The sequence below is a fragment of the Monodon monoceros genome, unplaced genomic scaffold (assembly GCF_005190385.1).
Source record: "Monodon monoceros isolate NGI ecotype Baffin Bay Population unplaced genomic scaffold, NGI_Narwhal_1 Super_Scaffold_21, whole genome shotgun sequence".
NCBI lineage: Eukaryota > Metazoa > Chordata > Mammalia > Artiodactyla > Monodontidae > Monodon > Monodon monoceros.
The window spans coordinates 125,361,079-125,433,167 of record NW_021703778.1 but is presented as its reverse complement, the minus strand read 5'-3'; the positions used below and the strand labels follow the sequence as shown (position 1 = coordinate 125,433,167).

The following is a 72,089-nucleotide window of genomic DNA, read 5'->3' as shown; positions in this document are numbered from 1 at the left end:
CCACAACTAGAGAAAGCCCGTGCACAGCAACGAAGACCCAACACAGCCAAAAATAATAAATAAATAAAAATAAATAAATTTATTTTTTAAAAAAAGCATCACTTCATAGGTTCACGTGTTGCACTAGTATCCCATCGTCCTGCAGTTAGCAATTTTGGCCTATTGCCTATATTGTAGTAACAATAACAACAATAATAATATCAAGACCACAGTATTTATTGTACAATAACTGTGTATGAGGCACCAGATGAAGAGGTGTCCAGATATGATGCTGTTTAATTTTCACAGCATCCGGAGGAAGCAAAAGCTGTTAATCACCTTTTTGCAGATGAGAAATCAGTCTTGAAAAGAGAAGAAACAATATGCCCAGGACATTGATAAGCAGCAGAAGCCAGATTCAAAGCAGGTCTGTCAGATTTTAGAACCTGGGGGATTAACAACTTCACAGACTCTCAGAACCAGGAGAACATTTAATTGTTTTTGGAAGGATTAACCACTGTATGATATCATGTTTTGGAAGTCTTGTTAATATCTGTGAGCTTAGTCCTTAAAGGCCTTATCAGATAAAGAGTTTATTAAGGCCTTATCAGGTATGTGGGCCCAACCTCTTATCTCTTTCCCCATTTAGTGACCATTTGAACCCAATTCCTAATCATCATGTTTAATCCGTTCCCTCAAAATCTTCTTTCCATTGTGCCTGTATGTCAAAAAAAGGCAATTTATGAATGAAAGCCAAATTTTCCCCAGCATTTTGAAGATCTTTCTCTAGTCAAAAAATTTTAAGTTCCTTGCAACAGTGTAATTGACAAGAATAATATTATAATGGTGTCAATATACACACGTAGATAGTAAAATGAAATCAAACATCATTAAAAAATTAGGTTTTGCAATCCAGTGTGCTCATCTTCAGAAAATGATACCATGTTCTAAAGCCTCAAAGTAACAGAAGACGTCCATTATAGCGAAGAAGCATTTTTCTTTATTTCCTAAAAGCACCGAATAACAGTCTTAAAGGTATAATGGGAAAAGTGAGAGATATATTCCATTATGGAGACAATACTGGTTAATATTAAGCTTTGTGGCAGTGTGTGACTGTTTTATAAATCTGAAATGGGGCAGCGATCACTTAGAAATATCACAGGGCTACGTGATTCATAGGGCTGGTCCTTCTTCTAATTGATAAAGTTTTCTTTAGTGTCTTTATACTTGTGTTTCCTTTCTATTTTTTTACTTTGGGGGAAAAAAAAAAAGGCAGAGGGGTGGAGGGACTGAGGTGATAACCTAAACTTGCATAGATGTTAATTGAATAAGAGAGTGTCTCCAAATGTTCATGTTCCTGGATGTGAAGGTGGGAGTGTAGGCTAATAGAAGGAAGCTTAAATCTCATATGTCTTTACTTGTTATGACATTGTCCTCAAATCATCTAGATTGAATGATATCTTACACTAACTTCATATTATGCTTTATAGTTGAGAAGGTGCTTTCAAAAATATCAGCTTATCCTTTGAAATAAAGAGAGGAGAGAAGTGCACAGATTAGAATGGCGATGGGTAGTTCATTAGATGTTGATAGTTTGTTGGATGTTAAATGTGATGCTTATTTGTATTATTATTTAAACTAGATTGTAGTGTTTTTATTTTTGTTTTGAAGATCAAATGATAGTAGGCAAAATTTTTAAAAAATACTCCTTTATTTGGTTTCCTTTTAAATATTCAATCTTTATTTTGGTCAAACTTAAATGTCTAATATGGCTGTACATTTTTTTTTCCAGCAGGTTTTTTTTTTAGTTTTCTTTTTTCTTTTTTAATTTTTTAAAATATTATTGAAGTATGGTTGATTTACAATGTTGTGTTAATTTCTGCTGTACAGCATAGGGACTCAGTTATACATATATATATATTCTTTTTCATATTCTTTTCCATTATGGTTTGTCACAGGATATATATTTTTTAATATATAAATTTATTTATTTATTTTTGGCTGAGTTGGGTCTTTGTTGCTGCGTGTGAGCTTTCTCTAGTTGTGGCGAGCAGGGGCTACCCTTCGTTGCTGTGTGCAGGCTTCTCATTGTGGTGGCTTCTCTTGTTGTGGAGCACAGGCTCTAGGCACGTGGGCTCAGTAGTTGTGGCTTGCGAACTCTAGAGCATAGGCTCAGTAGTTGTGGCACACAGGCTTAGCTGCTCCATGCATGTGGGATCTTCCTGGACCAGGGCTGGAACCCGTGTCCCCTGCATTGGCAGGCGGATTCTTAACCACTGCACCACCAGGGAAGCCCTGTCACAGGATATTGAGTATAGTTCCCTGTGCTGTACAGTAGGACCTTGTTGTTTATCAATCCTATACATAATAATTTGCCTCTGCTAATCCCAAACTCCCAATCCCAAACTCCCTCCTCTACCCTCCCCTCCTTGGGAACCACAAGTCTGTTCTCTATGTCTGTGAGTCTGTTACTTTTTCTTTTTTTCTTTTTTTTTTTTTTTTGCAGTATTCGGGCCTCTCACTGTTGCAGCCTCTCCCGTTGCGGAGCACAGGCTCCGGACGCTCAGGCTCAGCGGCCATGGCTCCGCGACATGTGGGATCCTCCCGGACCGGGGCATGAACCCGCGTCCCCTGCAATGGCAGGCAGACTCCCAACCACTGCGCCACCAGGGAAGCCCTGTTTCTATTTCTTAGATCAGTTCATTTGTGTCATATTTTAGATTCCACATATAAATGATTTCATATGGTGTTTGTCTTTCTCTTTCTGACTTACTTTGCTTAGTATGATAGTCTCTAAGTCCATCCATGGTGCTGCAAATGGCATTATTTCACTCTTTTTTATGGCTGAGTAATATTCCATCGTATATATGTGCCACATCTTCTTTATCCATTCATATGTCGATGGACATTTAGCTTGTTTCCATGTCTTGGCTATTGTAAATAGTGCTGCTATGAACATAGGGGTGCATGTATCTTTTCAAATTATAGTTTTGTCTGGGTATATACCCAGGAGTGGAATTGCTGGATCATATAGCAACTCTATTTTTAGTTTTGGGTTTTTTTTAATATTTATTTATTTGGCTGTGCTGGGTCTTCGTTTCAGGAGGAGAGATCTTTGTTGCCCACATGTGGGCTTCTTTAGTTGTGGCATGTGGGCTCTTAGTTGTGGCATGTGGGATCTAGTTCCCTGACCAGGGATCGAACCTGGGCCGCCTGCATTGTGAGCGCAGTCTTAAACACTGTACCACCAGTGAAGTCCCTCTATTTTTATCTTTTTGAGGAACCTCCATACTGTTTTCCATAGTGGCTGCACCAGTTTACATTCCCACCAACAGTGTAGGAGGGTCCCCTTTTCTCCACACCCTCTCCAGCATTTGCTATCTGTAGACTTTTTGATGATGGCCGTTCTGACTGGTGTGAGGTGGTACCTCATTGTAATTTTGATTTGCATTTTTCTAATAATTAGCAATGTTGAGCATTTTTTCATGTGCCTCTTGGCCATCTGTATGTCTTCTTCAGAGAAATGCCTGTTTAGGTCTTCTGCCCTTTTTCTGATTGATTTGTTTGTTTTGTTGTTGTTGAGTTTTATTCGCTGTTTGTATATTTTGGAAATAAAGCCCTTGTTAGTCACATCATTTGCAAATATTTTCTCCCAGTCTGTAGATTGTCTTTTCATTTTGTTTATGGTTTCCTTTGCTATGCAAAAGTTTATAAGTTTGGCTTAGGTCCCATTTGTTTATTTTTGCTTTTATTTCTATTGCCTTGGGAGACTGACCTTAGAAAACACTGGTACAATTTATGTCCGAGAATGTTTTGCCTGTGTTCTCTTCTAGGAGTTTTATGGTGCCTTGTCTTATAGTTAAGTCTTTAAGTCATTTTGGGTTTATTTTTGTGTATGGTTTGAGGGTGTGTTCTAACTTCATTGATTAACATATGGCCATCCAGCTTTCCCAACACTACTTGCTGAAGAGACTGTCTTTTCCCCATTGTATATTCTTGCCTTCTTTGTTGGAGATTAATTGTCCATAGGTGTGTGGGTTTATTTCTGGGCTCTCTGCTCTGTTCCACTGACCACTGTCTGTTTTTGTATGGCCGTACATTTTTAATGTGCCAATAAGTTGTGCATGTATATAATTTAAAACTTTTCTAAAAACAAAATAGGTAAGACTTTCAAGAATCCAATTTCTTAAAAATTTGGGAGTAAAAGTTGCTATCACACTGATTGTAAATTTTACTGACAAGCAGTTTTTAATATTATTATTTCCTTAGGCTAAAGAAATAAACAGAAGTATGTTAGGGATTAGCAATTTAAAGCTGTTAAGTGTCACTTTAATAATTAATTGATTTTTTCATAAATGGTTTACTAGCTCCTTTTTTTCTGTTGTTTTGTAAAGAAGCTATATTTACCTATAACAATTTTGAGAGACTTCTTTTCAAAAGAGATCTCTCTTATAACTTTACAATTTAAAATGCTGTACATTTAGAATGTAATTATCCTGTATAATATTATTTTAGCCTACTTATTTCTTCTAGCTGTTGGGTAATATTCTATTTATCCGTTCATTGTTTGGGAAGAGATTACTGCCTGTATTTTTATGTTTTGCATGATTTGTATATGTATTGTTATGCAATAAAACCACTAAAAGTCAGATGTTTTATATATTTGTACCTTTCTCCCCTTCCCTGAGCCTTTGTAACACTTTTTGTTTTCCTACTAAAAATAGCTACTTTTTGGTATCTAAGCATCAAGGGTCATCACTCCACTGAAAATGGTAGTGTAGTTTTAACAAAAAGGGGGCAGCCTTGACAAAGGCATCAAGGAGAAACAATTTCATATTGTATAAAACTGCCTCCCCTTCCCCACTGTACTAGAGTAAATAAGGCTAGCTGCTGTGACAGTCAAATCTCAAAATGTCAGTGGCTTAACACAATAAAAGTTTATTTTTGCTTTCCTGTCAAGTCTGATGAGGGTGTTCAGGGCTGGAGGACAGCTTTCAGTGTGGTCATTCAGGGTCTCCTTCCCCCATATGGCTCTAATTTTGCTAGGATCTCAGACTTCTCTGTTGGATCCTCTGCCTCCAACTGGCAAATAGGGACTGAGAAGATACAGAGAATCCCATAGGAAGTTTGCATGACAGGCCTGGAAATGGTCAATATGGTTTGCCCTTGTTTCGTTGACCACAACTCACTCATGTGCAAGGGAGTCAGGGAACTGTGATTTAGCCGTGTGACCAGGAGGTAAAGGAAAAGCTTTTGTTGAACATGTAGTAGTCCTTGCCTAGCTAGTGAATTCTGTTACTGAGAGGTCTCAAATGTTACATGGCTCTGGAAGGCTTGAAAGCAGACAGTGGTTATGGATGGGCATGAAAGAGGAAAAATGGACATGCAGCAGCTGAAGCGGGGGCTGAGATTTACCTGTGTCCTATGAGGGCACTTCCCAGATGCCACAATGAGAGCGCTACTGCCATCTTTCCAGCTCTCCTTTGAATTCACTTTCCATTGCCTTCAGCATGACCTGGCCTCCACCTCTGTCAGCCAGAGAACTCATAATCAATCAATGTGGCCAATATTCATTAGCAGAATGAAAACTGAAAACCTGAATAAGAAAATTAATGAGGCTATGGGCTCATTAAGCAAATGTATTAGTGAATAGTTTAGTGATATCTGAACTAGATTACAATGTTGTTTTTATCCTTATGCTATGAAGAACCCTTGTGCCCAGCACTGAATTTGGTAATTGGGTTGTTGGTTATTGAAAATGACATTCAAATGTATTGATCACCTTTTTAATCTTTGAAGCTGACTGAATGTAAATTTGATTTGATGGTTTAAATTTGAATATGTCATAAAAGGGCCTTAACCCCTTTTATAGAGATTAAGAGAAACCTCTTCCCATTAACTTGTTTTATTTTTGTTACCATGGAGACCACAAGAGGCACAATCTTCATAAATTCATAATGCAGATGAATTAGCCTCCAAGTAATGAATGTTTGTATACATTTATTCACTTCAAATAATGTTTGAAGTGATTTACATTTATGTCAAAAATGAATATGGATTTTTTTTACTTTCTTGAGTTTCATAAATATGCAGTCTAGGATCATAGGTTATGAATATAAAACTAATTCACTGAGATACCCACTTTATGAGTCTAAGTTATTAATTAGTTCATCACAAAATGCCATAGCAAAAAAGCAGTTTAATGATATAAATTGCTTTTATCAACTACAGATCATTAAAATGTACAGTTATAATGAAAAGAAAATCTTATACATAATATCAAGCTTAACATTAATACTCTTCTAAAGTATCTAGTATTCTATAGGATATATATTTTCTGTTCTAAATTTTGGAATAATAATTATGATTTCAAAATATATGCATAAAATTGGAATCACCAAAAGTCATGAGCGAAAGTAATTTGCTGCTGTCAGTTTAGTGTTAGTAATGGTTATGAGCAGCAGTATTTACTTAACTCTCATAACAAACTCTTTGCTTGAATGGTAACATTTCCTCCCTCACCCCTAAATAATTGTGTCTTTCTCACTGAGAGTTACGACCCTCTCAGAAATCTCTGCGAGGATTCTGGAGAGAATATGGATTTAGCCCAAATGGCTGTTATAATTCTATAAATTCATTCATCTCAACCAGAAATGACATCTCATGTTTACGTTAATTTCAGAAGAAAAGTTCTGATATTGTCCTCAAAGAACATCCAACAAGATTCTGCATATTAGCTTGAGTTCAGATGCAGCCTCCTTCTGGGGGCAGAGGGAGGAAGCAGCAGTCTTTTTAGCTTGGTGGGGATTCCCTCTCACCAGCCTTCAACCATCCAGGCTAGAGTCATCTATCCCTTCCTAAAGCTGCTCTCCCCACTAGAGACCTACAAAATAGTTTTTCCCACAGCCAGTAATTAGCATGTAGATAGAGATGAATTTGGGGTCACTGGGGGCTGTTTTGTCTACACTTCCCCAGCAGAGAAGCAGAAAAGCTTTGGAGCCTCAGTTTGTTACCTCAGCTCAGGCATTCACAAATTATGGAAACTTGGTCAAATTACTAAACTTCTCTTTTCCTCATTTTCCTATTAACGTAAAATGGGTATAATAAGAATACTTGCTTCATAAGCAGTGGTGTGAGGGCTTGTATCTGCAAAAGCCAACTGTTAAATTTTCAGGAATTTTGCACATCATTGTTAAATATAGCCCCTATTAAAAATTATATAATTTAATAATAGGTTATATTAAATCAGGAATAAATAATCAAAACTCATCACTTCCTAATTATTTGACTACATTTTACTGTTATCTATGGTTCTGAGATTATTTACATCTGTTGAATCTATATGGTGCAAATAGCATATAATGGTGAACTACTGTGAATTTCTGCCCAAGCCCTACGTTCAGTGACATCAGATTGGTAGCTTGAAATTGGCCATGGTGGCAATGTAAGTTCTCACAATGCATTAGCCATTAGTATTTCTGAGGTGTGTGTATTTCATTTTTCACATCTCTGTTCTTTCCAACCTTTCTCCTTGAAAGGTCTCTTCTTTTCCTCTTCCCTCTTTCCCTTCCTCCACCCCCAAGCCCAAAGCAGGGGGTATGGGGAGGTATGACAGTAACTGGAAACCATTCTAGGTCCCTTTCCTTTTCCTTTCACCTCTACTGACTTGACTTTAAGCTCCGCCTGCACCAGATCACAGACAGTGTATATCTGACTTAACAGTGGATCTCCAGAACCAAGCAATGAGCCTATGCTGTAGCAGCCCTCAAATAATCCCTGCTCTGTAGATCCACCTGAGGACAAGGAGGGGGAGTGTTATAGAAGCCCTGCAGGACACACATTTGCAGTCTTCTTTCTGCTCACTCTCTCTTATGACCCTTTTGGTTCTAGAAAGTCAAAGCTATAGCTGGGAACTGCTGCTTTTCAACACTGCTGCCCTCCCCGGACCACTGCCAAGATTAACTAGAAGGGTTCTAGAAAATGTTCTAGAGAGTATATTTGATTAAATGAACTCAAGCAGCTGTAAACAGCAGTAGACTAGTCTGTGAAGAAGTATGCAGAGATAATGACTTACTAAGGTTTTCATTTGTCCCCAGTTCTGGAAACTTCACCTTTGCCCTTCCTCCTCTATTTTATATGCCTAGTCAAGAGCTTTCCTATGTAGCAATTGTTGTCAAATTGGCTCTGGTTTTGAGAATCAGCTATTCATCCTGTTTGTCAATTTAATGACCTGCTTTGGTTCATTTTACAGTTAAGTATCCTTCTGCCCCATGGCCTAATTCAGTTTTCATTAACTTGCCTTTTAATGAAGAACTTTGAGATTTAGTTTTACCATGTCTTGGCTGCGTTCTATTTTAAATTATAGGTTACCATTTTGCCCTGATTCGAACTACCGGTAGCACCTGAATTTTGAGTTGCAGTTGAGCATGTAAAAATAGATTTGCTATGGTATAACTACCTTTAATTATACTTTTAGTAAACAGAGTCAGTTACAGATTCCAAAATTTAGAGAACTATCCAAGGGATTATTTTTCCTCTGAGGGATTTTTATGACTGACTTTTGCTGCAATCCTCAGTGATCTTCCTAGTGCTTTTCATGATCAAAATAGTTCAGGGTTCTGTAACTGGCTCTTTTATCTATGCCACTGGAGCTACTTTATCTAAATACGTACACTTGTATCTTCAAATAATTGTAGATAAAAAAATGAAATTCTAAGGTAAGACCTTTCCTTTAATGACCTAGTCCCTTAAAAGTTTTTTTTTTTTTAATCGATTAAACACTTTCTCTCAAGATTTTGCCGCCCAGATCATCTTAAATAGGCCGTGGATTGGCATTAACCCACCATCTGGGGCAATTTAGTAGTTGCTTTTTAGGTTAAAGGTGGCCTTCTTCAGGGGCAAGTTAATTGTCTAACCAGCACCTGGTATTGTCCCAGCTGCAGAGCAGATGGTGCAGTGAGCAGAGGGCAGCTGCGGGGCCCACCCCATGGTTTCACCTGCTTGCAGGCCACAACACACTCTCTCTGTCTCTCTACTGGGGGCTCAAAAACATTCTCTTCCATCTCTGCCTCCTCAACCCCAGCAGAGTTCTGAAATAGAAACTGTCTTTTTGTGTAATAAAAGATAATGGAATGACTTCCACAAGTGTTGCAAAAAATTTCTTTGAGTTTCGGGAGGAGGCCTGGGTGAGAAGTTCCCTAAGGAACAGGTGTTAGGATGTGTTTGAATAGTGGGCCATCTGCTAGGCTGTGGCAACCTGCTGGGTGTAGCTGGCTGCCTGACACATCAGGGTGTCACTGATTAATACATCACATGTATTAACACCATGCTTGTAGGGAATGATGCCCAGTGTGGTATGAAACTGAAATTAAAATAATAGACCTGTAACCTGTTTGTTCTGCTTGGGGTGGCCTAATGTGTGATTTAAAGTATATCATACTTGGGAGTATAATAAGATTTTCATTCACTTACTTAGTAAAGCTATAAAACCTGTTACTTCTTCTTTTATAACAGTAAGGTCTAATGGCATGAATCTTTCAAAATGTAAAATATCCTTTTCTACAAAATATAATGCAATCAAGCAATATTCTACTCAAAAGCACATCTCCCAAAGATCAGATTTTCTCTTTAGTAAAAGGTTCTTCCGTCCTAATCCAGAATTTTTTAGAATATTACCAGAAGTTAATATTCTCTTTCGTGAATGTAGTATATATCCAAAGTGTATTACTTTGTCTTGACTTCCTTTGAATGACATTTCTGTCTCATAGAAGTTCTTGTTCATATTTTCAAAGGGAGTAGGTGTATAAGCATTTGCAGCCATTATATAGCTTTTGAAATATGTTATGTGTTATCTGGGTGATCTGTCTGCTACTCACACATCTTTCAGACAGGCTGGCAAATTACTAGTAGCTCTCTCCATCTTGAAATACAGTTGACAGAAACTGAAGGAAACACCTTACAACTACTGGGGAAAATCTTATAATTGGGTTATAATTTTCCTCTCTGAAGGGAAAATACCATTTAGACATAAGAAATAGGCTGGGAAATATAAACTGAGCTTAGGAGCAACTAGCTCTGTAATATATAGACAGCTTTTGGTAATCCTCAGTGAAATTAGAAAATCTTTTCTTCGTGATGGAAGTCTTACATGAAAACAGAGCACAGTTTTCTGTGTTTTCCTTTGTCGGATCTCTCCAGTTCTCATAGGAATTATGCAGGTAAATAGTAATAATGTGCTAATAGTCCTAGACATCAGAAGCATCATTGGTTATGTTGTTGGTTTGTGAACATCTATTGCAAGTTCCATCTCAAAACTCAAGTCATAGTCTCGGGCTTTCCTTCTCCCTCTAGCAGAGGGCACAGGATCTGGGATCAGACCCCTGGGGTTCCGGCAAGTTAAGAGTGTTTTGCCCATCTATTTAAATGCTCTGTGGGCTCCAGTCTGGTCAGCCTGGACCTTAAGACACAATTGGTCTGGGCCTTCAGGAAGCAGCAACTGGGATGGAGAGAGAGGAGGGAAAGGAGAGGGAGACAGGTAACATGGGCCCAGCAGCCACCATCCACGGGAAGAGCCCATCCTGATCCTGGACAGGAGGGAAGGGCAGTTCTTGCAGTCAGACCAAGTCTACAGAACGGGTGTTGGAACATTAGTGACTCCCTGCATGAATTAAAACCCAAACTCCCCAAACTAAAGACATGCTCATCTTTATAAAGTGCAGCAACCTGCCAGTGCATCGTGGGCTTCCTCTTGCAGCATCAACCTATGATGACAATCAACATTCAAGACAATTATTATTCATAAGAAGTAAAATAACATTTTAAGGATTTGTTAGCTGCTCCTTTGTTAGGTAAAGTGATTCTACAGAAATTCTGGTTCACCCTGGTGAAATGCAAGGATTATGAAAATTAGACAAACTAAAAATACTTCCAACAACAACAAGAAATTAAGTTTAAGATGTGGTATGCATCTAACTAAGGAGAACAGAAATCTGAGCTGTGTTCAAAGGAGGTATCTTTTACAAAAGTGGGGGCAGATATAAAAATAGAAATTTGAGCAGTGGCTCACAGCCAATTTTATATCATTTGGGTTGAGAACAAATGGTACCATAGCATCTATCATTAGAAAAGAACATATCCTGCCCAAACAGAGAATGGGAGAAAGTGATTTATGAGGTGCTTTTGAAGAAAACGTGCCTTCTGGAAAGCAAATGAGAGACAACCAATGAAACAGCTGTAAACGGTGACTACTAAAATTCAGGAACCAGACCAATACATATTGAAACATTAGTGTAAGATGAATAGGTAAGAAAGATACCTTAAGGTCAATACTCATCTCAGGCTCTTTGTATTCAAATGACCATAACTAATTAAGTCTCTGCCCTTTTATTTTCCCAACATATATAAATTCCACCAATAACCTAAACTTAAAGTTATGTTGTCTTCGTATGTTTTCAATATATTGAAGAGAAACAATAAAAAAAAATCACCCACTAAAAGGAGGTCTCTTAGCCACCTAGAACTTTCAAGTTTGGAAACACTGAGTCATCTAAATTGATGTTCAAGGACATGGTAATTTTTATTAATCTGGAAGCTGGATTCTAAGGTAAAGGAGGTACCATCTACTGGCACTCACTTCTGCGGCAGCACAAGAGTTATGTCTCTCATGTTGCATCAGCAGTTTAACATAGGAAATGCAGAGCCCATCCCTGTTTTTTGAGTAAGACATTGGTGGCACATTTCCTGGACAGAGTGGACACGTGATCCTTCATCACTTCCCTCATCTTCTCTTGTCTCAGCCTTCTCCTCTGCTACCACCAGCCCATGTGGCCACAGCAGAAGGAACTAGCTCCAGCAGAGAATGGGAACAGAGCTGCTTTTTGCCATAGGATCTGCCTCTACTCTTGACCTGCCTTTGGCAAGGCTCCTTCTGAAGGAGCCTGGCTGGACCAGGGCAGCAGGTGACTCTGGACCTCCCACCCCTCTGTCATGTGTACTGGATGTGGGGAGGTGATCATCCCAGGAGAGGAGCACATTGTTCCCTCCATGGCTTTAAGAGGTGTTCACTTTTCCACATTTCCACTGAGAGGGGACTGCTGAGCTCAGGTACCACTGAAACCAGGGAACACACACAGCTAGCTATCAGCTGACCACCCACAGGCTTGCCATGCCCGAGAAGCCAGCATTTCTGGTTTTAAAAAAGGAATGCTGTATGCAAAATTGTTTAGCCAAGAAAAATTAGTGCTATTTCTTTCCGATTATGGAAAAAAGTGCTAGACTTCAAATGTGATAAATACATGAACTGGCCCAATTATTATTTTTTCTTAAATGACATAGGAAATTTATCCAGATTAAACTTAGTTTTCATTGGTACTTCTTTCTGTTTGGAATTTTCATAAAGAAGTGAAATTTATTTTGTACTTTATATTTACAAATGCATTTCATTAAAATTTTCAAAAGTTTCTAATATAAATGGTACCATTTTCTATAAATATAAAAAGTGTAATAAAATGATATCTCTATACATAAGTACTACAAAATAACAACAGTGACAGACACCAATTAAATTAATCAAAAGAAATATAAGTATGGTAATCATCCTTTAGTGAGATACAATATAAGATATTGTATCTTTAGTGAGATACAGTATTTACAAATTGCTTTCAATCCAAGTGTATAGGGGGACTCAATTAAAGGTTGAATTTTCAAGAACAAAAATAAAGGTAACAAAAGAGAAGTAAAACAAAATAAAGATTAAATAAGATTTTACATATCAAAACCTAGTGAGATTATTTAGGAATTCCAGACTCCCTGGTCACAAAACCCAAAAATCAACCTTTCTACTACACTAATGTTCGAACCTATATATATATTTTTTTTTTTTTTTTTGGAAGTATATGGGGAGAAATCCCACATAAATTGTTTTTGTAGAGCCTCAAACAACAGTTAACTGATGACAATTATCAATAATATTGGTATACCTTAGAATTCAGTGTCTTTGTGGGGGAGAAGGAAAATTGTATAACAGCTTATTGTACCATTTAATGCCACAAAATTAGAATACTTTATTAAGGTTATGTATATAAAAGAGCTCTAACTTAGTTAATAGGAAGAAAGGATCCTGTGTTTTATGTTCAGTAGATTATGCTGCATACTTTTTAAAGTTTTTTCTTAAAATTCTGTAAGTTATGATCAATGAAAATAATACAGTGCATGCATGTTGACAGAGTCTGTGGAGGTCTATCAGCCATTTGAAACTTAGTTTTGAAAGGCTTTATTAAGCTCACCCACACTTCACCTCACCAGGGGTAATTAATAAGTTCTACATTCACCCACTTGCCATTTTTGCTGGGTTTTTCTTTTAATAAAGTATGGTATATATTGTTTAGAGCAATGTTCCCTCTGGAAATAACACATGATAAATAGTCAGAAATTATTAGCCCCAGGGGAGTATTGGATTATGGATAGGAAACCTTGGAGATGTAAGGCCTTCCATGGGGACTAAACTCCCAGGAGACACAGCCACCTCCAGCATCTTTATTTCCTTCTGTCTCTTCCCGCAGGTTCTGCTTTGCTTCCATCAAGAGAGTCCTGCTTGGCCTCCTGTGTCATATACATGGGTAAGAAAGTCCAAGTTTCAAGTTCAGTCAGAAAACTATCAAGCAGTTTTGAATGTGGGTCTCATATGCTGCCTACAGCCATGCTTTACCAAAGTCATTCTTGAAAGAAGCTAGAGAAAGAGGGATTCAATGATTACTGAAAAAATTCAAGCTAAACATGGAAAGAATTTCATGGAGATTGATGATATACTGGAAGTGGATATTGAACAAGGTCATGAGATAGCTACCTAATAAAAAGGTCTTTTCTTAATATAACTGGTATTATGACAATATGACAATCTTTTATGACATAGTAGCAATTTGACTAAGGCAGAACACTGGATAATGGGTTATCAGTTCAAAAATGTTTTCTACAGTACCTATGATTGTGTAAGAAATATCTCTGATTTCCCTTTTTCAAAAAGCCAGTAAAACATTATTCCTGTGTTCCTAAGAGACATTGTAAGCATAAAGCATTTGGACCCCGATGTACCCATTGACTGCTGGAATATATGAAACAATGGATTTCTCAGACTGTTTTCCAAGCATACTAGATTCAAAAAGGAAAATAAATCTCCTTTTTCCCATAGGCAAGAACATCTTGCATTCTTCAGACCTAAATTTATTCCAATCTATTTTCTATTCATCTAGTCCATTCATTTGCCAAAGGATTATTTCCTAATACACCATAAAGTATGAAATGAATGGCTGAATAATGGAGTGAAGATAACTAATAATTATACCTCATAATATCTACAGTAGAAATTATAAAAGTCACAGATTTAAAAATCCCCTGCGAGATAAATATTCTTTCTTTCTACTCTGCGTTCTAACATAGAGAAAGTTAGCATTTTGGAGTTAGGTTACTACTTGAATCATGACTGGTGACATTTTTGAAAAGGAAATGCCAAACTGTTTTAAGATTTCAAACAACAGAAGAATCAAGGGATCAGAATTAAAACTGGGGTAGAAAGAAATCCCTGTCACTTAGAGATTGACGCTTTCATTCATCTTCTAATTATTTCACTCAGAAATGTCTTCCATTATACACTGCCTTAGTCATCCCAGTTATCACTGCTCTGGGATTGAACCCTAAGTCCCTCCTACTCTTTTTCTGCACACAGCCATCCATATATTACTAATTTTATTCCTGGTGGCCTTTCAATTACCCATATTCTTCCCCATGAAGGAATTCAAGGTGAGTACTGTTCCCAAGGAGTTATCTGGTTCCAGTCTGTTACCTTCAGGTAAGTAAATAATGAAAGCAACCATCTAAATACATCGTGATCTTCTCCACACTAACAAGCTTTACACCTGGAGAACAATATTAAATTTGTTCCAGGATAGAATCTGATGTTTAAAATTGTCCTAACATAGCATGCTATGTTCCAGTATAATCACCTTTGGTAACTTCTAGTTCATTCCTTCCTCAAGCCGAGCCATTTGGTACATTTTTAGAATCATTGATTCATTCACCATCTTGTTTAATCAAGACACTTCAGTGTGCCTGCTGTAATTCAACAGGAGACTTATAAACTAGTGTTTCTCAAAGTATCTGTGGTAAAGGATGATTTTTTTTTAAATTTCCCCACTGTTGCAGACCACTTGTTTGGTAAAAGACAATGAAAATGAATTACTAGAAAATGATACTGGATATTAGCAAAATCAAATTGCTATTAAAAACCATCTAAGACTTGACTCTCAATTTCTGTACTTGTCACAAATCAGCCTCAGGGCATAGCCCATGCCTTCCTTGCATAACACTATTCCCAAACATTCTTGTTACTTTATCTCAGGGTTTTGTCCCATGTGTGAATCATTATCATGCCAAGAACAGGGAGGTGGGAGCAGACCACCTGGGCACATGCAATAGGAAGTTGTATTGTCTGTAGACAATTTTTTTATCTTTCTTTTTATTTATTTATTTTTTGGCCATGCTGAGTGGCATGTGAGATCTTAGTTCCCCGACAACAGATCAAACCCGTGCCCCCTGCAGTGGAAGTGCGGAGTCCTAACAACTGGACCAACAGGGAAGTCCCTGTAGACAATTTTTAAACAATCATAAAACTGAATAAAGACCAGAGGACAGACAGCAGAAGCAAAAAGAACTACAATTCTGCAGCCTGTGGAAGGAAAACCACATTCACAGAAAGATACACAAAATGAAAAAGCAGAGAACTTTGTACCAGATGAATGAACAAGATAAAACCCCAGAAGAACAACTACATGAAGTGGAGATAGTCAACATTCCAGAAAAAGAATTCAGAATAATGATACTGAAGATGATCCAGGACCTCAGAAAAAGGATGGAGGCAAAGATCGAGAAGATGCAAGAAATGTTTAACAAAGACCTAGAAGAATTAAAGAAGAGATGAACAATACAATAACTGAAATGAATAATACACGAGAAGGAATCAATAGCAGAATAACTGAGGCAGAAGAAAGGAAAAGCGACCAGGAAGACAGAATGGTGGAATTCACTGCCACAGAACAGAATAAAGAAAAAAGAATGAAAAGAAATGAAGACAGCCTAAGAGACCTCTGGGACAACATTAAATGCAACAACATTTGCATTATAGGGGTCCCAGAAGGAGAAGACAGACAGAAAGGACCTGAGAAAATATTTGAAGAGATTATAGTCAAAAACTTCCCTAACATGGGAAAGGAAATAGCCACCCAAGTCCAGGAAGCGCAGAGTCCCAGGCAGGATAAACCCAAGGAGAAACATGCTGAGACACATAGTATTCAAATTGACAAAAATTAAAGACAAAGAAAAATTACTGAAAGCAACAAGGGAAAAACGACAAATAACATGCAAGGGAACTCCCATAAGGTTAACAGCTGATTTCTCAGCAGAAACTCTACAAGCCAGAAGGGAGTGGCATGATACAGTTAAAGTGATGAAAGCAAAGAACGTACAACCAAGATTACTCTACCCGGCAAGGATCTCATTCAGATTCGATGGAGAAATCAAAAACTTTACAGACAAGCAAAAGCTAAGAGAATTCAGCACCACAAAACCAGCTCTACAACAAATACTAAAGGAACTTCTCTAAGTGGGAAACACAAGAGAAGGAAAGGACCTACAAAAACAAACCCAAAACAATTAAGAAAATGGTCATAGGAACATACATATCAATAATTACCTTAAACGTGAATGGATTAAATGCTCCCACCAAAAGACACAGGTTTGCTGAATGGATACAAAAGCAAGACCCATGTATATGCTGTCTACAAGAGACCCGTTTCAGGGCTTCCCTGGTGGCGCAGTGGTTGGGAGTCCACCTGCTGATGCAGGGGACACGGGTTCATGCCCCGGTCCGGGAGGATCCCACATGCCACGGAGCAGCTGGGCCCGTGGGCCATGGCCGCTGAGCCTGCGCGTCCGGAGCCTGTGCTCTGCAACGGGAGGCGCCACAGTGGTGAGAGGCTCGCATACTGCAACAACAACAACAAAAAAAAGAGACCCACTTCAGACCTAGGGACACATACAGACTGAAAGTGAGGGGATGGAAAAAGGTATTCCATGCAAACGGAAGTCAAAAGAAAGCTGGAGTAGAAATACTCATATCAGATAAAATAGACTTTAAAATAAAGAATGTTACAAGAGACAAGGAAGGACACTACATAATGATCAAGGGATCAATCCAAGAAGATATAACAATTATAAACATATATGCACCCAACATAGGAGCACCTCAATACATAAGGCAACTGCTAACAGCTATAAAAGAGGAAATCAACAGTAACACGATAATAGTGGGGGACTTTAACACCTCACTTACACCAGTGGACAGACCATCCAGATAGAAAATTAATAACGAAACACAAGCTTTAAATGACACAGTAGAACAGATAGATTTAATTGATATTTATAGGACAGTCCATCCAAAAACAGCATATTACACTTTCTTCTCAAGTGCGCATGGAACATTCCCCAGGATAGATCACATCTTGGGTCACAAATCAAGTAAATTTAAGAAAATTGAAATCATGTCAAGCATCTTTTCTGACCACAACACTGAGATTAGAAATCAATTCCAGGGAAAAAAACGTAAAAAACACAAACAAATGGAAGCTAAACAATACATTACTAAATAACCAAGAGATCATTGAAGAAATCAAAGAGGAAATCAAAAAATACCTAGAGACAAATTACAAAGATAACACAACAATCCAAATCCTATGGGATGCAGCAAAAGCAGTTCTAAGAGGGAAGTTTATAGCTGTACAAGCCTACCTCAATAAACAAGGAAAATCTCAAATAAACAATCTAACCTTACTCCTAAAGCAATTAGAGAAAGAAGAACAAAAATCCCCGAAGTTAGCAGAAGGAAATAAATCATAAAAATCAGATCAGAAATAAATGAAAAAGAAATGAAGGAAATGATAGCAGCGATCAATAAAACTAAAAGCTGGTCCTTTGAAAGATAAACAAAATTGATAAACCTTTAGCCAGACTCATCAAGAAAAAGAGGGAGAGGACTCAAATCAATAAAATTAGAAATGAAAAAGAAGTTACAACGGGCACCACACAAAGCATCCTAAGAGACTACTACAAGCAACTCTATGCCAATAAAATGGACAACCTGGAAGAAATGGACCAATTCTTAGAAAGGTATAACCTTCCAAGACTGAACCAGGAAGAAACAGAAAATATGAACAGACCAATCACAAGTAATGAAGTTGAAACTGTGATTAAAAATCTTCCAGAAAACAAAAGTCCAGGACCATGTGGCTTCACAGGTGAATTCTATCAAACATTTAGAGAAGAGCTAACACCAAGCCTTCTCAAACTCTTCCAAAAAATTGCAGAGGAAGGAACACTCCCAAACTCATTCTGTGAGGCCACCATCAGCCTGATACCCAAACCAGACAAAGATACTACAAAAAAAAGAAAATTACACACCAATAACACTGACGAATATAGATTCAAAAATCCTCAACAAACTACTAGCAAACAGAATCCAACAACACATTAAAAGGATCATACACCATGATCAAGTGGGGTTTATCCCAGGGATGCAAGGATTCTTCAATATGCGCAAATCAATCAGTGTTGTACACCATGTTAACAAACTGAAGAACAAAAACCATATGATCATCTCAATAGATGCAGAAAAAGCTTTTGACAAAATCCAACACCCATTTATGATAAAAACTCTCCAGAAAGTGGGCATAGAGGGAACCTACTTCAACATAATAAAGGCCATATATGACAAACCCACAGCAAACATCATTCTCAATGGTGAAAAACTGAAAGCATTTCCTCTAGGATCCGGAAGAAGACAAGGATGTCCATTCTTGCCACTGTTATTCAACATAGTTTTGGAAGTCCTAGCCACGGCATTCAGAGAAGAAAAAGAAATAAAAGGAATACAAATTGGAAAAGAAGAAGTAAAACTGTCACTGTTTGCAGATGACATTATACTATACATAGAGAATCCTAAAGATGCCACCAGAAAACTACTAGAGCTAATCAATGAATTTGGTAAAGTTGCAGGATACAAAATTAATGCACAGAAATCTCTTGCATTCCTATACACTGACAATGAAAGATCAGAAAGAGAAATTAAGGAAACAATCCCATTCACCATTGCAACAAAAAGAATAAAATACCTAGGAATAAACCTACCTAAGGAGGTAAAAGACATGTATACAGAAAGCTGTTAGACAATGATGAAAGAAATCAAAGATGACACAAACAGATGGAGAGCTATACCATGTTCTTGAATTGGAAGAATGAATATTGTGAAAATGACTATACTACCCAAAGCCATCTACAGATTCAATGCAATCCCTGTCAAATTACCAGTGGCATTTTTACAGAACTAGAACAAAAAATCTTAAAATTTGTGTGGAGACACAAAAGACCCCGAATAGCCAAAGCAGTCTTGAGGGTAAAAAATGGAGCTGGAGGAATCAGACTCCCTGACTTCAGACTATACTACAAAGCTACAGTAATCAAGACAGTATGGTACTGGCACAAAAATAGAAATATAGATCAATGGAACAGGATAGAAAGCTCAGAGATAAACCCAAGTTGACCTATGGTCAGCTAATCTATGACAGGGGAGACAGGGATGTACAATGGAGAAAAGACAGTCTCTTCAATAAGTGGTGCTGGGAAAACTGGACAGCTACATGTAAAAGAATGAAATTAGAACACTCCCTAACACCATACACAAAAATAAACTCAAAATGGGTTAGACACCTATATGTAAGACTGGACACTGTAAAACTCTTAGAGGAAAACATAGGAAGAACACTCTTTGACATAAGTCCCAGCAAGATCTTTTCTGATCCACCTCCTAGAGTAATGGAAGTAAAAACAAAAATAAACAAATGGGACCTAATGAGACTTAAAAGCTTTTGCAAAGCAAAGAAAACTACAAACAAGACAAAAAGACAACCCTCAGAATGGGAGAAAATATTTGCAAACGAATCAACGGACAAAGGATGAATCTCCAAAATATATAAACAGCTCATGCAGCTCAATATTAAAAAAGCAAATAACCCAATCCAAAAATGGGCAGAAGACCTAAATAGACATTTCTCCAAAGAATACATACAGATGGCCAAGAAGCACATGAAAAGCTGCTCAACATCACTAATTATTAGAGAAATGCAAATCAAAACTTCAATGATGTATCACCTCAGACCAACTGGAATGGGCATCATCAGAAAATCTATGAATAACAAATGCTGGAGAGGGTGTGGAGAAAAGGGGACCCTCTTGCACTGTTGGTGGGAATGTAAATTGATATGGCCACTATGGAGAACAGTATGAAGGTTCCTTAAAAAACTAAAAATAGAATTACCATATGACCCAGCAGTCCCACTACTGGGCATATACCCAGAGAAAACCATAATTCAAAAAGGCACATGCACCCCAGTGTTCACTGCAGCACTGTTTACAATATCCAGGTCACTGAAGCAACGTAAATACCCATCAACAGATGAATGGATAAAGATGTGGTACATATATACCATGGAATATTACTCAGCCATAAAAAGAAACGAAATTGGGTCATTTGTAGAGACATGGATGGATCTAGAGACTGTCACACAGAGGGAAGTAAGTCAGAAAGAGAAAAACAAATATCGTATGTTAACGCATATATGTGGAACCTAGAAAAGTGGTACAGTTGAACCTGTTTGCAGGGCAGAAGTAGAGAATCAGATGTAGGTAACAAACGTATGGACACCAAGGGGGGAAAGTGGCGGGTGGTAGGGGTCGTGGTGTGATGAATTGGGAGATTGGGATTGACATATATACACTGATGCATATAAAATTGATGACTAATAAGAACCTGCTGTATAAAAAAAAAATTAAATTAAATTTTTAAAAAAACTAAATAAAAATCAGTCTGCTTTTGAAGTCACTGTGACTGTGCTGGTCTTGAACTAAATATCCACAATTTCCAGATGGTGTGGCCAGCAGAATTATGTAGTGACAGGTGACAAGTATCAGAGATCTTTAAATGGCATTCCTTTGAGGATTAGCAAATCCTGTCTTCTCAAATTCACCAGTAATCTTTTTATTTGTACTTATTACAGGCTGGATACGTAGTAAGAAATCAATAAGTTCTTTTTTTTGTTTGTTTGATTAAATTTTCCCAATGTGTAAATACACACAAAAAAAATCAGTCTGCTTTTTGTTATCATCATTCAGTCATTGACAATTCTAAACAATGTCAGTAATAAGATCTTCTCCTTGATAAAAACACTCTTCTCCCCTCAAAACAACCTTTTCCACACACACAGAACCTACTATGTGCACTTTAATCAATTTTGTTGCTGTACCCTACATGGTCTCTAGTTTCTCCACAATCTCTGTTATCAAATAGGACACACTATTAAGAGTCTGACCAACTCAGAAAATAATGGAAGACCTATTCTTAGCTGTTCAGACATTAAATTTCTTCAATATATCTCTGTTTTTAACAATATTTAAGCAATAGCACTGCCATTGCTAGTTGATATTTGGCTTTTGAGATCAACTATACCCAGTTCTTCTTTCCTCTAGTGTTTAGCCTTAAGCTACACTTCTGTATCTTAAATTTTCTATTTGAGGAGGTTTTTTTTTTTAATTTCCCCTAATTATACCATGGGATCCTTTTCCCTTCTGAAATCTGCCCATTGTTGAATTAGTCTTCCAGTTGGTTTAAGTCAACTTAAAAATTGTTCCCGCCTCCTAGAATCAGGAAGGGCACAGTCTTAAGTTAGTTTCCCTAGAAGCAGAGCCTGCAGTAGGGATTTAGGGTGTTTTATTGAGGGACTGGTCTTCAGAAAAAGGGATTGGGAGCTGAGTGAGGATGTGATCTCAGTGGTCTAGCCTTGGCCTGAGCCACTGGGTTGTGTGTGCCTGTATGCGGAGGGTGCTCTGGGGTAAAAATCACAATGCAGAATCATCCTGCCTGTAACAGACTATCATTGTCTGTCCCCAGGAGGGAAGTATATAACCTCCCAAGCATCCTAGCCATGGGACTTGAAGAAGATGGAAGATATAGGTCTGGTTCTAGGTTATGTGGGGGGAGCACCAGCAGCATCTACTACATGTGCAGTGCTCAGGTTCACTGGCTTCCCACATTAAGTTCACTCCATCTAGATACAACTTCTCCAGGATTCTAGTTGGTCACAATTCCTGGGGAAGCTTGCAAGAGGAAGGTTAGAGGAAGAAGGTAGATTTCTGCTGTGGCAGTTGGTCCCAAGGCTATAACTAATGTTATTACTGCCTTTTTTTACCACCTGTTCTAGATTCCCCTCATCCTTGGCTAGTACTTCTACTAGTCTAAGTGGTTTGCTTGGTGGAATGACCTAGACCCACATCACTGAAGGGTCTGGGCTACACTTCACTGTGCCCTATCAGTCTATGGTTGCTATACTTGCCCATTTACAGTTAAAATCAGGTATGGGAGAACCACAGGATGCCTCAGTAGATCACCTGAGTGCCAAATATATTCCTCCCACCCCCATTTTGTATCAGGCTTACCTCCTTATAATGATCAGGGTCAACTCCATCTGGCATTGTGGGAACTCCTTTGTGTGCCTGCCAGTCTACTGGCACAAGGAGCCTTAAGTGACCACATGGCAGCCACAGAAATAAGTGTAATAGGTATCTTGATGCACCACCTGTTGGAAATACCCCCCTTTTGTGAACCAGGACTTCTAGACCCACAGGGCCAAGGGTTGTGAGAAATGGGAAGCACAAAGTCCCCGAGTGGGTCACTGGGAATACCGGAGAGCAGTGCTACTCCTATTTCTGTCCCTTGGTTCCCCAGTCTATGTTGTTCTTCCACCTGTTTGGGCCATAGTACCATAATATGGCTTTTGGTCTACATCTTGAAGGATAATACCCCCTCCTCACAGGGTGTCTACCTCCAACTCGGCATGTCAGCGGTGCCTTCAAGTGTCCTTTCCACAGCTCTATCAAGCTGGCAACTTCTGGATGATGAAGTATGTGATAGAGCCAGTGGATCTCATGTTCATGTATCTTTTCCCACACTAGTGGTCTTTGCCATGAAGGTTCACTTAGTCCAGGGTGGTGTTTTTCAGGATACTGTGTCAGGTTATCAGGCAATCTGTGAACATTTGGATAGTGCTGCTGTACTGTGGGTAGGAAAAGGCAAACCTATACCTGAATTATGTGTCAGTCTTGATCAGTGATGAATCATTGACCTTTGCAGGGTAGAAGGCACCTGATGGAATCACCCTGCGTCACGTTGCTGGTGTGTCTCCTCAAGGATTGGTACAATATCAGGGGGGAAGTTTGGGTTTCTGTTGCTAGAAAGTGATACATTCAGCAGCAGGAATGGCTCCATGTTCTGTTGTGCCCAGACAGAGTCTCCACATATGCCTCAGTGGCTATTCTGTTCTTGAGCCCAATAAGTAAGCCCCAGGGTGGCCAATGACAGAGGCTGGCTGACATCTACTGACCAAGTCATCTTGTCTACTTGTTTACTTAGTGTTTCTTCTACAGTGGATGCTCTCTGGTGGGCATTATTGTGCAATATGAAGATCTTACACTTTGTTCCCACTCTAAAGTTCATTCACCTGCCTCTTTCACAGAACACTTTTGTTCCCATACCCTCTTGGTGGGCTGAGCTAGGGTATATATATACACACATTTTTATATATATTTGGAGAGAGAGAGAGTGCGCGTTATAGTTATAGTTATATATATAAATCTATTAGTTTACACCAGTATCTCTAATTCAGTCCAATATCCGGGTGATAATTCTAGTTTTCTCCCTTTCTATATTTGTAACTCCCTTCTCCAACATTGAGAAGTCCAGTTCCCATTTTCCTTAATAAGGTTATTTATAGGAAATTTATAATTTCCCTATATGTAATCTATCTCATATTGCCGTTGTTGCCCCCTACCCATTATGGACACCCTCCTCACCCCGCTTGGGCTCCAATACCTGACACCAGTTCTTCCTTCCAAATGGATGCCTTCCTCATTCTGCTGAGGCTCTAATACCTCATGCCAGTCCTGTCCTTCTGCATGTCCTTCATTCTATTCCGACTTCGACACCTCTTGGAGGGAGGTAGGGCCCTCACACAGTCCCCGGGTCTGAACCACATGGTCCAAACCATCTTTACCAGAGCTTGACAGTAGAGACATTGGTTCAGATAATGAGGTAGAATTACCTTGTTTTTTTTCATTATCTTTTTTCTTTGTGTAAGTCTCTCTCTAGACTCACCCATGAAGGGGACAGGGCAAGAGGAAAGGATTGTTAGCAGGGCAGAATTGGAAAATTTCAATACCCTCAACTATTATGTTTCTAAACTTAGGCCCAATAAGTGATGAAGATGTAAAGATAAAAATGGAAAAGTATAGAAGTATCATTGTTGTGTGCCAGTATATGAGACATATTAATTTTCTTTGTTGTAACAGACGCTATACAGAACTCCTTGAGTGCATGTCAAAATATTCAGATTAACAAATTACAAGGTAATCACAATGGCCACATACAGTGGATGAGAACTGCCTTGAGTAACAGCCTTTTAATTTCCATCTACCACTTAACACCATAAAATTGCCCTCTTAATTTTATTATTCCACATACTCCTGGAAATGCTTCAGTTTCAAAAGATAAAGGCAGGGGAAAACTTTCTCAAATGAAGTACTTCTTGCTGTAATAATTGTGTTTTCACCATAAATGATGAGCTCATGCCTATATCTCCTTGGCCTTAAGAGCTGGAAATGGACATTGAACTGCAGTTATTGCTGGTAGGTCAGTCACGGAATAAAAGCAAGAGCAGATTTTGAAATGTGTTAAGACTAGGGTCACCAAATAAAATACAGGTTGCCCAGTTACATTTGAATTTCAGATAAGCAAGGGATACTTTTAGGACAAGTATGTCCCAGATATTAAATGGGGTATACTTATACTAAAAAATTATTTGCTATTTATCTGAAATTTAAATCTAACAACATGTCCTGTATTTTTATCTGCTACATCTGGCAACCCAAGATGAGAAGAGAAGCCCCAAAATTCTAATCTATTTGTTTTTCTAAAGCCGTGGAACAATCTCAACCGCTTTACTCAATAAAAAGAATATAACCCAGAGAAAAGCAACTGGCACTAAGCTGGGAGTTTTTCCAGATGTTACCAGGATTGAAATTAACTGGTAAAAATGGAAGAAACCGACTAGGGGCATATCCCAATCCTAGGAGAAACAGAGAGAGTGAAAGAGGGAGAAACCAAGAAGGCAGAAGGAAATATAAGGAAGAGAAAAGAGAACAAGAAAGAAAGAAGACAGAAGGGGAGAGAAAGAAACTACTAGGAGAAGGAAGGTGGAGCCACAGAGGGGAGGGCGTAACCATTTTCACCAGCTTAGCAGAAGCAGAATGGAGACAAAGTCCACCATGGGAACCCCATGGCCATTCCGTCTCCAGCTCCAAAGCAAAGATATCTCCCATCTCAGAAATCATGATGAGATGCATATCAGATGAAGAATATAGTCAACTTAATGTCCCAGCCCCCAAAAGGACAAGCAATTATATCTGTGCTCCAGAGTCAAGCCATAGGCCCCGAGTGATTTCTTATTTTGAAAAATGCTTCTATAACATACCCACTTTCTCCAAAATGAGCCTCTCTAAATACGTAACAAACATCCTTTCTTATTCATGGCTTTGGAAATTATTGCAATAAAATGTACTGGAATAGAGTCATAATAACATCCCAAAAGATCCTACCAAGAAATCAGATATTTTGATACCACATACCACAAACAATATCCTAGAACTTCGTTTTCTTACATAGTAGAAACTTCTAACATTGTGTTTATATTGTAATAGTAACAAGATAGCATTATAATTCTGGCTGCAGAGTTTAAGCAAATGAGGAAACTGAAAAATATCATGGAAGCTTTAGAAACTATCTGATCCAAATATCTCTCCCAACAGATGCAGAAATTAACTATTAGGTCAACATCTCATCTAAGTTGAGCTTTAAGAAGTCTAGATCAGTTACAAAGTAATGGTATCAGACACTCTGGTGTCCCGCCCATAGTTCCCACCCTCACCAGGTTACTCTAGCATGGTTTCCAACTGCCAACACCATCATGTATTTGTCTGAGAGCAAGAACTCCTGCTGCTGGAACCAGCAAGATAAAACTTTACTGCCATCACTTTGTGATGGTCAGTGGGTGGGAAAATTAGCTCTTCCTGGGATCAGCCCTCAAGCACTCCCCTATTCCTTAGGTGACATAACTGAGGTGTGCATGAGATCCAGGCTGGCTCCACACGTTCCTCCAGTGGGATCAAGCACAATCTCCCACATGGATAGCTCCCTGGATAACACCCTTTATTGGCTGACTTCCCTTCTTTGTCTCATTTCTTCACTCTTTTATCGGTGCTCTTTTCCCCTCCCAAATCAACTATTTTCACTTGAGTCATTGTTTGCTAGTGGGGAACCCAAACTAAGGCAGTCAGACTTCTAGAAGCCTGTTGTATCTCCAAATTTCTGATCAATATGATAGGTTATTAGAATGCATTTGGTCAATAAATCATTTTATTATACTTTGATAATATACTATTGTGCATAATAACAACAATAATTGCTACTTGGATCACAATATTTTCAAAGAATTTATATAGACATAAGTATATATATTGCTAATTCAGTATTCTTTCATTCATTCATATTTTTTCTTTTAGATGAATTTGTGAATTAGCAAAATATCAGCAAGAAAAGTGAAACTTTACTATCAGTAGGTAGAAATCACTAGGCCCTTAAGATAAAACAAGAAGAAAAACATAACTGCTTTAAAAAAAAAAAAAGTGAGGTGAGGCAGACAGAGAGAGAATGAAGTCCGTTTAAACACTCTGGCATCATTTAAGTTGCTAATTATTTCTTATAGCAGCTAAATGGGCTAGGTTACCTTTGTCTGTGACCTACTAGATCAGTCTAAAAACTCTAGAATTAGGAACTTCAGAGGTTTCTTTGAACTCTAAACATTTCTTCTTAAGTAGCCTCAGGAAAGTCATCTCAGTGTTTCAAGCACTCTACTTCTCAGGCAAGAAAGGATTTAAGAAAGTTAGGAGGAAAGAGACACTTTATTCAAGCCCCCATGGGGTAGACAGTTGATATATTTTGGGCTGCCCTACTCTTGGATCACCCTTCCTATATTGGGAAGTTCTCCATCTTTTGAGTCCTGTCCTTCCCCTGACAGAAGCCAGAAACGCTTTCCCACCTCCCATACAACTAGGCACCGGCATGTGATAGGGGCCTCCCCAACCAGACCTACTCATGCAACACCTCAGTTCAGAGACTGGTGACCCACCTGAGCTAGTGCTACACAGATTCATTCTGGGGAAGGTGAATTGCAAAGACATGGACTTCCAGTGGCAGAGAGGGCCGAGGTTCAGCTGCAAGCTACAGCTTGTTTTGGGGGGCAGTAGTGAGCTCTGGCCTTGCCTCCATCTGGTGACTCCATGGGACCATACTGTGCAATGATTTACGTGTTGCTCCTGAGACTGCACACCTCAGATGAGACTCGAACCCAGCCAAAATTCACATTGGGACTGGAACCCACAGGCTGGGACTCAAACCCACTGCCTTTTAATTGAGATTGCACACCTGGTCTCAGGACTTAGTGAAGCTCAGGTTCTTTATGTCTCAGTGCAGAATGAATTCAGAGAGAGGCAAAGTGATTGGTTAGAAGTAGATTTGTTGAGAGAGAGAGACACACTCCATAGACAGAGTGTGGGTCATGCGGTCCATCTCAAAAGGCAAGGGCAGCCCCGAAATACGGGGTGGTTAGTTTTTATGGGCTGGGTAATTTCATAGGCTAATGAGTGGGAGGATTATTCCAGCTATTCCAATATTTCGGGAGAAGGGGTGGAGACTTCCAGGAATTGGGCCACTGCCCACTTTTTGGCCTTCTATGGTTAGCCTCAGAACTGTTATGGCACCTGTGGGTGTGTCATTTAGCATATGCTAATGCATTACAATGAGCATATAATGAGGGTCAAGGTCTACGGGAAGTCAAATCTTCCGCCATCTTGGACCTAGTTGGTTCTAATCAGTTTATGTCATATCCTCAATGGCTCTGACATCCTTTTAAATGTTGTGCCCTGTCCCCTTCCCTCCTATTTCATTCTGGGCTATATAATCTTTAAAGCTGATTCTCTGGTCCTTTGGAAGAGGTGTTGTGCTATCAAAATCACTTGCTACATTTCTTTTATGCTTAAACTAGCTAGAGTTTGCAACTCTGTGGCCTGCAACTAAGAACTAGCTGACATACCCTTTATAATATGCAAAGCTACAATGCAGGAAATTTGAAGGTGAATGTAATCTTTTCCTCAAGGAGTTTATATAGCACAGTGGAGAGAAAAAAAGCAAGTGACCACATGTACAGTAGACTCTGAGAAGGCAGAAGAATATTGTAGGTAGACCAAACCCTTTGGAGCCATACTGCCTGGGGTTCAAATCATGGCCCCACCATTGTTAACTTTGTTTCAATGGACAAGTTACTTAACTTCTCTGTGCCTCAGTGTTTTTATCTGTAAAATGGAGATAATAATATAACTATTTTATAGGGTTTTATCATGGAGAGTCCTGAATGTTTTCTCACATCCATTCTCTCCTTTCTGGGCACATGGCCAATCAACTAAAGATTTTATTTTCAACCTCCCTTAGAACTAACTCAATGCATCTATGTCACTAAGTGTTAACCACTGGAATGAGATCAGAAGCAATGTGCACTACCCTGGCTCTACTTGGTTAAAAGGAAATTCGTTATCCTGGACTTATACTCTTTCTTCCCTTTCCTCCGTTTGAAAATGTTGATTACGGGTGATGAATGGTGATGGTGAAACTTAATGTTGAGGATGGGCCATCCTGCTAGCCTGGGTTCATGGATGACTCTGTGGAGCAGAGCAACCCTTCTACCATCATTGCAGTGTTATAAGAGAAATCAATGGCTGTATTAGTCAGAGTTCTCCAGAGAAACAGAGCCAATAGGAGATAGTTAGATACATACATACATACATACATACATACACACACAGAGATAGAGATATGTTAGAGGAGATTTATTATGGGAGTTGGAGGCTGAGAAATGCTCTTGTTACTGAACCAAACTTGGGTCTGCTCACCTGCCACACAGCAAAGCCAGTCTACTGACACCAGGGTGTGATGAAGGAAAGTACAGTGTTTATTGCAGATGCCAAGCAAGGAGAATGGGAAGCTTATGCTCAAAAGATGCAAACTCCCCAATTGCTTTCAGGGAAGGGTTTTTAAAGGCAACGTTAAGGGTGAGGGTTGCAGGGTGCATGATCAGCTCATGGACTTTCTTCTGATTGGGTGGTGGTGAGGTAACTGGGTGGTGTTTTGGGAATCTTAATCATCATCCTTCTGGTTCCAGCCAGTCTGAAGTCTATGTGCTTGTGGTCAGTGTGTAGTCATCATCATCCGCCTGGGTAGACGTCTTAGTTTCTGCAGAACAATTCAAAGATATGTGTCAGATTTTTACGTACATCCCTTGAGGGGAAACTAGGGGTCCTGTGATTCTGCTTTATCACTGAACTATTGTTTCAAGTATCACCGCTTTTCTTGCTTGATCACTTTTCCTTTATTTCTGCATTCCCTCACTTCCCTAATCAGTAACTTCTTGTGTCTGCTGTTTGGAACTCAGGGAAGACCTAGGAGACTAAAGCCTTTTTCTTTTTCTTTTTTTTTTTTCCTTATTGGCTTTTTAACAATTTGTTACTTATTAAATAGTTAGCAAGACTTTGAGGAACAGGGCTATGGTATCATATGAGTGGCTTTCAAACTTTTCTCCATAAAGTTGAAGAGTTCAAGGTGATCCTACATGACAATGATGCCCCAAAGAGTTAAGACTATAAATATGCAAAGTATAAAGGACTTGCCACTGAAGGGCCAGAGAAGGCATATAGGAAATGCACTACAGTGCAATAGTTTTGTGTACTACTAATATCATTATTTATAGGTGAATTCGTTTTTCATTTCATTACAAAATGCCATCATTAAGTTTCAGTAAGTTCTAAAAGTGAAGCCTTTTTCTATAAACAAGAAACAGGGGACATAGAGGGACTTTTATATCCAGGAAGGCCCCACAGGTGCTTGAGTTCATTGTTTGCCAACCAGAGAACCAGTTTGCAGTAATTCAGTCTAGATCTGAAGCCCTGAGAATGGGGGTTGGGAGGATAAAAGGTGATGAGGGGACACAGTGGTGTAAGTCCAAAGGCCTAAGAACCAAGGGCTGCTGTGTCTGAGGACAGGAGAAGACAGACATCCCAGCTCAAGAAGGGAAAAAGAGAATTTGATCTTCCTTCACCTTTTTGGTCTCTTTGGGCCCTCAAAGGATTGGATGATGTCTACGGCCATTGATGAGGGCAGATTTTCTTTATTCAGTCTACTGATTCAAATGTTTATCTCTTCTGGAAACACTCTCATAGACATACCCAGAAATAATGTTTTACCAGCTATCTGGACATCTCTTAGCCCAGTCAACACATAAAATTAACCATCACAATGTCTTTATTTTTTAAGCCTTTGCATCACTGGGGCTCTTTATCACAGCAATGCTGGCTTTTACCCTAAATACTATAGTTATTACAAGGATTACACATGTTTTACCTGAGCTTAGAACAGTACCTGGCTTAAAGTAAGCACTATATACATTTTGCTTGTATTAGCCCCATTTTTTTTTTCGTGTGAAGATACTGAGGCCTAGATAGATTAAGCAATTGAATCGTGGCTATACTCAAAGTGTCAGAATTAGGATTTAAACCCAATCTGTCTGCTGTAGAATGATGTATAAGTTTCAAATTATAAATGTCTTTGTTATTTAAGCAACTTTCACGCTTAAATAAAAATATCAAGGTCCTAACTGATATTGTCATCCCTGAGAATTTACATTTATTAGGTTCCCTTGAAGATCAGGAGGGGGCCTTTCTATCCCAGGCTTCCCTTATTCTCTTATTAACAATGAAATGAGTCATCAGGGGAATAGTAAGTGAGTGGCAGTGTCTCTAGAGCTGGCGTCCAGGAAGGTGATCATGAGAGAAGGATTCTAATTCTCACTGAACAGGCTCTCCGTGGGGTCCAGCTAGGAAGGGAGAAAGTGAGGGTAAAAGGACCAAGGGGGGTACTTCCCTGGCGGCGCAGTGGATAAGAATCTGCCTGCCAATGCAGGGGACACGGGTTCGAGCCCTGATCCGGGAAGACCCCACATGCCGTGGAGCAACTGAGCCCGTGCACCACAACTACTGAGCCTGCGCTCTAGAGCCCACGTGCCACAACTACTGAAGTCTGCACGTCTAGAGCCCATGCTCCACAGCAAGAGAAGCCACCAAAATGAGAAGCCCACACACTGCAACAAAGAGTAGCCCCTGCTTGCCACAACTAGAGAAAGCCTGTGCACAGCGACGAAGACCCAACGCAGCCAAAAAATTAATTAATTAATTAATTAGTTTTTTAAAAAGAGGACCAAGGGGCTTTGAGCCCAGGTACCAGCTCTCTGTCCCTCTAGGTATATAAAGAACAGGTGAAGCACAGGGAAGACTGGGAAAGACAGAAGGATGAGAAGTAGCTGTCACACAGGGTATTTCAGACCAAGCATAAAGACTGTTTCAGCCTTTGCCTTGATGGTTTGTACAAATTTGGTTTTCCCCTCCATTTTTTAAAAAATAAATTTATTTATTTAATTTATTTATTTTTGGCTGTGTTGGGTCTTCATTGCTGCGCACGGGCTTTCTCTAGTTGCAGCGAGCAGGGGCTACTCTTCGTTGTGGTGTGCAGGCTTCTCATTGCGGTGGCTTCTCTTGTTGCGGACCATGGGCTCTAGGAACACAGGCTTCAGTAGTTGTGGCACGCAAGCTCATTAGTTGTGGCTCACGGGCTTTAGAACCCAGGCTCAGTAGTTGTGGCGCATGGGCTTAGTTGCTCCGCGGCATGTAGGATCTTCCTGGACCAGGGCTCGAACCTGTGTCCCCTGCGTTGGCAGGCGGATCTTAACCACTGCATCACCAGGGAAGCCCCCTTCCCTCCATTTTAATGGTCAATGAGATCTCCCTATCATCTCTTTGGGAGAGGTATTTCTTTTATGTTAACAGCTCATATCATTTCACTATCTTCTGCTTGCAAAGGATTTAGTCATTTAATGGTTCATTTGCTCAGTCTGATGATTGAAAACCTATACAGATTGCTTCTCGCAGCTTGATTGCATATGGATCTAATGTGACTTTTGATCAGTAGCCCTACTGTACAGCAATAGTAGGGGACTGCCAGGATTGCAAGGGAAGGAAAGGAGAGCTAGAGTTTATTGAGCACCCACTATGTGCTTGACATCTTAAGCATATAATTTTCTTTACTTTTACTAACTCATGACATTTTATCATCCCAGTTTTCAGACATGAGAAACCCAGGTTAGAGAGGTTACATAACTTATATGTAACCAGGGTCACAAATATAGCAAGTGGAGGAAATGGTGTTCAAACTCAACCCCTTCTGACTCTGAAGTCTGTGCCCTCCACTCTACTCTGCACACACCCGTGAGGATGCTACCATTCAGACTGAACTGAATTTTCTCTATAAAATGGGGAGGATAAAGTTACTTACCTCACGTAACTGAATAAAATGAAATAATGTATGCAGTTAGCATGGTGCCTGGCACATAGTAGATGTTGAATGTGCTTGGAAACACGTACTCATTTTCTGTATGTGACCATGAATTGATAGAGTTCTAATGGCATTTCATTTTGCATCGAAATCTATGAAGCTGACTGATTTGTCATCTTGGTCTGCCTCCCTAAGCTGTGAGTGGACCCTTGGGCTAATTGTTCCATTTGGTAGTAAATGACGTATTATTGTGTGAAGACAAAACAATAATATGGTAGTTGAGTTTTCTTGGTTGCTGCAAAAGGTAAACAAAAGCAAATGGGTGGAAGTTATAGAAAGGCGGACTTCAACAATATCTAGAGAGAGAAGTCCAGTTGTCAGATGTTTCCTAAGGAAGTAAAGGCCACTGAACATGTCCAAGCTGACTGGGGGACCCCCTGATGAAGGTCGTGTGTGACAGCATCCTCTACTGGGCAAGGCACCGGACTACAATGTCTCACCCGGTGTCTTGGCCAAGTTTCTATTGCTTTTTTGTAGGTTGCAGAGAACAGTTCCTGGGTGATTTCAGGACATCTCAATCTTGAAATTTATATGAATTATGCTTGATTGAAGACTTTTCTTCTTCAAAAGTCAGTTTTCCCATTTGTTTTTCCCCCGCTGCACCTTTTGAGGGATGAACTGTGTTGAGCATCTGCTCCCAGATTTCTGTCCTGTCCTCCAGCTATGAAGAACACCCCCGTTCCCCTGTGGGCGGGAGGCTTGGCTCTCCTTTTAGAAATTCCCTTCTGTGCTGCGCTAATCACATCCTCAGTACATTTTGCATCTTATTTTTAGGAGCAAAGTATAAAGAATCCTAGCACCAACAGCAGTTTCTGTGGCAACCTGCATCGCCCCCTTGCTTGTCCAGCTGTGCAGAATTAAATTCTAAAAGAGGCCATTTTACATCATGTAAAGGAGATCCAAAGTGAGGGTGCTTTTTAAATGCAGGTTTTCTTCTAAGTTAAGTGGGAACCAGCCAGGAATTAGGTTGGGAGGTGGGTGGGTGAATAAAAGAAACAGAACCTTTACTTAGAACTAGAACTCTTATGAAGTGCCAGGTGTTCACAGGCATGCCCTAGTTGCCCTGATTTTTTCCCCACAGGACATCATTTTAGATACAGAAATAGCATTTAGAACAATGAAAACTAGGTTTGAATATTTATATCTGGGGAGTTTGTTGCTAAGTCCTCCCTCCTCTTCCTCCTCCTCTCGTGGGGTCTGCCTGCATAACCTTCCAGGTTAGACTTGATTAGAAAATGACACGCTTTTCATGTTTATCTTGAATAGCTCTTTCAAGCCAACTGTCCAAGCTTCCAGGAGGCTTTCACCAAACTCTCCCTTCCTGACACAGTCAAAACAGGTTGAGTCCCCCTGGGCCAGGCCAGAGGGTGTGCCTGTAAAAGTTGTGCCCTGAGAATGTGATTTGGGGGACATGGAAAGACCACCCATCCAAAATAATCTCCTCCAAGGCCAACTGATGTCCCAGATTATTGTAATAACCACTACTTTGTGTTGTCATTTGGTTCCATCTGATTCTGGGAAATTACAAATATGATTCTGGGAGGAATAACATATTCTAATGAACGTTATATTTTACATTCTGTTTGCTTCTAGGAAAACATGACGTGGCCCATAATTTTTTTTTTTTTTAAAAAAGACATTTCTCCTAAGACCATTAGTTTAGAGACCACAAAAAAGAAAAAATAAATATGCCCCAAACTTAGACTATGCTTAAACATTGATTGAACTCCAAGTTTCCTGAATTCAAGTGAGTGTTTTAATTATGATTCATTACATGATTATCACCTGTTAAAAGATACCAGTTTGTCAGGAGAGAGACATTTTTCTGATACAAAATACTTTTTTAAAATTAATTTTTATTGGAGTATAGTTGCTTTCTGATACTAAATTCTTAAAAGGGATGCTTCTATATAGGAAACAGAAGAATTAACTTTTTTAACAATAATTTATGAAAAGATGCAAAATCATTCTCCACAGGACCATTTATAACATTGACCTTTGATAAAATCTAAGGTTATAACCTAAAAGTAAAACTCAGTAAAGCTACCAATGTAATGCATTAAAAAATTTTACAGTCAAAATATATTTTATCCTTGAAGTGTTTTTCTCTCCATTAGATACAGATTCATCAAAGGACAGGGACGCATTTTGTCCATCTTGGCATCCTCAGTACCCAACACAATAGCTTACATACATATTTGTTGAATGAACTGATAATAAGACCAGTTCTTCAAAGTATAACCTGTAACATCCCAGAAAAATTTACCGTGGCACTGGATTTAAAGAGTGTTACTCTTTCTAACGGGGACATGAGAGAGGAGGGGAAGTCTCATTTCTGCATCTCCATCTCCCTCGCCATGCCTGCCCCAGCAGCTGCTCAGCTCATGTCAGCATCCTCTTATTTGGCTCTATAGATAATTTGGGAGTTTGTGTAATCTTTTCTGGTAAAAGTCGTTGAGGCTGGGGAGATGACATCATAACAGGTGCCGGCATTAGGAGGAAGTCCGGCCAAGTGGCCCCTGAAAGAAGGCATGGCCAAGACTGGAGTGAGTGACGAGAATGCTGGCATGCTGCTTCCGGCAGCACAAAAACAGAACAAGCTCAGAGAAGCCCAATGACTGAAGGCTTCCTCGCAGTTTCTGAGAATGAGAGTTTCTCCTTTACCCATCACTGGAATCATGGGTCCTTCTCTGTATTTCTCTAGAGTTCTTCTCAGTATCCATAAGATACTGAAGCATACAGTTTTGTATTAAATGTAAGGGAATGGTAGAGGCAACAGTGTGTACTAATCCGATGATTTACAAGCAGTTGAACCCATTCAATTGAACTTGGCATGTGTTCTTTGGTGGAACCTATTTTTAGGTCACTTCTCCCTCTCCTGTACCTGTGTGGCTCCAAGGATGTCTCACCACGTGCTCTTTGGTTCACTGAAGAAGCAAAGGCTGCTTTCCGTCAGTCCCTTACTTTTCAGTTGAAATGATTTCTGATTTTCATAGTCAGTTTCCTAACATCTACCTGGGATTTTGCACACAGAATTTCTTGAAAGTAAAGTTCTCCCTTTCCTGGGAAGATTCCTTTTTTTTTTTTTACAATATTTATGTCCATAGTTTTATTTCTGTGTACATACTTTTTTCAAATATGAATTATACTATATATTCAGTTTCATAATTTCTTCTTTTTCTTTTAATATTCCTGGGAAGATTCTATCCACACCAAGTCTCTTCTGTTGTTGCTTCTCTGAGATTCTCCCACTCTTTATCGAAATGCCCCAAATTCCCTAACAATTCCAGGCTTGACTCATTGTCTTACCTGACGAATTTTCACATATTTAGTGGAGGACTTTAGCCCACTCACATTTATTTTAACCACCAGTATATTTAGTCATATTTTTTACTTTATATTTCAAATTCTCTTTTTCATGATTTCCTGTTTGCTTTGTTTGTCCCTCTTTCCTGATCTGTACTGGATGGAGTTTTCTTTTTCTTTCCCTCTACAGCAGGGATACTTTTTCTGTTATGGGCCAGATAACAGATATTTTAGTCTCTGTAGGCCATACGGTCTCTGTCACAGCTCCTCAATTCTGATGTTATAGTGTGAAGCAGCCAGACAATACACAAATGAATGAGCATGGCTGTGTTTCAATAAAACTTTGTTTACAAAACAAGCAGCAGGCCAGACTTGGCCTGTGGCCGTAATTTACTAACCCTTGTTGTGGAGGATTAGAAGTTCTATATCCTTCATTTTTAACAAACATACCTTGCATTTATTAGAATATACATTCAAATTCTATGAAAGATAATGTAAATAATATGACTTAAACAAGACAGTTTATTTCTTTAATTATATGTGAGCAGTCAGGGGCTGCTTTGCAACACTGCAGTTTTGGCACGCAGGATTCTACCTCGTTGGTCCTAGTCACTAAGGTGTTGCGCTCACCTGTACCTACATCATCATCCACATTTCAGCCAGTGGAGAGGGGGAATGGGAAGTGGAGGACATGGCCCTTTTCTTTAGGGGGCACAGCCCTGAAGATGCACAAATGACTTCTACCTGCATCCCTTTGATTAGAAATTTGTCATAGGTCACACCTGGCCTATAAGGGAGCCTGAGATATGTAGACAAACTGGGAGGCCATGTACCCAGCTACAAATCCTAAGACGATAGAAGATGGGGAGGATAGATACTGGGAGGCATCTGGCAGTCTCCGCTGAAACTAAAATTTTGATTTTCTGACTTGCTTCAAAGATTAATTAGAATCTATAACCCCTCATCCAATCAAAACAAGACCTTTAGCATATATTTATTTAGCACAGTTAAAATCCAGTTATGTTTTTACTGCTGTCATCTCGCTAGATTTGGGTTCTTCTAACTCCCTTGGGAGCTTTTGCTGCTCCATGCCCCTTTTTTAATAGATGTGATTGGTTTCTCAATGATCCTTTTCTAAGATCTGACCTTCAAACTTTCAGGACAATTATTCCACACATCTTTCTCTCTTGTTTTTTTTTTTTTTTCGTGGAGAAAGAAGCAGCAGTACATGGGAAAGGCTTAATATTTTTGCTTAGAAAGGCCTGGGTTTTAATTACCGTAATTTACATATGAGTTTTGTGTTTAGTGGTGGACAGTGTGAAATGAAATATCTGCTAATGAGACATGACACTAAGTGAAGGAACAGCCCTCCACAGACAACATGTCAGTGAATTAATTCCCTGCTGTCGTATCTCTTCTGAGAACCTTAGTCGTCATCCCCCGTTATGAATAATTTTCCATTTGTATGTATGGGTGTCTGACAGTTTGTTTACATGAACATTGGGAGGAAAAGCCAAAATTATTTGGCTTAGCATCAAAAGCTGCCTCTATTTTTGTTGTCTGCACTGCTCTGATTCAATGCATTTTAATACGTTTTTAACAATGCATGAATTTGAGTCAGAGGAACTGGAGGAAAGGCTAGGATGACACATTACTTATTATAGGCCATAAAGGGATGAGACGTCATCTATTGCTTGCCATGCCAACAGCGCTTAAATTAATGCCCTTTTGCCTTCAGAACTGAATTGTTCTCATTACGACCAGGCATGAGCAACTTGGCATGATTTGGTGTGTTCCTTTAAGAGGTTTTAAATCTGAAGTCATGCTTGAGTTAATCTCCAAGTTCTATGTCACCTAGATTTTATCAGCTTTCTTCAAGGTCCAGGCTTTGGAAGATTTCTTCCCTACATGACCATTAGACGTTTGTAGTTCGTCATGTGGGAGTATATCTTAACCCATACAAAGGCAGACAAGAAATGCAGTGTTGTTTTCTTTAGAAGCTGGAGAAATCCCTTTTTCTGCATGCTTGCCCTCCTGCTCTTTGGCTTACAATGTTGAACCAACAGTGTAACAAACTAAAATTTAAAAGCATTGGGGTATTTTAGTTTTTTTAATAGGTGGAAAAGTAATTTGGACTCTGTTATTTGGTCTTACTGAGTAGCCCCTGTATCAGGGACAAACCAGCATTGTTAAGCTGCCTGCAGTTTCTTCCTGTTGCTAGAGGTAGAATTTGAATTTTAACTGAAAGCCTGCTATCTGGGGGTTCATAACTAATTTCTGCATATTAAAATGGAAACAGAAGCTATTCTGCAGGCAAGCCCTTTTTAGGTTTTGCATTGTGGATAGATGTAAAGCAAATAATTCCATATTAATTTTGGGAAAGCCCTAAACCACTGAAATAATACAAATATAGTTGCCTCAGACTGGAATGTTTTCATTCAGTTTAGAAATAGGAATGGGATGTGTCTTTAGTAAGACTGTGTCCTTGCGGAAAAACCTCTTTTTTCTAAATATATATTTGAATTGCCCTGAATGTGTCCCAAAAGGATAGTTATTTAGGACTGAATAACCTACACTTTTAATATGTTGCCTATTATTATGATTGCCTTGCAGTGGAGGGGGTAGGACATCAGACCACACTGACTTTCCACCCCCCCCATTAGTCATAAAAGGGGTGGAAAAAAGAAAGGTGGGCTTTAAGCTGAGGGAAAGGGAACTCTCTCTCCTAATGGCTGAGAGAGATGGGGAACTAAGCTGTTGGAGAAAGAACAAGGAATGAGCTATTTGTGGGGCATAAACAGGTGCCTGTATATAGCGGCAGATCTGGAGAAATGATCTGTAGGGGACCTCTGTGAAGGGGCATGGACCATGGGCTCTACTTAAATTTTTTAGCCCCAAATTTCCCAAATTTATTCAAATAAGGAATCCTTCTGTTGCATAACACTTGTTAACATGTCTTAGAATACTTTCCTGAAGAATACACCATGGGAAACAACATTAGTCAGACAACCTCGTAGCATGTGTTGGAATCACCCAGATGGTTTGTGGGAACACAGATTTCTGGCCCCACTCCCAAAGTTTCAGATTCAGTAGGTCTGGGGTGGGCCTGAGGATTTGCATTTCTAAAAAGTTCCTGGGTACATGCTGATGCTGCTGGGTCCAGGAACCACATTTTGAGAGTGAATCGCAGACCAAAATGGTCTGGTTCCTTCTTTCTCTTTCTAGAGTAATACAAATCAAATCAAGAAGTAGTCACTGAAATAAAGACCACAAATATGAAAAGCCCACATCTAACATTATAGTTAATGGTGAAAAACTGAAAGCTTTTCCTCTAAGATCAGAAATAAGGCAAGGATGCACACTCTTGACACTTCTATTCAATATAGTACTAAAAGTTTTAGCCAGAGCAATTAGGCAAGAAAAGGAAATAAGAGACATGCAAATCAGAAAGGAAGAAGTAAAATTGTCCCTCTTTGCAGAAGACATGATCTTATATGTAGAAAACCCTAAAGACTCCACAAGAAGACTCTTAGAACTAATTAACTCAGTAAAGTTACAGGATACAAAATCAACATACAAAATTCAGTTGTGTTTCCATACACTAACAGCAAACAATCTGAAAAGAAAATTAAGAAAAAAAATCCCATTTACAATAGCACCAGAAAGAATTAAATATTTAGAAATAAATTTAACGAAGGAGGTTACTTGTATAGTGAAACTACCAAACATTGATGAAATAAATGAAAGAAGACACAAATGGAAAGTCATCCCATGTTCACAGTTTGGAAGACTTAATAATGTTAAAATCCTCATGATATCCAGAGCAATCTACAGATTCAAAGCAATCCCTATCAAAATTCCACTGGCATTTTCTACAGAAGTAGAAAAGCAATTCTGCAACTCATATGGAATCATAAAAGACCATGAATAGCTAAATTAATCTTGAGAAAGAATAAAATTGGTGCCATTACACTTCCTGGTCTTAAAATATATTACAAAGGCTATCATAATCAAAACAATATGGTACTGGTATAAAGACAGACCTACAAACAAATGGAACAGAATGGAGAGCCCAGAAATAAGTCCACACATATATGTTCAACTGATTTTCAACAAGCACACAGTAGGGAGAGTTTAGTCTCTTCAGCAATTTGTGTTGGGAAAACTGGATATCCATATGCAAAAGAATGAAATTGGACTCTTACACCGTACAAAAATCAACTCAAAATGGAATACAGACTTAAATGTAAGGCCTGAAACTGTAAAATTCCTAGGAAAAAACATATGGGAAAGCTTCATGACAGTGGTCTACACAGTTTCATAAATATGACATCAAAACACAGGCAACAAAAATAAAAATAGACAAGTGGGACTACATCACACTGAAAAGCTTCTGCACACCCAAGGAAACAGTGAACAGAGTAAAAAGGCAATGTACAGAATGGAAGAAAATATTTAGAAACCACATATCTGATAAGGGGTTAATCTCCAAAAAATACAAGGAACTCCTAAAACTCAATAGCCAAAACCACTAATATACCAATTTAAAAAATGGGCTAAGGACTTGAGTAGACACTTCTGCAGAGAAGACATGTAAATCACCAACAGCTATATGAAAAAATGCTCGATGACATTAAACATCAGGGAAATGAAAATCAAAACCACAGGGAGAGAATTGCTGAACAATCATCGACAGGAAGACACTGGAACTCACCAAAAAAGATACCCCACATCCAAAGACAAAGGAGAAGCCACAATGAGACAGTAGCAGGGGCGCAATCACAATAAAATCAAATCCCATAACTGCTGGGTGGGTGACTCACAAACTGGGGAACACTCATACCACAGAAGTCCACCCACTGGAGTGAAGGTTCTGAGCCCCACGTCAGGCTTCCGAACCTAGGGGTCCGGCAACGGGAGGAGGAATTCCTAGAGAATCAGACTTTGAAGGACAGCGGGATTTGACTGCAGGACTTCGACAGGACTGGGGGAAACAGAGACTCCATTCTTGGAGGGCACACACAAAGTAGTGTGCACATTGGGACCCAGGGGAAGGAGCAGTGACCCCATAGGAGACTGAACCAGACCTACCTGCTAGTGTTGGAGGGTCTCGTGCAGAGGCAGGGGGTGGCTCTGTCTCACCATGAGGACAAGGACACTGGCAGCAGAAGTTCTGGGAAGTACTCCTTGGCATGAGCCCTCCCAGAGTCCGCCATTAGCCCCACCAAAGAGCCCAGGTAGGCTCCAGTGTTGGGTCACCTCAGGCCAAACAACCAACAGGGAAGGAACCCAGCCCCACCCATCAGCAGTCAAGCGGATTAAAGTTTTACTGAGCTCTGCCCACCAGAGCAGCAGCCAGCTCTACCCACCACCAGTGGACTGGACAGCTACATGTAAAAGAATGAAATTACAACACTCCCTAACACCATACACAAAAATAAACTCAAAATGGATTAGACACCTGAATGTAAGACTGGACACTATAAAACTCTTAGGGGAAAACATAGAAGAATACTCTTTGACATAAATCACAGCAAGATCTTTTCTGATCCACCTCCAAGTGTAATGGAAATAAAAACAAAAATAAACAAATGGGACCTAATGAAACTTAAAAGCTTTTGCACAGCAAAGGAAACCATAAACAGGACGAAAAGACAACCCTCAGAATGGGAGAAAATATTTGCAAACGAATCAATGGACAAAGGATGAATCTCCAAAATATATAAACAGCTCATGCAGCTCAATAGTAGAAAAATAACCCAATCCAAAAATGGGCAGAAGACCTAAATAGACATTTGACCAGAAAGCACATGAAAAGCCGCTCAACATCACTAATTATTAGAGAAATGCAAATCAAAACTACAATGAGGTATCACCTCACACCAGTTAGAATGGGCATCATCAGAAAATCTACAAACAACAAATGCTGGAGAGGGTGTGGAGGAAAGGAAACCCTCTTGCACTGTTGGTGGGAATGTAAATTGATACAGCCACTATGGAGGTTCCTTAAAAAACTACAAATAGAACTACCATATGATCCAGCAATCCCACTACTGGGCATATACCCAGAGAAAACCATAATTCAAAAAGACACATGCACCCCAATGTTCATTGCAGCACTATTTACAATAGCCAGGTTACGGAAGCAACCTAAATGCCCATCGACAGACGAATGGATAAAGAAGATGTGGTACATATATACAATGGAATATTACTCAGCCATAAAAAAGAACGAAATTGGGTCATTTGTAGAGACGTGGATGGATCTAGAGACTGTCACACCGAGTGAAGTAAGTCAGAAAGAGAAAAACAAATATCATATATTAACGCATATATGTGGAACCTAGATAAATGGTACAGATGAACCGGTTTGCAGGGCAGAAATTGAGACACAGATGTAGAGAACAAACGTATGGACACCAAGGGGGGAAAGTGGCTGGGGGCGGTGGGGGTGGTGTGATGAATTGAGAGATTGGGATTGACATGTATACACTGATGTGTATAAAATTGATGACTAATAAGAACCTGCAGTATAAAACAAACAAACAAACAAAAAACAACTAATGCTAAGCTTTCTTTGGGTTATTTGTATGGAAATATGTTAATATAAATGTTTCCGACATCACATGAAATTTCTAAAAATCTTATATGTTCTCGTATAATGTTATAAGTCATAATTCTAGTTATTACTTTAAAATGTATATCTCAGAAATTAAAAAAAAGAACCTGCTGTATAAAAAAATAAATAAAATTCAAAAAAAAGAAAAACCACAGGGAGATATCAGCTCACACCTGTCAGGATGGCTATTATCAAAATAACAAAAGACAACAAATGTTGGCAAGGATGTGGAGAAATTTTTAACACTTGCACACTGTTGGTGGGAGTGTAAAATGGTGCAGCCACCATTTTATGGAGATATGGTTATATTTTATGGAGATACCTCAAAAAATTAAAAATAGACCTACCATATATCCTAGCAACCCCACTTCTGGGTATTTATCCAAAAAAATTGAAATCAGGATCTCAAAGAGCTATTAGTACTTCCAGGTTAGCAGCACTATTCACTGTAGCTAAGATATGGAAACAACCTAAACGTCCACTGACAGATGAAAGGATAAAGAAAACGAGGTCGGAATTCCCTGGCGGCACAGTGGTTGGGAATCTGCCTGCCAATGCAGGGGACACGAGTTCGATACCTGGTCCCGGAAGATCACACATGCCGCGGAGCAGCTAAGCCCATGCGCCACAACTACTGAAGCCCACGTGCCTAGAGCCCGGGCTCACAATAAGAGAAGCCACTGCAATGAGCAGTCCGCGCACCGCAACAAAGAGTAGCCCCCGCTCGCTGCAAGTAGAGAGAAAGCCTGCACACAGCAAGACCCAACGCAGACAAAAATAAATAAATAAATTTATTTTTTTAAAAAAAGAAAATGTGGTATATACATACAATTGAATTCAGCCTTAAAAAAGAAGGAAATTCTGCAATATGTGACAACATGGAGGAACCTGGAGGACATTATGCAAAGTAAAATAAGCCAGTCACAGAAGACAAATACTGCATGAATCCACTTATATAAGGGATCTACAATAATCAAATTAATAGAATCAAAGAATAGAATGGTGGTTGCCAGGGACTGGGAAGAAGGAGAATTACTAATCAATGGGCATAAAGTCTAATTAAACAAGATGAATAAGCTCTAGAGATCTGCTGTTCAACACTGGCTATAGTCAACAAGAATGTTTCGTAATGTTTTGTTAAGAGGGTATATCATATTAAATAGTCTTACCACAATAAAAGAAAACAAAACAAACAAAAAAGAAGTAGTCATTGAACTTGTCATTGAACTCATAGCATAAGCAGGGCATATAGGATTTGTTCTGCCCCAGAAACTCAAAAGCATACTGGTGAAGAAGATCCCAGAGACAACGATTTAAAATACAGTCACCCCTCAGTTATAGCAAGGGAATTTTGAAAATTAATAAGCACTTACTACATTATCCACACTTCCTGGCTATTTTGACCATTTTATAATGCAATAGTGTTTTGTTTCAAGTGTAAAATAATTGAAAGGAGTTTTACTCATTAATATTAGCTATAGTGAATTTTCTGCCATCTTGCCACCTTAAGAGCCATTTGGGCATGCTGGCTTATGTTGTCACAGCGGTCCAAGATCTAGTCAATTAAGTCTGAAGAAACCCAGTTAGTCATTAGGTGATTTGGAATTATAACAGTAAACAACTGGCTTTGTTGATTGCTTTGGCTGAATTGATTAAATGCCTCAGAGATATAGTAGAAACACTTCAGTTTGTGTGACAGCATTGCATTTCTGCTTTCCAGTAATTATAGTCTCTGTTGAGCCAATATTTCCAAAGGAAATGCTGTGAAATATTCTGAATTGGTGTCTCATTTTCAGTATATGATTATCTTTACTATATTTACCTGAAATAGGGAATTAGCAAAACAAAACCACAAATAAAGCAGAATAGATGAGCTTCCTGTCCCCAGCCAAAGTTCACCTGGAGAAGTTAAATATAAACACAATATTTCTATATCTGTGAGGCAATTAGAAAGTGATGTGCCTTAACAGCCCACAAATGCAAATGGGCTTTCCTCCAAGTTGCTTTAGGCATTGCCTCTTGGCACATCTGTCTATAGTGATGAACTTTAAGAAAATGTCACAGGGCTTCCCTGGTCGCGCAGTGGTTGAGAGTCCGCCTGCATATGCAGGGGACACGGGTTTGTGTCCCGGTCTGGGAAGATCCCACATGCCATGGAGCGGCTGGGCCCGTGAGCCATGGCCGCTGAGCCTGCACGTCCGGAGCCTGTGCTCCGCAACGGGAGAGGCCACAACAGTGAGAGGCCCGCGTACCGCAAAAAAAAAAAAAAAAAGAAAGAAAATGTCACAGTCACTCATTCTGTGTTTCAGAGACTTAGGGCACCATTCATCTATCCATCTTGTAACGTGCATCTTAATGACTGTGGTGACCCTGAACTTGTGCTGCTCAAATATCCACTGTGATGGGCATAACTGACTGTGGCCCTCATAGCTGCCCCTCTGAATGCACCACCACATTTGTGCCAAGGTCACAATTCCCACAGGCTGCTTCCAGTCAGTGACTGAGCATGATGAAGATAGAAATGTGTTCTGTTCCTAAGAAACACAAGGCTCCTTCAATGGCTAACTTAGCTCGAGGACTTCCCTTTGGCTTGGCTGAACCTCTTTGGGAGCCACGCTGCAGTCTGAGACTCTTACCACCCAACCTTCCTACCCCTCTCCTTCCACAAGAGTCAGACCTTTGTTTCCATCTGAAAGCTCTTTCTGCCTTTTCCTGCTCTCCCTTCCTTTGTCCTTCACAGCTGTTACCCTCTCTTGCACATCTTACCCCATCTTGGCATCTACTTCTTGGAGGACGCGAACAAACAATGACCTTGATTTTTATGCTGTCACCCAAAACAAAATCAAGCAAACCTGTGGGAAAAATAATGCTGGGCCTAGTGTAAAAAAACAAACAAAACCAGAAACGAACAAATAAACAAAAAAACCCAACCAAAATCTAAAAGTTTAATAGTTTTCTTGTGAGAGCCACAAATTCTCTGTAAAACCAGTTGATATTTTCTGATGTTACTTCCTTTGTATTTTGCATGTCAAAACTATCCACAGCAGCATGTTACTATGAGAAGAAAGTCTGGCTTCTCCTGATATGCACTCTCTCTTATTCAAAGACTGATGCAGAGTTATTGAAAACTATCTTTCCTGCTTAAAAATTTTTCCCGTTAGAAAATCATTATGAAAAGTATAGAACACTATTTTTTAAAAAATTAAAATCACCAGCTAGTTCCAGCATCCAAAGATACATGATATCCAGTTACCATTTTAGTATGCTTTGGTCTGTGTTTTTTCTATGCATGTATTGTTGTCTACGTAGGTGAGATAATACTCTCTATATAAATTTAGTATCCTGCTTTTCCCCATGGTATTAAATTTTTTATGGAATACTTCTTATTTTTTTGGAATACTTTTAATGTCTCACAATATTCCATTGTACATTATCCTATGATTTACCTAACTATTATCTTACTGTCAGAATTCAGATAATTTCTAATTTTCTGGCTATTATAAACAGCCTATAATGAATATATGTGTTCATAAACTTTAGCCTACATCTTGGGATTTCTTTCCTCTGTATAGATCCCTAGAAGTCTTCCCTGGTTTCCTGATAAGCTTGCAGCTTGAGGAGAATCAACAAGTCTACTCCCCACATTCACATAACATGTTAGAAGGATACAGGCCTAGCAGTCAGAAGACTCACTGCTGGGCCTGTATCCTTCTAACAATACCAAATCTCTTTACCTCAGAGTCCACAAGTGTAAAATCAGGGAGATGAATTAGATAATCCCTATTGTTCCATCCATATTTAGTATTTCTTAAACATTCAATTAGTGGACCTAGCTCCTATCCAGTGCCATAATTTTTCTTATACCTTTTAGGGCTGTATAGACACAAAAGTACATGAATGATAATAATGGATCTAGGGTATTACTATATTATTATCTTTATACCATAGACAACACTCCTTTATATAGGAATATAGTTGGCTCTATAACTCTGTTCTCTCCAACCCATATAACTTATAGCTATCTGTGTGTTTTTAAATTACTTTTGGCTTCTAAGTATTAAGTACTATATTATAGCTATGTGAACCTACTCACTGAGCCTTTTACTATTAACCCAAGCAAAATTAGATGTTAAAATATCACATTTGAAATTTTTCTTTTGTGTTCCCTAAATTTACATCTGGCTCCACCTTCATAAAAAAGACTGTATTGGGCTTCCCTGGCACAGTGGTTAAGAATCTGCCTGCCAATGCAGGGGACATGGTTTCGAGCCCTGGTCCAGGAAGATCCCACATGCCACGGAGCAGTTAAGCCCATGTGCCACAACTACTGAGCCTGCGCTCTAGAGCCCGCAAGCCACAACTACTGAGCCCATGTGCCACAACTACTGAAGCCCACGTGCCTAGAGCCCGTGCTCCAGAACAAAGAGAAGCCACCGCAATAAGAAGCCTCCGCACCGCAACGAAGAGTAGCCCCCACTCACTGCAACTAGAGAAAGCCCATGTGCAGCAACGAAGACCCAACGCAGCCAAAAAAAGAGACTGTATTAAGTGTTTCTCTGTGCATGACCTTATGCTAGGAACTGAGTTATAAAGATGTTATTTTTGATGTCAAGGGATTTCTAATTTAAAAACCACAACACTGAGGACAAAGGAGCATCTAGCAACCAGTCTGGATCTCAGTGCCTGCCAGGTACTGAAGGCCTCTCGTGTGAGGTCAGGAAAGGGGGGCTCTGAGGAATTCTGGGTTTCAAGAGGCTGGAGCTGGTGTAGTATTGTGCTCCTCAGAGAGAAGATCTGTGGAGGAAATGGGATTCTGGAAGCTTTTCAAACTGAAGTGGTGAGGTTTGGGGTTTGCCAGAGAGAGAACATTTCAAGATCTGGGATCTAAATCAGGAAAGATTATTTTTCCTGATAAAGGTGGAAACAGAGCCATCTAATGTTTTACAGATTGAAAATATGTCAGATTCAGAATAAACAGGAATGATAGTAACTTAGGAAAGGCAGGTCTTAGCAAATGACAGTGCAAACAAGCAATGAGAGTGTGGAGGATTAAGGCTGAGCACTTGGACACACTGAAATGCTTACATGAGAAAATGCAATTACTTTCAGGTGCACTAGACCTAATTAGGTCCCCTTATTGCTTTTAATAACAGCCGCTCTTTATGAAATACAGTAGTTCTGGCGATTCGCTCATACATTGTATTGTGAGCTTTACCTGGCTCTGCCATCAAGGACTGCATGAGGGGTATGGGAAAATGTTTTGTGGGAAAAATACTGCCTCTCCCCTAAATGGACCTGGGGTGGAGAGTGAAATGTAGTTTCGAGAATGCTAATATTACCAATCATCATTTAATTCTAAGCTGGGATATGTTTTCCAAGTGAGGATATTTAATAGGCTAACTGATGCCCAATGTACTGTGCCACCCATTCATGAAGTCTAGGAACTTGAAGTTCTAGCACAGAAGAAGAGCCTTAGATGCGGCTCCCCTGAAAGCAAAGTGTGAGACACAGACTGGAGTGTGGAGTTGAACTGGGAGGTGACCCCAAGGAGTGGGAGTGAGGCTGCTGAGAGAGGGAGACAGAGCAGGAGAGAGAATAATGCACAGTGACTTTTGACTTTGGAGGAGCCTGTATCTGAGGCCAGTAGAGGGAGAATTTTTACCGCCATGGACGGCAGGTACTCATCTCGCCACAGGCCCTCAGAGGGACTGTGGCCAATGTGTCCCAGGATTATCCCGCTGAAGGACAGGGAGGTGGGGGGATTCATTCACTAACTGCTCGTTCCTCATTCCCTGAAGTTTGTCCCCTAAGGCATTAACACACCCCACTTCCACATCACGTCCACATGGACTGAGCAGACTCTGGAGAAAAGCTTCTGGACCCTCTTCCCGCGGAACATAGTCACTGGTTAGCTTCTCAGTGTCTGTCCTATAATAAACCAGTACAAACATGCCCTTCTGGCTCTTCTCTCCACACTTTGCCCAAGCAGTTGTGGCATTTCTACCTCATTTGTTGTAAGTTATTTTCATGTCCAACCAACAAGAACCCGGCCAGCAACTTATTAAGTGTCCCTGCCTGGAAGTTAAATCCTGAGTCATGGGAGGGTGCTCCCAGGTCAATAAATGCTCACTATACAATGCTCCCCCTTCACACTCCACCTCCCTCTGTCCATCACCCTCAAGATCCACTCCCACACTTGTTTCCATGTTCCTGTCAGTACATTTTAGTCCTTCCCCTAAGAAGGCTGTCTGCTCCTGCAGCAGGGACTGCTTGGGCAATGCAGAGAGCTGACCCAAATTATTAAAATCTGATGGCATCCGTGTCTTGACTACTGATAATAATGCTGCTCTGAACATTGGGGTGCATGTATCTTTTCAAATTAGAGTTTTCATCTTTTCCAAATGTATGCCCAAGAAGTGGGAGTGCTGGGTCAATATGGTAGCTCTAAGCAACCTAAGTGTCCATCAACAGATGAATGGATAAAGAAGATGTGGTATATATATATATATATATATATATATATATATATATATACACACACACACACACACACACACACACACACACACAATGGAATATTACTCAGCCATAAAAAAGAATGAAATAATGCCATTTGTAGCAACATGGATGGACCTAGAGAGTATCATACAAAGTGAAGTAAGTCAGACAGAGAAAGACAAATTATCATATGATATCACTTATATGTGGAATCCAAAAAAATGATACAAATGGACTTATTTACAAAACAGAAACAGACTCACAGACATAGAAAACAAACTTATGGTTACCAAAGTAGAAAGGGAGTAGGGGAGAGATAAATTAGGAGCTTGGGATTAACAGATACACACCACTATAAATAAAACATATAAACGTCAAGGACCTACTGTATAGCACAGGGAACTATATTCAATATCTTGTAATAGCCTATAATGGAAAAGAATCTGAAAAAGAATAGATATATCTGCAGACACACATATATATATACACATATATATGTATAACTGAATCACTTTGCTGTATACCTGAAACTAACACAACATTGTAAATCAACTATACTTCAATAAAAATAATCTGATGGCAATGATGGAAGCTGGGGTCAATCTTGATCAGGACAAGTATCATCTTACATCTGCCTCAGGTAAAGCCCTTGTGTCACCTATTGGCAAAGGGGGTGCTGCTCTTCTCTAGCAAGATAGAAGGGAATGTTTCTTCCCACTCAGAGGAATCCAGGGCTTCAAATTCTCAGGTACATCCACCTACATGCCTGATGAAGGTGAGGAGATGCAAGTCCATTAAAAAAATTTCCTTCCAACCAGACTCCTTTCTGAATGGTGCCAGTCCCATTCTTTATTCTGGTATCTCTTGGGCTCCTGGTTCCTTTCTTGGAAATAATCATCATGCTGATCTTCATTAAGGAACAGGTCCTGGTGCCTCCTGCTGCTCTCTTGGGACCAGCTAGACAATCTCTGAACAGATGTCTTTTTCTGGAAGAGCTCCTGCTGGCACCCACACTGTAGGACTTGGCTTCCGTGCCATGAAGCTCTTAAGGGGGGAGATGAGGACACAGCAACACTCATCACTGACGACCTGAGACTGTTTGATAACAGTAATAGCTGCAAGCATCATCTCAATCAAGTCACTGTAATCCCCTGCATGGGCTCCAGAAATCACTTTGGAAGTGGCACTGTTGGAAATTGCTCTCTTTTGCTTCATGATCTCTCCAAATTCAGCTTCACTCACCATAGAGGGTGGAAAGCCCAAATCTTGGCTGCAGTGGTGGATAGAGGGGCCAAAGGCCTTCATGTAAATATCTGGTGGAGGCCCCACTGTAGCATTTGGTGGGGGAGAGAAGGCTGGATCGAGGTAAAGGCTGTGGGATGACCCAGGAGAAGGTACAGCTAAATAAGGAGATAATGGAGGGGCATGAGATGCTCATGGTAGATGCCAGAAGGAAGAGGAGGGACTCCAAAGCTTGAGGAGAGAAGTGGTAGGGATGGAATTGGGACTGGGACCAGACCCATCAGGTGAAGGGCTGAAGGAGGGCAATTGAAGTCGGGCAGCACACTGAGGGGCTTATCCATGTGGACGAATGAGAGTACAAGTTGCTCAGAGTGTGGCCCATCCACCAACAGAACCACTAGAATCTCGGGCATGGTCCCATGGAGCTTTTTCCACTCTTGACACTCAAATACATTCACGTTCTGAGCCCCTGCCTCAAACTGTGGCAGGTTCTGCCAGGTGGCTGACCTCACATCCACTTTTTCTCCATTAAGTACTTTTCTGGCAAGAATTTCCAACAGTTTTGCGGACAGTTTTCAGAGGCTTCCACCTCCTCAGCATACCCCCTTGGACTGGCCATTTGCTCCACTCTCTGTAAATTTCAACTCCACCACACCACAGACTCCTACGAAGTGAATAACCTGGCTCAGCTGCTTGTCTGTGGCCCAGCAGGAGAAGCTGCTCACATAGACAGCAGTTTGTCTGTTACTCAGGCCACTGTAGGTATGCAGAATTACAGGGCTTATTGGGCTTGGAGTTGACTCCTGGTGAACAGGAAGAGGTGGCTTAGTACTGCTTCTTCTATCATGTGAGGGCTGTAAGGTGGACATCAACAAATGGGATTGCTTTTCCCATAACACCCAAATTGTGATGTGGTTTCTGCCGAAGGAGGCGCGGCAACAGGGTCCTACAGTGCCCACGGAGGGATGGTACTTCTGCCCGCACGGCAAGCTGCATCTTATATGAGAAGGGATGGGGCATATAAGGTGAGACTTGGCACGTGAGAGGTAGGGTCACTGGAGACCTCTGGCTCAGCGGTGAGAGACTGAATTGGACTGAATTCTTCCTCTGTTCTCTGGACATTTCTAACATAGCCCTTAATCAGTCACTGAGGGAGTCTCCCCAGGGTCAAAGAGGCACATTGCCTTGGGAAAGAGGCTACAGGTTGTAGCATTTTCCCCCCGTCCCCCAACCTAACCCAACCTCCCCTCAGAGCATGACAGCTGTCCAACCCGTCCAGTGGTAAGTGATGTGCTCATCCTCAAAGGGCAGTTCTGGGTGTCTTTAAAATGTAGAGATAACAAAATAAGGTGATAATTTGAGGAAAAGATATAGAATGCCAGAAGAGCCATTTACCCAGAGAATTTTGTCTCCCCATTTTTATTTTGTTTTTACTCAATAATACAACTTTTAGCTTTAATACTGAGAGCAAACAGAAAAAAAAAGCCTTGTCCCTCTGTTGTCGGTTATTTGTTTATCTTTCTGGTAGGTTGAAAACTGTATAAGAAACTTGATGCTGTCAGCGTTTTATACTGCATTGTATTTTTTTCCTCTTCCCACAAAACATTTTAAAATGAGAAATGAGGTATGAGCTGTTAAACAAAAACTAAAAGACAAATATGTGATTCCACTTATATGAGTTAACCTAAAGTAGTCAAATTTATAGAAAGTAGACTGGTAGTTACCAGGGGCTGGGGAGAGGGGAGGGTGGGGAGTTAGTGTTTAATGGATGCGAAGTTTCAGTTTGGGAAGATGAAAAGTTCTGGAGATGGATGGTGGCAGTGGTTTCACAATGTGAATGTACCTAGTACCACCGAGCTGTACACTTTAAAATGATTAAAATGATAAATTTAATGTTGTATCTATTTTACCATGATACAAAAGAAAGGAAGAAAGGAAAAAAGAAAGAAGGAAAGAGGGAGAGGGTGGACGAACCCAGAGAGGAGACAAACACTTATCTGTAGACAGAAAAAAATTCCGCTCGCAAATCAGGATCTCATCTTTCAGTCATGGAAGGGATAAAAACAAGATAGACTCCTACCAAATCTGTACCCAAGGGCAGCCCTCAACAGGCTCCCTCCCTGATGAGCCTTTCCTTCTGGAACAGAAAGCAAAAAAACGAGTATTAAATTGGATTTTTATGCCATTCGATATTTCAGACTCTGGGTGCGGTGTGATTGCTGTATTTACTGAATGCCTGCAGCGAACCAGACACTCTGTAAACCTCAGAGTCACTCCTATCAGATAGATCTTATTATTCTCTCTCTCTCTCTTTTTAAAAGATTAGCAAACTGAAACTCAGAGAGGTTGAACCACTTCCTGAGACCTTAATGGTCTATTAGGCTATTAATGGACTAGAAGCAGAATTTAGTCCTGGCTAGGCCTGTCTCCCAAACCCCACCCCACCACCCTCCCTTTCCTTCAGTAACACTTGCAATGCTCTTTGCTGGCTGGACTCATACCAAGAAGGGACATGGTTCAGGAGGGTGCAAATTTAGTTCATTTCAACAAATGTGACAGGATTCTGGTCACTGTGCTAGAAATTGATAAGTGGTGTGTGACCTTATATTATGTATTTCCATATAGTCTATAAAATGCCCTTCTGATTGTGACAAGAAAGCTAAAGTGGACAAAACATTTTGAAGGAGCCAGCTCAAAGGTGTTGCCACTGGCCATATGGAATATCATTTTGAAAATCCATGATACCCCTAGTGATACTCAGAGAGAGAGATAGAAAAAGAGAAAAGAGGAAAAGACCTTTATAGAAGAATAACTTAGAGAGAAGGAGATAATAAATAGAAACAAAATGATCTCATTAGAAATCATCATTTTGTAACCCTTATATAATAATTGATTCGGGCAAGGATTAATAAAGGATGCTAAAACCATTGGGTGAAAGTTTGTTGGAGAATAAGATAGTTATATTATTCAAATGATTACCCCACAGATTCTTCTTTAATCAAAAATGAAAAAATATGTTTACGGTGAAGATATCTGGCAGACGCGCCTTAACCAAGTGATCAAACTTGTTTCTCAGTAATAACAGAACAAAATTTACATTCTGTACCTCTTTCTCATAAGCTACAGGGGGAAATACACAATGTCATTTATGTAGTTGTCCTGCCAAAATGTTTAACTTGAATCTTATCATTAGGACCAATCCAGAATTGTGGCAAATCTATAAGACAGTAAGTCAGCTTCTTCAAAATGTCAGTGTCAGGAAAGAAAGAAGAAAAGGCAGAGGGATACTATTCTGTATTAAAGGAGACGAAAGAGATGTAACAGCCAGACATAATGCATGAATCTGGATTTCATCTTGGATTATTTAAAATTATTTATTTATTTATTTATTTATTTAGGTTGCACCAGGCCTTAGTTGCGGCAGGCGGGCTCCTTAGTTGCAGCACGTGGGTGCCTTAGTTGCAGTCTGCAGGCTCCTTAGTTGTGGCAGTCGGGCTCCTTAGTTGCAGCACTCGGGCTCCTTAGTTGCAGCATGCATGTGGGATCTAGTTCCCTGACCAGGGATCGAACGAACCTGGGCCCCCTGCATTAGGAGCTTGGAGTCTTAGCCACTGCACCACCAGGGAGGTCCCCTCATCTTGGATTTTAAAAATATGTAAATGCCATTTTGAAGATAAGTGGACTGTATGTTAGATGATATTATCAAGTCATTGAAAGTGTCATTTGGGGTGAAGTGTCATGATATTTGCAACTTATTTTTAAATGATTCAAAAAGTATGTTTTTATATATTATATGTTATATAAATATATAAATATAAAAGTTATATACGTATATAAATATATAGAGACAGACAAAGGCAGAGACTGAGTAGAAACAATGACCGACCTATTAGCAATGAGCATCCCTAGGGCCCACACTGTGGCCTTGAAATACTATTTCTCACTAAAAGAAACCAGAGCCTCTGGAAAAAATGGCTAATTCCAAGTCTGTGGCAGAAAATGACAAGATGAGCCGGGAATATCTTGTCTATCAAATACCAAGGAGGTTATCAAAGACTGTTAGGATCACCTCAAAACATTTCACAGCCCACCTGAAGAAGATTTCACTGGCCAAAGATGAGAGAACTGGAGCTTCAGTCATGATAATAGTAATTTTGATGGATTAAAACAAATCAAATATGTTTAAATCTATGAGCTCAAAAAGAATTGATCACCTTCAGAATGTGATAGGGCATCAATTCATTATCTTGAAAAATGGTTTAAATAAAAATAAAGAATCTATCCTGCCTTTCTATATGAACTATATACCACTGGGTAACCAAATAATAGATTGGGGGAGTATCTCTTTATAATAGTGTTTCAACTAACAAATGAGTAGAAATTATTAAAATTAGAATATCTCCATTCTGCAAACCAAGTGAACTACTAGATAACAGGCAGTAATAATCACCAATGGCTGCTGACATCACACCGAGGGAGACAACCTGATGTGCCTACTACAGAATTGCCCGACACCTGCTTGCCTTGACAAGGGGATCAAGGTGATCCAGCTGCCAATTTGCAGGAAATACAGAGGACAGAGAACCTGTTGAATTACACCACGAGCATGCACTCAACAGAATCCAGGCTGTGGGAAACTCTGCCAGTCGAAGGACGCAGATAAAATGTAAGGGAAAGAAAGAGATCATTAAGTTAAAACTTAAAATATATTTTGTAATAGGCAAGACTAAATTATAATGTCCAGGGACATTTGATCACAATTGGGTGATAAAACTATTTGCAAAGCAGCAATTACTGTAAAAGTAATTGGGGAAGAAAGTGTTCATCATTGGAATGAGTCTCATGGACAGAGCTTCTGAAGTGGAAGCCAAAGTTTTATTTTCTGACCTGGGTTGTAGTTACAAAGCTGTTCACTTTTATAAAAATTAATTGTCATACATTTGTTTCATGTAATTTTCCATATCTTTATTTTATATTCTAATAAAATTAATTGTTTTAAAAAAGAGAAAGAGGGGACTTCCCTGGTGGCGCAGTGGTTAAGAATCCGCCTGCCAGTGCAGGGGACACGGGTTCAAGCCCTGGTGCAGGAAGATCCCACATGCCGCGGAGCAACTAAGCCCGCGAGCCACAGCTACTGAGCCTGCGCTCTAAAGCCCATGCTCCACAACAAGGGAGGCCGATGCAATGAGAAGCCCACGCACCGCAACGAAGAGTGGCCCCCGCGCACCGCAGCTAGAGAGAGCCCGTGCGCAGCAACAAAGACCCAACACAGCCAAAAATAAAAATAAATAAATTTTAAAAAATAAAATAAAATAAAAGAGAGAAAGATACTTTAGGAGACACAGCAACCAACTGCAATCGGTGGACCTTGTTTGGATCCTAATTTGAACAAACTATAAGCTATTTATGAGATAATCAGGCAAATTAAAACATTGACTAGATCTTTGATGATATTTAGGTATTATCGTTTAATTTTAGATGTAATAATGCTATTGTGTGTTTTAGAAAAAGAGTCATTATTTAAAGATACACACTGAAATATTTTAGATAATGCCTAAGGTTTACTTCAAAATAATACATTGGGGGTAGAAATGGCAAGTAGATGTATAAATGAAACAAATTGGCCAAAGTTGATAACTGGTGAGACTGGTTGCAGAGTACATGGGGAGGGGGGTCATTATAGTATTCCCTCGACCTCTGTGCATGTTTGAAATTTTCCATAATGAGAAATTTCTTTCATGATTTGAGCGAGTAGTTTATAAGCAAAGAAAGCTGGACCCCTAAGTTCTGGGTGTGGATGGCTCAAGTAGCTCCCTGTCTCTTCAGTGAACTGCTCTGAAAATTCTCCCTCCGTGGAACAGTTGTTTAAGTCAACCAAAACTTCAGGGCCAGGTGTCATTTGTCAGATAAAATGTCCCTCCGTACTGAATATTCCCAACACTTCTTTCAGATCAGACTGGCCAAATAAAACATGTTTTCAGTTCTCTGTGGAGGGCTGAGGACTGTGAACCACAGCCTCTCTGCAGTGTGCATCCTGTCTAGGAGTTGAAGCCCAGATTGGTACCTTGTAGGACAGAACCTTCCATTCCATCCTGCAGAATTTCAGGTCCAGACCCAATATCTGTCTCTGAAGTGCCTCCCACACTTGTTGAACAGCTGCTCAATCTCAAGTTAGCACCCAAAGTAAAACATAATAATATGGGTTGTTTTTTAAGGCCTCGCTGCCTCAATTTTGTCATGCTGACATCAGCACCATATGCCTACTGGTGTGGCAAATTGAGAAGAAAGTGTTTCTATGGCCATGCTGCTGATTTCAAAAATAGCATAGCTAATGAGCCAGCTGTGGTTAGACAGAAAAACATTAATAATCATTTCTGCAGTTTCTTTCATCCTAAACAGTTCTCACATATTACTCTCTATCTTTTCAAAACTGTAATACAGATGTCATACAAATGGCCCATTTGATGGGTTCTATTCTAAACAAGCCACCTGGGAGATCACTGTTTTTATCAAAAGGTAGGGAAAATAATGTATCCCAGGTCAAATGGGCAGCGCTAAAAGTAAATTATGATTTTGACAAAATGATGTACGTTTTATAAGACAGTCTTATCAGTTCATGAAGATACAGTGATGTGTCCCCCTGGAACTTAAAAATGAGGGAAATAAAGATTCACTTGAGCATTAAACTGTGCAATCAATATATAGTGATCAGAGCTGAGAATATAAATCTGCTTAGAGACCAGACAGCTGTCAGGTCAGCAAGACTGGGCTGTCAAAGAATGAATATATTATGATACCTAAAGAGTATGTTCACCCAAAGTGTGTGGGGGGGGGGCGGTGTGTGATGTTGGTCCATCAGAGAAATACAGGAAAAAGTGTCACTCAGACAAGTGTTGGCTGTGTGTGTCTAAACATTGTTCAGGGGACGGGAGCCTTAACCAATGGCTCTGAATTACTTGAGTCTTATGGCTCAAGATCATGTGAGCCAGATGCATCAGGCTTTGGAAATTCAAGGCAGAGGTCGCAAACTGGAGTACTGGGCACCTAACCTCGCTTACAGCTGGATTCGTCTGGCTCTGTTAGGTTCTTTTTAACTGGAAACTTTGTTTTATTGAAAAGATTTTACGTAAGATTATCCTTTTATTACTTTTTTTGAAAAATCCCACACTCCCACGTGGCAGCAGTCAGCTAGAGCTGTGTAAGAGCTGTCCCCTGCAGACGGCTCTCTGCTGTCCACAGCCCACACCAGGCCCCTTCACTCAGCTCGCTTACGTCCCTGGCCCCTGGATACATCTGCACTGGCCACCCCCAGCTTAATACCTTCAGCTGGCCTCATTTCCTGTGTTTTGAATCCATGCTGCTCACAAAATCTTCTTTTCCGGCCTGACTTCCCTTGTTGGTCTTCTACAGGGAGAAAATGAGCTGGTCATTCAATGTGAGGATTCCTGACTTTGTGACAGTTTTATGTTTCAAGGCTCAGTAAGACACTGGCATTTTGATTTTACACAGCAATCTCCGATAGGTCGGCCCTAGAGAGATGGCTCCACTCTTGGTGTAACAACAAAACCAAGTGTCATTCTCCAAGGCTGACAATCAAACTTCTGTTGCTGCTAAACTCCCTAATGCAGTGACTTGGGACTAAACTATTCAATGTCACCATATGGAATCCTGCACAAAGAAGACATTTTCCAATTTTTACTTTATTTAGAAGATACTGTATGGTCTAATTTTGTTTTATAAATCACATTTGCTTACACTATACTTTTGTATGTAAGGGTGTGTGTGTGTGTGTGTGTGTGTGTGTGTGTGTGTGTAAAATCCAAAAATGGGAGATTAGGTTAGTGGAAGAGCATAGAAAATGAAAGTTTTGGTTCAAAAAATACGATCTTTGCCTTTCTAGCACTTCTTCCTGCAGAATGCTGAGGGTATGTTTTTGGTTCCTTTATCCTTTCTATTAGTATCACATTTCATGACTCTTTATTAATTGTGAAAGAATTAGTGCTTTTTCGAACTCTCAAACCTTATCTTCTCCACTTTGAATGCCATTGCCTCTGCAGTCACCCACTAGCCGCCTATATTTTATAATTTAGAAAATGTCCACCTACATATTGCACTTCCGTTGTGTCATCTGGCAAAAAGCAAGATGATTGGGAAAGAAAATCTTAAAAGCACTTCCTACACGTTCACACATTGCAGAGGCTTTACATCATAGGCATTCGGGAGTCCCACTATGTCTGAAAGAACTTTGGAATGATTCGTGCAGGAAATAACTTGGGAAAAGATAATTCTGAAAGATGCTCCTTAGCATGAGTACTGTATTGCTGACTCATGTAACAACTCTGAAATATTTAAGATCCTCCAACTCTTTCCCATTTCAGCCATAAACATAGACATCTCATTCATTCATTCATTTAAAAAAAAAAGTTACCAAGCATCTACTATGTGCAGGTAATTAAAGATATATCTAAAGCCAATAGAAAGCAGTTTTCCTAGACTTAGTATCAAAGATCATAATAATGATGATAACAATAAAACAGACAAGGACATTTTTGCCTTTGTAACCATGTGAGTGGTTTCACTTGTTCTGTTGTCTGTACTTCAGGCTAGAACTGTTTGGCAGCTTACAAGAACTTCCAAAAAGTGCCAAGTGGTTCTACACTTATGATTTTTGTTTTCCTCCCATAAAGAGTATCTTTGGACATCAAACTGGAGTTTGCTACAAAATGTAGGCTGAAGCCGGCAACTGTTTAGGGAACATTCCTTTTTTCTTTTAGTTTTTTTTTTTTTTTTTGCCCGCGCCACTCAGCATGTGGGATCTTAGTTTCCTGACCAGGGATCAAACCCGCACCCCTGCATTGGAAGCATGGGGTCTTAACCATGACCGCCAGGGAAGTCCCAGGGGAATATTTCTGAGTATTGCTTCTAGATAATTTTTAAACCACAACAGAATATCAGAAACTCTTTTTCTATCGATCTCTGTCCCTCCTATATCATTTCTATGTATCACTTATGGTGGAAGCATCTAAAAATGAAGTGAATATGTGGCATATTGAGAAACAATAACTAAACATATTTCTTAAAATTATGTTTTTGGAATCACAGATGCATTTGCTTTATACATTAGTCACACATAAAAAGATCCTAACTGAGTAACTTCTCAGACCTTTCATTTCTGCAAAACGGAGTACTTCAAGGCTGACCGTTCAATCTCTAAAATACATCTTCAACGACAGGAAGAAGTACTTGGGTTAATTCTTTATCAGGTTTACAAACTCAAGTTTGTTTTAGATCTTGCTTTCTAAGAATCAAAGAGAAGAATAGAAGAACAGAAAAATGACCACATTTTTGAAGGGCTGAATATTGATGTATTAATTACAGAATTGACAGTCCAGCTCCAGTAACTCAAATAAAGCATCTGGCTTTGGCCTGGGAATGGGTTTTATCCCATAAAGATATTACATTTGTTGCCTTTAATGAGTACATAGAATTCAGATAGAGATAGGAACATCAGAGATACAATTTTAATGTAAACATTAATGTAAGTAGGATCTATTTTTTTCCTAAAATAGATCTACTTGACTAAAAAATTGTTTCCTGTAAACTCTGTCAGCAATAAATCAAGGAATTTAGTCACCTAACAAATAGTGGTCTGGAAGCTATGTGAGATTATGTGTTCTTAAAACTTTTAAATAGCAAAACATAGTAACAAAACTATGTTTATCATAGTAACAAAACAATGACTCTGTGAGTTTTATGTGGGAACCCTGCAATTAATTTTAAAACTGCCTTAGCAACCTGGAGGTAAGCTTAGTGATGTGACAGTCAATGAAGACGTTTGATGGCCTCACAAGAGTGGATTTGATATGGTATTTTATAACAAAAGGGGAAAAAATATCAAGCTGAATGCCAAGTATGACGCATTCTGTAAGTAACCACAGAATGATAGCATTACATACATTGCATACATATTTACCTGTACTACTCAAAGCCACTGCCCAGCTGCTCTAAACATGAAGGACAGAAGGCAGATGACTCCCCTGCCTGGTATTTACTTTCCAAAGCAAGGACTGCAGTGAGTCTAATCTACTCCAGAATCTTTGGCTTCAGAATTAGACACTTAGGGCCTTTGTGACCTTGGCCAGTTTCCATAACCTGAGTTTAAGATTTTTATATATAAAATTAATAAAGTTAATCTATAAAAATAAAGAGAAATACCCTTCCTGCAAGACTGTAAGAATCAGATGAGATAACGTACTTAGCAGGGGGCCTGGTACATAGTAAGTGCTCAATAAGTGAGAAGACTTTATATTACCCTCTCTATGCCCTGTCTGCTACTGCTGGAAGCAAAGAAACAGATTTGCTTTGCTTTACCTCATAGATGTGGTCACCACAGCTGAACTGCAGCAGCTTCTGGTTTCTTCCTAGAAGAAGAAAATTTTATACTAGCAATATAATGTGTGTTTTCCTGAGGAGGATTGACTGTGGGGTGAATATGTGTATCCCCTTCCATGTGGCAGTGTGTGCCGGCCTCCCAGTGTAATTGAGACGGCCTCTTGGTTACATGGGAAACACAGGTGAAGACCATTTTCTCATTATGAATGGGATTGAACTTTTCCCCGATGGGTATTTCTCAACTCAAGTCGTTGCTCAAATATCACCTTCTCTACAAGGCCTCCTCTGACCACCACGTTGAAAATAGCAGCCCACCTCCCCATATTGATTCTCCTTGACCTTCTTCATTAGCCCCATTAATCTAATGGAAAATATTGTTTTCAAATTTATTACGCCTATGGTTTATCATCTGTCTCTTCCAGTTAGAATGTCATCTTTCGGGGGACAGGAATCTTTCTCTGTGTTTTGCCTGGAACACTTGATAATTTGTTGAATGAACAAATAAATCAATAGATTTATTCATATTTGCTTGTATATGCACAGAGAAACTCCGGAAACTTTCCTGAGAAAATAACAGTTGTTACTAGGGCAGGGAAAGTGGAAGACGTGGTTTGGATAAATTGGGGATGGGGTGGGAGGGAGATTCCAATTTTTGATTTTTGAACCATGTGAATTATATATATATAATAGATATATAAATCAGACATCACTATTTCTAAAGTTGCCTACCATCTCTGATAGGCCTTATTTCCTTCTCTCCACTGTCTCTAAAGAGACCTCTCTCTCCCATCTCCTTTTCCTGCACCCCCTTAGTTTCTCCGTTAAACCTCAAAATAACAAATTTTCTTCCTGCTACATATGCATATGCGTCTGTACGTATCTTTTCTATACAAATGAATGTTGTAAGAAAAGTGTGAAGTTGAACTTCAATTTCAAAACAGAGATACTCTACTCAAATACAGGATATGACCAAGTAAAGGTTTACCAAACAAAAGCAACAACAAAAAGTTGAATCCAAAGAGGAAGGTCAACCAGGAAGAGTGATGGTGACTTTAGAGAGTTTGATAAACACATGGTATATGATGCTTTGCGTGCATCCGCCCTTGATCCCAGGGGTCACGTGGTGGATGTCCACTGTGTAGTAGGTGAAGTGACCTCTGTGCTGGGAGCAGGTGCTCTGAGATTCTCCCTGAGGCCAGATATCTGCTTCTGGGCCGCACACTCCACCATTCTGATCAGAGGACTCCTTGGTGTTGGGGCATCTGAGGCAAATGTCCCAGAGAGACTGAGGGAACACAAACAAGCAGATCTGCAACATGATGCAAAGAAAACAGAAGGGGCACGTGAGCTGGCATGTGTTAAGTGTTATGAATCCATTTACATAGTCACCAGTGGAAGCAACATAATCCAAAGTTTAGATGAAGCCAAGAGCCTTGCCTTCCTTCAAATCTCCAGGGAGTCAGAATATAAGTAAAAATTTTAAATATAGATGCTTTCTTCTTCCCTTCCAGCCTCTTTTCCACCTCCCTCCCATGTTTTCCAGCCAGTTTTAGGCAAGTGAATTATTATTCTAGCCAAATTCCTCTAGGAAGGAAAGAACAAGCTCAATCCATCTTCATTTCTCTCTTCTGACAAAGTAGGTAAGACAGTGATGATATCAGTCTTTTAACTCAAGGGATTTTGTTCACAGGGATTTAATGAATATTCGTTAATACACTGTGATAAGCAATGCAAAAATATGAGGCACAGCAAAATGATAAAAGCCACGAATTACAAATTCCTAAGCCCTTATTATGCAGAAAACTAATTTCTTCTTACTACATTAAGGTCTGACCATCCTCAGACCCAGTGCCTTTTATGTACTTCTATGAATTTTAATTATGTATAAATGAAAACCTGAAGAAAGGAGTCATTTTAAATATAAAGATCTATTCCTAATTTCTTACAAAACCATTTATCTTTACAAAAAATGTTAGTGAACAGTGGTCCTCCAGCATCGACAATGGTCAGAGTCACATGCCACAATGACTTGTAAATATTGTGTATTAAAACGAAGTCTAAAAAGATGCTTTAAATCCACTTCTCAGATTGTGCATTCTATTTAATCCTCTAACCTAGAAAGTCATGTTAATGAAATTGGAAATTGCAATCAACATTTTCTAAACTGCTGCTTGATATTTTTCAGTGTTGGCTGTTGCTTCTATCCTGAAGCACTATTATGAGAATCTCCCCCTCAAAACTGTCACATGATGCCAGAGAAGCACATCATTCAGTTCTTTGCTTTTTCCCCCTACTTACTCACCACCATGGCTGTAGTTATTTTTCCACTGTGGGAGTCACACAGTGGGATAGGAGCAGGCCCCGTCTCATCTCCAGGTTACGTAAGCACCCCCCCAAAAGGGGCAACCCAGATCCTCTGAGGAGCACCGGCAGAGAGAGGGCTCAGACCCCAAATAGCAACTTTCGCACTGAGCAGCGAAAAGAAGACACAATTCCACTTATGATGTTCAGAGACTGCAGCAGTCTTCAAAATTGGGCTTTCCTAAAGCACTTAACAGAAGTCACACTTCACCGCCAAGTACTGGAGGAAGGGCCAAGACAGCACCAAAACCTCCAGCAGTTGCCATGGCAGCAGCAACAGGACAGGTTTCCAGAAGCAGGTCTGTCTCAAGAGTTTATAACACAATCACATGCTGTCTGTGTTTAGCACAGGCCGAATGAAGACAGATACAGTCTGTTTTCCAACTCCCTCCGTCAGTTTGCATTATGATTATGTGGTGAAATTCCGGCAAGGGAAGTGTGATGCATTCTCTGACCTGGGTCTTCAGGTTTGCCTGCAACAAAGAAGGCTCGAGCCTTTCTCCCCAGCTTGTGCAGGAAATGCAGCATAAACCAATCGCTGACTTGGGCTTAACCTGGTTGGCTGAAATTTCTGGTTATACTGTAACATTTACCGGCTAATGCAGTGTTTGATCTAATAGCAAAGCTGATTCTACCACTATAGTATCACTTGGAAATATTAAGACCTAATCCAGGTGGTACAAGGAAATGCTCTTTGAATCTAAATTCATTTCAGAAGAAGCAACAAGGAGTTATTTCTTTTTCTCTTTGTTCCTAAGTAATTTGCAGGGAAAATTAAGCTCTGATTGCAGATGTTGCCTCTTCCCTGGGACAAGAGGCCAGACCCTCAGATGTGGATCCTTTCTGTAGATGAATTTTACCCTTCCCCAATCCCAGGGAGACCAAGTTGCTTCTTTATCGTGGTAAAATACACATAACTTAAAATTTATTGTCTTAACCATTTTTTAAAATTTATTTTTATTTATTTTTGGCTGCATTGTGTCTTCCTTGCTGCGCGCGGGCTTTCTCTAGTTGCGCTGAGCGGGGGCTACTCTTGGTTGCGGTGCACGGGCTTCTCATTGCGGTGGCTTCTCTTGTGGAGCACAGGCTCTAGGCGCGTGGGCTTCAGTAGTTGTGGCTCGCGAGCTCCAGAGCGCAGGCTCAGTAGTTGTGGCTCACGGGTTTAATTGCTCCGCGGCACATGGGATCTTCCCGGACCAGGGCTCGAACCCGTGTCCCCTGCATTGGCAGGCGGTTTCTTAACCACTGCACCACCAGGGAAGTCCTGTCTTAAGCATTTTTAAGTGTACAGTTCAGTGGTATTAGATATGCTAACAAAGTTGTGTAACCATCACCACTATCCATTTCCAGAACTTTTTCATCATCCCAAGTAGAAACTCTGTACCCATTAAACAATAACTCCCCACTACTCCCTCCCCTCAGCTCCTGGCAACCACCATTTTGCTTTCTGTCTTGATGAATCTGCCTATTCTGGATACTACATATAGCTGAAATCACATAGTATTTGTCCTTTTATGTGTCTGGCTTCTTTCACTTAGTATAATGTTTTCAAGGTTCATCCATTGTTGTTGCATGTATGAGAAGTTCCTTTTTAAGGGTGAATAATATTCCATTGTATTTATATTCAACATACACACATTGTATGTATATTTTGTTTTTCCATTCCTCTGTTGATAGCCATTTGGGTTGTTTCTACCTTTGGCTACTGTGAATAATGCTGCTATGAATATTGATGTTAAGTACATATTTGAGTCCCTGGTATCCGTTCTTTGGGGTATATACCAGAAGTGGAATTACTAGATCGTATGGTAATTCTATGTTTAACTTTTTGAGGAACCATCAGACTGGCTCCCATGGTGGTTGTACCATTTTACATTCCCAAAAAGTTCTCCCTTTTAATACCTTTGAAAAGATATAACCTCTGTGTTACTTTCCCAAATTTCAAGGTACTGGGGGAAGATTGCCAGTAGAAGCATCACTGTTGACAGTACATTTCCCTGATGTCACGCTGAAATCCTAAGTTAAAGTCAGTAAACATTCGTTGAATGCCTACTATGAGCCAGGTAACAACAGGGCCAGGCATTAAAGATACAAAGAGCACAAAGCTTAGTGAGGAAGATAGACATTTAAATGCAAAAGTATAGTGTGATGAATCCAATAATAGAAGGATATGCAAGGCAATAAAGGGGCAGGAAAAGCTTTGCAGAGGGATGACTGAGCTGGGTTTTGAATGACGAACAGGAGTTTGCCAGATGGGAGGAAGGAGAATAGCCCAAGCAGGGAATAGTAAGTTCAGAGAATATCCAAGAGAACATGGCACTCTCAGGGAACGAGGGAGAGTTCATTATGGCAACAGCTTCCTGCTTTTACTGGTTTCTGGCCTATTGGTATCCCCTCAGAAGTTCTGTGGACAGGGAAGGAAGACAAGCATATGTGTGAGCATATGTTCATATATGTACTTGCATCTGAGGGTAGGAAGAGGTGGGACTTTACCAGGTGGTATCTGGAGTCTTGTGATTTGTGGCCCATAGCGATGCTGAGTGAGGAAGGTGATTGCAGGGTGAGAGCTGACACTTTGAGGCATTGAAGTGGTTGTTACCAAACAAAACTTTAAGGCCCCCAGAGATAGGAAATATGACTTAGAACTTTAGAAAAATCCACTTTTGATTGATCCAGTTTCAGCAATATGGCAGACTAGGAAACCTGAAAACCCTCCCACTGCAACCCCTAGAAAGGGTTTGTAAAATACAATAAAAATTCTTATAAATGCAAAGCCAAATTAACGCACACACAAAATAGGGACATCTCCTGGTGCCAGAAAGGAGGTCAGTGGAAGCCAGAGCTGTGACCTGAAACCGTTACCGTGGGGACAGGGATGCAGGATGCATGGTGAAGGATAGGCAAAGTTTCCTTGCTCCTATAAAGCCAGCAGGAGAGCAGGAGTGAGAGTCAACAACAAGGAGTGTGATCTGATGTAATGTAACACAGTCATGGGAGTGCCAGCCCATCGCCTTTGCCATGTTTTCTTGGTTAGAAGCAGGTCCTGGGTCTCACTCACAAAGAGAGGGGATTATACAGGCCATGAATATCAGAAGACAGGGATCATGGGGGACCACTTTAGGGTCTGCCACCATTGTCCACAGACCTTCATTGGTGTCACATCCCAGGAGTATCTGTCGAGACGTTTCTACCAACATCAGAGTTCAGACTTCTCATGCCACCTTTGGGACGCTAATGACATACTTTGTCCCATGGCCATTGCTTATAAGTGTTGAAGAATACAAGATTTATTAGTTTTTATTTATTTTTGAAAATACTACATGGTTATGGAAACATTCCAAACAGTGCAGACAAGGATAAGTACAAAGGACAGAGTCTCATCTTCTTTCCCATTCACAAACCCCATACTACTACTCAGAAGTTATCTTTGGAAATGGTTTCTGGATAGTGTGTGATATCAAAACTATCATCATTTCAGGAAAACAAAAGCACCATCTGTCCAAGAGAAAATTGGAGTTGTCCTGGAGTTGTTCAGCTATTTAGTTTTTTGAAGTTCCCAAGGTGAAGATGAAAGAGTAAGAGATTCATTAAAGGGGCAAGAGGGGCGACAGGGCAGCTGCAAAGGTGGCCTCCAGTCTGCCCTGCTGTCCTGTGACTTAAATAGTAAAGTTCAGTGGTAGGTTAAGAATAGAGTGCAACCGAAAGGTTACTTATAAAATAAGAGGATTAAAAATTAAAAGGAATGAAATAAATAAATTTACATAGAAAAAAACCACAAGAGATTATTTTGGAGTAAAGACAAAAAATATTAACATGAAAACAGTACAAAGTATAAAAGTAAATAAAGGTCAAAAGTTAAAAGATACCACATTGAAAGTTAGAAGCCAAAGAATTACAAAAGCTAGGCTTAATTTTTTTAGAAAATATGGATGAAAAGATGAACTGACAATTTACAAAGAAACACAGATGGCCTGTATATGTGAAAATATTATAATTTAATCTTCCTTGTAACCAAAAAATAATAATAAAAATCACAATATACTATTTCTCACATATTAGATTAGCAAAGATTTAGAAGTTTGATAACATTCAGTATAAGCATGAGGAAAACAGTCCCATACACTACATTTCTATGAACTGTTTAGATGGCAACTTGACAATATCTACAAAAATTTACTTAGCTACTTGAATTAGTAATTCCATTTCTAAGACTGTATCTTAAAAGTATATTTGCGTGGTGTGTGTGTATAAATACATAAGATAGATAGATGCATAGATACATAGATGCCTAGATTCACAGATAGATCATCATTGATTGAAACAGAGAAATGGTAGAACAACCGACATGTCTATCAATTGGGAATTGGTAACATAAGTTACTATTATCTCCATTAAATACGATTTATTCCCACAATATAGCTTTCTCCCACCTGAAATGGGCTTCTCTTCATTCTCCTCCTTCAGGAAGCCTTCTCAAATTATTCCATATCCAGTCACCAATTTGGGGGGTTCTGTTTTCTCCCAATCTATCCCAGTTTCATCAGTGGTTCAAGACCTCAGTTGACACAGAACTGGTTTCAAATCCAGGAGAAAGAGGTATACCTGCAATCAATTACCCATGGTAAGGGAATTTTTTTTTTTAAAAAAGCAGGAACCTGTCAGATTGAGATGAACATGGCTTTATTTTGATCTTGAAAAAATGTCAAGCATTTTTTACAATGCTGTGTGACACAAATTGATTTAACCGTCTGTCCTCACTTTTATACTTTTACACTTTTATACTTAAAGCCTACGGAAAATAGATACTACAAAAGGAGAAGATGCCAGTGTTAACATTTTAAATCCCTAACTTTTAAATCCATCAGCTTTTCTTTCTGCTCAGTGCCTTTTCTAGAATCTCATCTTTTCCTTGCATTCTGTTTTTTTTTTTTTTTTCTTTTAACAGTCTTCAATTTTCTGAAACAAAGGAGGATTGATTAGAACCTTCATTCATGCTTCAGGTGCCCCATTCTTGGAAGACGTGTTTCTTCAAAAATCCTTTCTAAACAAGCTCTCAAGTCAATTACTCTCCTCTTTTGGTGATGTAAAACAAAGTGTACCATTAGTCATTTAGCAAGAGCAAAATGTCGCCCTTTGTGAAAACCACCAACCATTTGGTTTAAAAAACTAAAGGATAAATCAGTTCTAATGGGTGGAACTTGATAATTTTTCCATACGTTATTACTAAAGTTGACATGGCCGAAGTTGCCAAGAGGAAGCAATAAGCAGTAACACTAGAGGAGGAAGAATAGTTCTTGAATCCTCATTAAATGTATCTTTGTTTTAAAGTTTGATTGTTTTTCCACCATGAAATTAATTGACATTTTCACTTATTATTTTCACTTACAACTAAACAGCTTGAAGAGAGTGGTTTTCAAAATACTCTTCCCAAAATCAGTCTATGGAAAAAGTAGCATTCCCAAGTAACTTTTTATGACACTTGGTTACCAGTGAGACTTATCCACATGCCCTTTTTATACCTAGCAAAGCAACAAAAAGATGCCCACATCTGCATCATTTGTCTTCTATGATAGTGGACCTTGGCACAAGTAACATCAATTACAGGAAACTGGAATCTCCCAGAGCAAAATGACCTAAGTTCACATTGCTTTCTCTAAGTCCAGCCTGGATCTCCTAAGGTCATTGCCCATATTCAAAACATACACTCCTTTCTCCTGGCAATTATGTTGTATACCAATGGAGCTTCCTCTGAGAAGCTGAAAATTCTATTAATTTAATTCAATCTCTTTTTTGCTATTTAGCAATGGTTTCCCAAAAAAATTAATTGAAAAGGCTGTAATGGCAGCAAAAAGCCACTCTTACTGGATGGCAGGATGCCATTATTTTATATATATACATATATATGTGTGTGTGTGTGTGTGTGTATATATATATATGTATACATACATATATATGGGGGGAGAGTTTTGTTTTGTTGCCTCACTAGTCTCCTTTGTTTTTGTTTTAAGATGTTGGGGGTAGGAGTTTATTAATTAATTAATTTATTTTTGCTGTGTTGGGTCTTCGTTTCTATGCGAGGGCTTTCTCTAGTTGTGGCAAGCGGGGGCCACTCTTCATCACGGTGCACGGGCCTCTCACTATCGCGGCCTCTCTTGTTGCGGAGCACGGGCTCCAGACGCGTAGGCTCAGCAGTTGTGGCTCACGGGCCTAGTTGCTCCGCGGCATGTGGGATCCTCCCAGACCAGGGCTCGAACCCGTGTCCCCTGCATTAGCAGGCAGATTCTCAACCACTGCGCCACCAGGGAAGCCTCTGTTTTTGTTTTTTAAGTAGTTTTTTTTTTTTAACCTATCTGGACAGGTCATGACAGAAGACTGTTTCTTTTATAATAAAATTACATCCATGTTGTGGTTCTTTGAGTTGTTGAAAAATGTCCCCTTTTATATCCACTAAAGAGAGGTGTGATTCAAACAGAGGGAAGCATAAACTAATTTAGGAGTAACCATGAGCCAGGTGCTTTACATATGTTAGCTTATTTAGTCCTCCTAACCACTCTGTAATTTAGGTGTTATCATCTCTGTTTTCTAGTTGAGGAAATTAAGTCTCTTTAATAGATGAGATAACTTGCCCAAGACCATGTATGGAGTCAGAATGTGATCCCACATGAGTCTGATCCCTTTCTTATTATCCAGTCATATTTTAATAAAATCTATTTGAATGACACTTATAAGAAGCCACCAATATTCATCTCATTTAATTTCTATATCCATGATTATTTTCTCCTGTTTTTTTATTTAATCTACTACTTGCTTATATTTGACCCTTCTCAGTTGTCCAAAATGTAGGTATACAATTAAACTACAGTCCCCTATTACAAAACCCAAAACTTCCGTGACTTAACAGGCAAGAGAGGCAAGCTCTTTGCACAGACTCAGGACAAGCATCATGGTTTAAATTCCAGGCCCTGCCATCAGGCAGGCCTATTTCAAATCCTCAGGGATTTTTTGAGGACTAAACAAGATCATGTATTAAGCATCTGTTAGATGTACAGTAAATAGAAACTTAATTTGAAAAATACAGAGTGGTAAACAAAGCTGACCCAATTCCCACCCCCATTAGACAGACCATGGAAGGGGAGAAAAGGAAGGAAAGGTGGAGGGAGGGGAGGAGGGAAACAGGAAAGAGCCTTAGGGCATGGAGCTCAACCAGCTGTGAACGCAAAGACCAAACCTTCTACTTTACAAAGTCAAGGGCTGTGGCTTTTAATTGTATCTGGGGCTTGGTAAAGCTTTTTTCTCCCGTTAGAGAACCTTCGCATTCCCACTTGAGAGAGAAACAATCAGGCTTGGCAGATAACAAGCCTCCCTGTGATGACAACAACGCTCTAACATCAAACCTGTTGACAGAACAAGCTGACAGGTTCATACCCTCTATGCGGGATTGCGAATTCTCAAATGTATTTTGCCACCTTCAAGTATGGACAGATGTATTGGGGGGGAAAAAATGACTTTATAGCAAATTAGATTTTTCGTGTATTGCTGAGCAGCCCCTACAGTTTCGACAGGTGCAAGAGAGGCAGCAGAGGTAGGTTTGCAAATCAAGCCACGATGCCTCCCCCAACTGTGCGAGGTGAATGATCAGCAGGATATGCGTGTAGGTTCCTGCTGGTATTTGTTCCATCAGGATAGACGTGACGAGTGCTGCTTGGAAGAAGCCTTCCTAGCTAAACTCACCCCACGTCCATCGTTCAGCCTTTGCGGTACATTCTTTTAGGGAGCTTACTGTGTGCACGCAGTGTTCTAAGTGCTGTATGTGTAATAAATCACTTTATGTTCACATCAGCCTATGAGGTAACCACTATATTATCCCCTCTTTACAAACAAGGAAACAGAGCCGTTAAATAGCTCACTCCCAGTCACACACCCAGGGCCTTGTACTGAGAGGCTGGAAATGCTGGGATTCTGTCCTGTCTCGCTACCTCCTCATAGCGAAGGCTACATTCATCCAGTTCATGTTGTGGTCCCAGCCCTGTGCTAAGCATCTTCAGTACATTTATCATTTAGTACGACACCTGTGGGAGGTAAACACTATTGTTAACCTTACAAATGGGGAAACTGAGGTTTAGAAGGGGTAAGGAATTGGAGTTGGAGCCAAAACTAAAAATTCAAATCTGTCTGACTCCAGAGTCCAAGGTCTTAACTACTACAGTGCTCTGCTTCTGCCCCTTACTAATTGTCTTGAGTATCTGATCTCTCTCAGCCTCAGTGTCCTCATCTGTGAAATGGGGATACCATCAATAACTATCTCAAAGGACCAGTGTGTGGGTGAAACAAAGAAAGGTATGTGAAAATGATCTAAGAACTATAGTGTGCTATGCGATGTTACTATCATTTTTTCTGCATTGCTCTAGATTTGCTCCTTAGCTCTTTCAAATACTTATCCAACCATTCCCCCAACTAAATGCTAGTTTCTCAAGGGTAGACACCATGACTTCTCTGCTTGTAAGTTTATCTCCCATAGAATTTGGCCCTTTCTGGGTACATAGTTGGGGCCTGATAAGTGCTCCTTAAATAAGCACAGGCATGTGAAACAGCAATGCCAGAGGTTCTGTCTCAGGAGGAAACTTGGTTAAGCCATTTTGCAAAGGTTAATTCAGGCTTTTAGCCAAGAATTGTCCTGTTTATAATGATCATGAAAGACGTATACATTCTTCTACTTTAAAAAGTACATAAGCTAATGTAAATCAACCTCAAATCAATGTTGGAAAAGACTCAAAGAAAAAAAAGAGCTCTGTCATTTCACTAAATCCCTTAACCTGCAGCATCCATCCCCCACAGCTGTTCCAAAGGGTCCTGTGCTTAGGACAAGGAGAGTCTACTCTGTGGAAGTACATGATTGATGTAGCAGGACTAATGAAAATGACTCCCCTTTTCTTGAAT

General features: G+C 39.7%; 1 pseudogene; it reads right to left on the bottom strand.

Moving 5' to 3' along the window:
* Nucleotides 1–49,951: 49,951 nt before the first annotated feature.
* On the bottom strand, nt 49,952–70,894 carry LOC114903903 (annotated as a pseudogene).
* Between the last annotated feature and the right edge of the window lie 1,195 nt (nt 70,895–72,089).